The following is a 72089-nucleotide window of genomic DNA, read 5'->3' as shown; positions in this document are numbered from 1 at the left end:
CAGGCACTGGTGGGGTCCAGAAAGTGAGGTGAGATGGGTGTTATAGGTACATAGGAACAGAGAAATATAAGAACAGAAGTAGACCATTCAGTCTCTTGAGTGTGTTCTATCATTCAGTGATGTATTTGCTGACCTGGGACCTAACTCAATATACCTACCTTTGGTCCATTCCATTAGTATCTTAGCTTAACAAAAAAAGTCTATCTCAGATTTAAAATTAACAACTGATTTCACACCAACTGCTTTTCACCAACACTCGTGTGGAACCTGAAGCTATGGTTCATGTGATGTGGCTGAGGGACACACTCGAAATGAGAAGTAGAAGAGTGTGAATATAGTGACAATGATTCATAGTCCTAGATCATCAAGAGACCTATTGAATTTTAATCTCCATATCTGTTTTTGAAAAGAGAACTGGTACAAGAGAGAGCCTGGAATGTCACACATGAGGAGGTGTCAAGGAAACTTCAAAGAACTGGACTTAGAAGTGGTGAAATATATTACAAACTGAACTGTAATCCCATGGGAGTTATTTCAGACTTCAAAATAATGGGAGAAAAGATAGCAGTCTAGAAAGGAGACACATGTTGAGTGCTCACTCTCAAGAATTCACAAGAACAGGAATTAAAAGCCAGTTCAACACTGGTCTATATGTGTTAGTGGAAAAAAATGAACTCGTGAGTTGAGATGCTTGTGAGTGCCATTGAGTTGAGGTATTTGTATGTACTAGCCTGAGTTTGAGCACTAATGTGTTATGAAAGTCATATTTAAGGAACCACCCATTGGTTATCCCAGCATTGCAGAAAAAAGCACTCTCTTACTCTTAAGTACTACAAACCAGTTATATAGAAACAAGATAAAAGTATTTCAACTAACCTCAAAGCCAAGAATCTAAAAATTGACTGTTCCACATTAAACATTCCTGATCAACTATCGATTCTTCATGAATGGCCCATGGAGACTAATATGTATATCTTTTAACTCTCGTTTTATTTGGACTCATTTCTCATTCCTAATCTTTGCATATGGGTTTCATTATTATTCCTACTCATGTTTATTAACTAATAAACTCACTCTTTTATGAACTCAAGAAAGCCTGGGTTTAAAATGTAAATCCATTTGGTCTGGAAGCAATTTCTCCACAAGGGAGGGGATCATTTTTAAATTAACCATGTTGTGACTAATTGAAGGTCAAATAAAGTCAGTGAGCCAGATCATTCCTCCTCACCCAGTTTGGCCATTTGAATGATCCATTTGGAACTGTAATAGCTTGGGGAACCTAGTTGTAATAGTGTGTGCTATTAATGTCAGCCTTGAAAATTCAAAATCAGCATGCATGGCCTATTTTAGAAGGGAGTTCTAGATTTTTGCCTCCATTTTAGAAATTGTTTCCTGAGTCATTCTCTTGTTCTGAGTTTCCTGACCAGAGGCAATAGTTCCTCTGGACCTCATGTTTTGACTCTCCTTACCATTTTAGATGAACCCTTAGTCTTCTAAACTCAAATGAATGCAACATTGTATATTAACCCTTTGAGATCTGTTATCATTCTGGCCAATCTGTGTTGCACTTATCCAAAGTGTATTACAGCAGTGATTGCACTTGCAAAATAGTTACCTTGTGACATTGCTGAGGTTATAAAGGGTGCTACACTTTTGAAAAATGAGTTAATGCAGAATTACAAAAAGGAAACAATTTTATGCTTCGTTGGGGAAACATCTTTAAGGCATAGCCTTTCCCCTTTTTGCAGTCCAAGTTCATTATCCCACAGAAGCCTTTTATCTTTTTAAAATTTATAGTTATTATGCAATGTTAAAATTATAGCATGTTACACTATTCAGTACAATGTGACTGTGCAGAATAGGAAATTGCATGCAACTTGGCTGACCTTTAAGCTGTGAAGGTACACGTGATACTTTTATATGCATTGAAAGAGAGCTTCGACAGCAGGAAAAGATCAATTATGAGTTTTCTTTTAAGTATATTGCTTTGAATAGTTTAAACTCTGCATGCTCCTGCCATTTTGTATATTCTAGTTTATTTTCAGCAACCTAACTGATCCCAGATGCTATGCTAAATTAATTCAAGGCAGGACTGTTGGGATTTCATCTGACCGTTTTACTCCAGCCATGGCTGGAACTTTTGCCTGCTTGGGATTGATGAGGAAAGCTTCCTGGACTGCCCCGAATACACTTAGCCTGGATGCAGTGAAAATCCTCAGGAGAATTCAGGCTAGCTTAAAGCTATAACAGCTTGAAGCCTTTGAAAATTCCCCATGAAATTTCTACCTTGATCTGTTAAAAGCTCTGACTAAAGTTAACAGACAATTCCGTGGGTTAGGTCCTATCCTCACCTGATGACTAGAGATGTGCATTTTCCAGCAGTGCTCACAGGATACAGTGAGAACTGGGGACATCAGAACATGACTACTCAACCCTTGAGCCCATTTCATCATTCTTGTTTGACTACTCTATCTGTCATATTCATGACTCATTTTGTGTGTGTTAAGGCCAGTAAACCCCGCCTTCTGTCATTGTCATTCTTGAGTTCAGCCAGTAAGACAGACCTGGGATAAACCTGGAACCATCAGTTTCAGCTATTGTCATGCATTTATCAATTAAGCCACTAGAGTAGTGATATTGACGCTACTTTAATTCACATTTTGCTTTATTGCCTGTTTATTACACAGCATCAACAGCAGGGTGATAGGGTAGAATACTGCTGTGGAACTTTACAGTCCCAAAATGTTGTTTTATTGTGTGATTTATTATTTAATCGTGTTGAACAATATTCTTGTATCTTTGATTTTGCAGAACAATGCTGCTGAACCCATTCCCAAATTTCAGGTATTTTCCTAGTACCATATTCAAAACATCATTCACTTGAAGAGACTTGGCAGTTTAAAGATATACTTGCCAAAAGTTTTTTGTTTATCATGTTATAACCACAGTCATATGGCTTAAAGATGTAAATATTCCCCATAATGTGTACTTTTCCAATGACCTTGCAAATAAAAAGAGATTTGTAAGGAAAGCAGACAAGATATTTCAGTCAGTGTTGTACTTAATGGAATTATGTGATACAGTGGGAAGTGATGGATTTTTTTCATTTGTTCCCAGTTTTATACACTCTTTCAAGAAAGACCTGCCTGAGTAACTCATTCAGTTCTGGTCTAGAATCTGTCTAGGTTATTGAAGGCAAACAATTAAAGCAACACTGACTACAGATGACTATTGAAGCATCTGTATTTCCAGATATTAGAAAAGAATTAGCTTTATTGCCACATGCACTTAAATCAGTACAGTGAAAAGTTTACAAGTTGTCACCTATGGCATCATCTATTTACAAAGATATAGAGTCATAGCAATATACAGCATGGGAACAGACCCTTCAGTCCAACACATCCATGCCGACCAGATTCCCAACCCAATCTAGTCCCACTTGCCAGCACCTGGCCCATATCCCTCCAAACCCTTCCTATTCATATACCCATCCAAACGCCTTTTAAATGCTGCAATTGTACCAGCCTCCACCACTTCCTCTGGCAGCTCATTCCATACACGGTGTAGGTACAAATTTTTAAGTACAAATTCTTAGGGGAAAAAAATTAGCAAACTAAGGATATAAAAAGTCCAGCATGATAAACTGCATTTGTAACAGCGTCTCAGTCTGGTTTGGTAGTCTCTTAGAAATTTCAGAATAACAGTCCTTCCAAGTCCATGCTGACGCCTAGCCTCCAGACTGCACTGGGCGTCACCTCAAGGTTGGGAGACCATTTTTGAATCATCTAAAGATTGGAAATCCACACTGAGCCACTGAGAGACCGCCCCTCCATGCTGACAGATCATCACAATTGCAGGTTACCATTTTCCTCTACCCCATGCAGATTAGATGTTCAGATAAATCATACAGGAAAAGCAACAATTGCAACTTATAGAGACATATGAATAGATAGAGCATATGAAGAAAGCTGTTCTGAAATGTTTGTGATATCGGTCACCAATGAGTTTGGTGGTGGTAAATTGCAATTGGCTCCCACTCCCACTCATAGAAAGTACAAGTCTGTATTTCCTATAAATCTGTATTGTGAAAGAACACCATATTGTAACTGGAATGGTTAAATGGGAAAAGAAAAAGAAAGAAAAAGTCATGCAAAATTGAAGCCAAAATTTGATAAAGATATTGTACTTTTGCCAACCACATTTACCTATTGCAGCATTGCTTTTCTGTGATGTGGCATGAGTATGCATGGGGTTGTGTTTGAAAGCCTGGGATATGGGTTCTCCACAACCACCTGATGAAGGAGCAGCACTCCAAAAGCTAGTGCTTCCAAATAAACCTGTTGGACTAGAACCTGGTACTGTGTGATTTTTAACGTTGTACACCCCAGTCCAACACTGGCATCTCCAAATCATTGGATATACCGCAATTAATCAGAAGTGTGAAACTGGTAGTGTCAAACTTCTACAGCATGGAAGGAGCCACTGAAGAGAGTAACTGGAAAACTAGGCAGGAATTCAAGTTCTTGTTCCTATGAACCCAGTGAGACTGAGCAATTTGACATCAAGTGCTGGAGAGTGAGCTGACCATCTATATTGATTGTAAGGATTTCAAATAGGAAATCAAGAGACCTTGATATTTGCCTTCATTGACTAATGTAAGGGACAAAGCAAAATCAAAATTTTCTGCCAAATGTGGATACAAACATGTGGAATGAACAATTAAGACATTAAAATTATCCTGGCAGATAATATTGTGCAAATGTTTACTGTTAAAATGTTTGCAGAGTCACTATAGCGTTGAAGCAGCTTATTCAGTTCATTGAGTCCACATTGACCCTCTGAAGAACATTCCACCCAGACACAACCCCCACTGTCCTGTCCCTGCATTTCCCATGGTTAGCCCACCGAGCCTCCACATCCCTGGATGCTATGGGCAATTTAGTACAGCCAATCCACCTATCCACTTTTTCCTGTTCCTGTGTGGGTTTCCTCCCACAGTCCAAAGATGTGCAGTTAGGTGGATTGGCCATGCTAACTTGTCCATGGTGTCCAGGGATGTGCAGGCAGGGTGGATTAGCCATGGAACCCCACAGGTTCACAACTCTCTGTGAGAAGTAGTTTATCCTCATCTCAGTTTTGAATCGACTTCCTCTCACTCTTTTTGCGAGACTGTTACCCAAGTAGGAATCTCTGTGCAATGTCTGCTTTTTCAAAACCCTTTAGCATTTTTTTCTATCTCAATCAGATTCCCCTTCATTCTCCTGAACTCCAGCGAGTACAAGCCCAAGCTATTCAACCTCTCCTCATGCACACTACTTACCTGGCACACAACTCAGCTCATACCCTACTTACCTGGCACGTTACTCAGCTGATACCCTACTTACCTGGCACACTGCTCAGCTCATACCCTACTTACCTGGCACGTTACTCAACTGATACCCTACTTACCTGGCACACTGCACAGCTGATACCCTACTTACCTGGCACATTACTCAGCTCATATCCTACTTACCTGGCACACTACTCAGCTGATGCCCTACTTACCTGGCACACAACTCAGCTCATACCCTACTTATCTGGCACACTACTCAGCTCATACCCTACTTACCTGGCACACAACTCAGCTCATACCCTACTTACCTGGCACGTTACTCAACTGATACCCTACTTACCTGGCACACTGCACAGCTGATACCCTACTTACCTGGCACATTACTCAGCTCATATCCTACTTACTTGGCACATTACTCAGCTGATACCCTACCTACCTGGCACACTACTCAGCTGATACCCTACTTACCTGGCACACTACACAGCTGATGCCCTACTTACCTGGCACATTACTCAGCTGATACCCTACTTACCTGGCACATTACTCAGCTGATACCCTACCTACCTGGCACACTACACAGCTGATGCCCTACTTACCTGGCACATTACTCAGCTCATACCCTACTTACCTGGCACATTACTCAGCTGATACCCTACTTACCTGGCACACTACTCAGCTCATACCCTGCTTACTTAGCACTCTGCTCCATACCCATTTGGCATCCTACTCCCCATTCTATCCTAACATCACATTTTCCTATGTGCTCAAAGCTGTAAAAAGGACTGGCAGGACCTTCAGCAGGACCTTCTCTGTGAGTCTCCTCTCAAAGATGTGAAGCTCAGTTATTTCATTAAAAAGGAAGCAACAGACTGTGATCTTCGCTAGATTGGCACTCTTTGGAAAATCCATCCCATTATTCTAAAGGCCCTACTGTTAATAGTGAAATTTTATCTCAGTATGCAAGTTTCAGAAAGTAGGTTTCTCTTTTTGTTTGAAAGGACATTAAAAAATAATATTCTAATTAGAAGCTAAGATGAAGAACTTGAGATCTCTTTGTGATAGTGTAATTTCAAGGGCTTAATTCTTTATTTCACCTGTCTGGATCCATATTTCGTAGAGAAAATTTTGATTTTGCTGTGCTCCCTATATTAATTAGTAGTGATAAGGATCATTTTGACTGTAACAGGAAGGCAGATTAACATCATAATGATAATAGATTAAGACAGATGAGTGTCCTTGTGCACCAGTCATTGCAAGTAAACATGTGGTGCAGAATGTGGTGGGGAAGATATGTTGAATGTTGGCCTTCATAGTGAGAGGATTTGAGTACAGAAACAGGGATGTGTTGCTGCAATTTTGTAGTGGCGTCTCAAGGCCATTCCTGGAGTACTGTGTGGAATATTTTGATCTCCTTACCTGATGTTCTTGCTATGGTGTGAGTGTAATAAAGGTTTACCAGGCTGATACCTGGAATGGCAAGACTTAAACATGATGAGAGACTGGATCAGTTAGGATCATATTCCCTGGAGTTTGGAAAAATGAAAGCAGAGTCTCATAAGAACCTATAAAATTATAACAGGACCTAGACAGGGTAAAAGCTGGAATAAGGATACAGGGTAGACCATTTATGGCTGAGATGAGGAGAAATTTACCCAGGGTGCGGTGACATTGTGGAATTCTCTGTTGCAGAAAGGGACTGAAGCCAAATCATTGAAGGTTTTCAAGAAGGAGTTGAACATAACTCTTACGTCTAAGGGGATTAAAGGCTAGAGGGCAGAAACAAGAACAGGGACTGAGTTGGATAATCTTCCATGATCATACTGAATGATAGAACAGGCTTGAAGGGCCAAATGGCCTATTCCCATTACTGTTTTCCATGTTTCTAATAATTTAGTCTAACATCCACTTACAAGTGTTAATGGGGTTTCCTCTGATCTTGCTGAATACTGCAGCACTCTGTCAGTAGCACTACTGAGAAAATCATAGCATGCATACTGCTGAGCTCATTAGAGTTAAGAAGATGAACTATAGGAATATCAGACATTATTTATTAAGTATGCAGTTACAGACAAGTGTTTTAGATAGGGTTTTATACAACTACACTTTGAAATGAAGAGACATTGACAGTGAATCTAATAGCCAGATGAAAAGTGACAAAGTACCAGGTTAGTAGTGTCCCATCTAAGTAGGTAGGTATTATGGGAGAGGTAGGTTGTCAGGTGGTTCAGAAACTAAATGGGAAGGGAAGGAGGTATCATGCACGAGAATCGAAGGTGGCATGGCAAGTGTTTCGGGATTTGATGGGATGGTTGGGCCCAGCGGGGAGTGCTGGTGTCAGTTCTTGGGTGTTGGACCAGTTCCGGTGGGGTGAAGGGGTGTGTCATATCTGGTTCATTCAGTGTTGGGCGGTGTGTTCGGAACAGTCCGCTCCTCCCCTCCCCCTGTTAAATGCAGCCTATAAACTGTAATCTCCTAGGTGAATAAGTAAAGAGGAATCATTGAAGATTGGACAAGGTCTGGGAAGTTGTAATGCAAGACAGTTGAGGTGGGATGTCCTGACTCAGATAGTGAAGATATTCAAAAAGGTGGATTCTGGGGTGAAGCATTAATGGTCAGTAAGGAAGTGCCAAGTTGGGGACTGTGGAAATTGGAAGTAGTGCTGCTGTTGTCAGAACAGATTTCAGACCCAGCTGCTGTATGAGAAAAGGAACTCCACCTTGGAAACACAGAGGGCTGTGGGACTCAGTAGCTAACTTTAATAATGTGTATGCTGAGAGAGCATGTCATTTTATATGTTGTATCCAAATTAAAATGAACTTTAATTTTCTGTTTGAAATATCATTGGCCTGTTCATTAATATTTGAATTACATTAGTTTTCATATGCTTGTTGACATAAAAATTTCTAAAAGTGAAATCTTGTTCATTGCTTTCTCTCTGTTGGTGTCATTGGCAATTTATTTCTTTTGAGAAGTTATTGGTCTTTTAAGAGATTATGACAACATTTGTAGAAAAATATTTATGATGGTAATACTCAGGGTCTGGCTCTATAGACTGAATAGACTGGTATTCTTTTCTTTCAGAAAGAGAAGATTGAAAGGTAACCCGATTGAGCCCTTTAACATTATGAAGGTGTCCACTTAGACAGTCAGAGAGAAAATGTGTTGGGAATTAGTGTCCCTGTTTAAAGCTGAATTCTTACAGTATTTCTGATGTAGCTTGAACCTCATATAATGGCTGCCACAGCAGCTTTGTCCCTTATCTAAACAACAATCACCTTTTCAACAATAACAGAAGGCAAGTTTGGCGGGGTGGTTACAAAGGTATGTATGTGGACAAAATATGGAGGATTTAGTTACTCTGAAGTTGTGAATAGTTGTCCTGTGCTAATTGGCTAAAAAGCATTTGGACAAGTGCTTGACATAGTGTAGATTATCTACCCTAAAAAGAGGGTATATCAACAAGACTCTCAGAGTAAGAGAACAGTCCCTGTCAGCGAGCTGTCTTCTTTAGGTGAAGAACCAAAATGACTATGGATGCTGTAAATCAGAAACAAAAGCAGAAATTGCTGGAAAAGCTCTGCACCTCTGCACCTCTGCAGCATCTGTGGAGAGAAATCAGAGTTAATGGTTCTGAGTCTCATGTCCCTTCCTCAGAACTGGTCCGTCTTCTTCAGGGCTGTCTTCTTCAGACGGACCACAAGAAATTGAGGGACAATCCAGGGAAGACTTTCCCATCACTTTGGCTAGAGATCACAGTGCTGCCTTTATAGCTTTAATAAGATTGAAACACTCCGTGCCAACTATATACTCGATCTCTGGAATCAGTAAACGGTCCTCAATTGTTACAGTTTATATACTTAATTTGTTTAATTACCTAACATATCATATCTAAACTGCTACTTCTTAAAAAAACTTAATAAACTGAAAATCCTTATGAATGGTTGACTGATTATGTTAGGTACCTGTAGTCACCAAACCCCAAAATCTGACAAGTGTTTGTGTGTCTGTGAAAATCCAAAACCAGTGGATGCTAAATAGTAACTAATGAATTCGATAGGGAGCTTTGATTTTAAGAAACTCGTTTGCTCAAGGATTGGTGAGGATGTGAACTTGCTTCAACATTGAAGATGCATTTTTGGGAAACTAGATGATTTTCTGAGAGAGAAAGAGATCAAAGGATCTGTTGATGGGAAAAACGATGTAAATAGAGCAGGAGGAAACACGTGAATCATAAACCACTGGTTGAGCTGAATGAACTGTTGTTGCATGGTAAATTCTATGTAGTTATTTGCCAGACTCACAATTACCTAGATTCAAGCTTTGATTTGAGAATAATATCTTAACTGTAAAAAGAAAATGCCAGAGAAACAGAAAGCAATAAATTATAGAAAATAAATATCTAATTGTTTAGGTCCTGTTCTCTTAATCACTAGTTTACCTGTCAGATGTTTCATTCTCACTTTCATCTTGGAGAACTAACCTGAAACTTCAAACTGCTGCCAATAATCCTATGGTTACTAGCAGTGATTAAGATTATTGATGAATTATTATTGATGGATTCAGCTAAAGGTCAGCTGCATAATACTTCTTTCCATTGATTGACAAATTAACCCCAGTGAGGAGACAGAGGGTAAAAGGACACATGATTAAGATGGAAGCAGTATCAACTGGCATCTTTTTATCTATGAAAAAAATACGATCGATTGGTGTGGGATGGAATGCTTTCAATACAATGTAGAACTGCTATTCCTGCAGTTAACAAAGAAAAGGGCAGAATGATTTCTTTTTAATTAAATTATGGTACTCAACAGGTTCAGAGCAACTATGTTGAGTTAGATGTTTGCACTTTTGATCTGCAGCTTTACAGAATAGAACTAGAATTTGGAAGTGGGCCATTGAGATTTGCATGGCTGATTTCCTGCAGTTAATTAAGTTCCATTAAGGTTAATTCAACAAACCACGTTCTATGACTAGTATGGCCGTAGATCTATGCTGAGTCTTACAATATTTCAGGGTGTGTCAGAGATAGGTGCCACAACACCATAGCTGTGCCATACCAATATACGTAATGAGGTTCAGTGCCAGGCATTCACGATTGCTGAGGTACGCTTTTGCCACTCAAAGCATTACACATGAGCATAACCTCATGAAGTACCCAATACTGCTCAAGCTGCTTTATTCAGTTTGACTGGAGGAGTCAGTGTTGGACTGAGGTGGACAAAGTTAAAAATCACACGACACCAGGTTTTGGTCCAACAGGTTTATTTGGAAGCACTAGCCTTTGGAACGCTGCTCCTTCATCAGGTGACACAATCACCTGATGAAGGAGCAGTGCTCCAAAAGCTAGTGCTTCCAAATAAACCTGTTGGAGTATAACCTGGTGTTGTGTGATTTTTAATTTTGTACACTCCAGTCCAACACCAGCACCTCCAAATCATGCATACAAACTGATCTTGATTTACACAAACCTACGTGTGCACATGCAAACTCATATCAATGAGCATTCAATAAGATCCAAAAGTTTTTATTTAATTTTTGACTCAGAAGTTAACTTTAAGGTCCATGGTGGCTCAGAGAGTTCACCTAATGGAGTTTTAAACTACCAGTGGTGTTTAGCTTCTTAATATATTAATCATTAAAAGTATTTCACAAAATGAACTCAATTTTTTAAAGTGTGATGACTATTAGATTTGCAACGTGATATCCAGTCTGCAGCATTAATTTGCTATAATAAAATGGAAAAATCACTGGCATGTTAATGGCTCTATTATCTTTAATGCTGCTGAGGTAAGCCTATCCAGTCAAAATTATTGTCATTCTAAAACCTTTGCTAAGAGAATTTTCAGATCATTAAAGGAACTTAGTCAAGTTTACTAGCTATAGACAGGATCTTGCAATGAAATATACTTCCAATTCCCAAGAGTTTTCAAACAGCAAAATTAACTCCAAGTATAATTCCAAATATATTATTTCAGAAATATGTTCTTTTTTATATTTACTAATATCAGCAACCAAAATTAAGAATTCTAAGTTGTTGTTATCTTGATGTGGACTCGAGAAATTAATTGTGAGAATACAAAAATTTTTATAATTGCTTACGCATATTTATTGTAAGAATCAATTCTAACTTACATTATAGGAATTTATACTACATCATAGAATATCAAAAATAGTTATAACATGACTTTTCAGCTTTACTTTTACACAAAATATTCCACCTTACAAAACAATTGTATATTTTATCAGAAAGGATGTAAATGAAACTATAGACAATCCAGTATACTTTCTTCAGAGTATCTTTATCTCAAAGAGAGCTAATGATAAACCTGACTGTTTTTGTTCCTAAAATAGCTGATCTATGTCTCTCTGCGTGAATGTGTATTTTCTTTTAAGATTTATACTTTGTTTATGTGGGAGAAAGAGAGAGGCTTCCCTTGTTCATCGTATGTCCACAAAAACAGTCTTAACAATATGAGTACACTATTTCTTTTATAAGTTTTTACGGTTCACTGTTCAATTGCCTTTCTGGTGTTTGGCAGTTTTCCAATGGTAATATCTCTTAGGTCCTTTGCATTTCTGTATAGCATTTTCTTTCAGCTTCTTAGCACTTATTCAGATCCTGCACGTAGCACACTTTATTGCTATTAACTCCTATTAACTTTTTTTTCATTAATCAGTCACTTGTTTTATATTGTTTGAGGCAGGAACGTTGCCTGGACGATAAGGAAAAAACTCTGATCTCCTTCAAGTAGTGGCATGGCATCTTCGATCTTCACTGTAAACACAACATAAGAACAAAACCCACAAAATTTCCAACTGCTCTATAACATATTCAGCATTATAGCATGAAATTTACTTGAAGAAAAGGCATTGGTGGGAGGGTCATGCCTGATATTTGGGCGAAGGTGGGATCCTCATGTCACCTCCTTTGGAGAAGGCCTACCAATTTAAATGCCAAGCAAGGTCAGAAAAGGGCAGGACTGGGTATCCAGGATACAATATGTTCAGGAAAAATAGGAAGAAAGGGACGGAGGAAGGGTGACAGTCCTGATTAAGAAGAAGTTTGCAGTATGGAAGAGACTTTCCCAGAGGATTCAAGGCCAGAGCTAAGAGAAAAGAAAACTCACAATTATGTTATTCAGTGTGAACTATAGGTCACCAACTATTGGAAAAAACACAGGGGAACAAATTTGTATGAAAATTACAGAGAAGTGCAAAAGTTAGAGAGTAGTTATAATAGAAAATTTTAATTACCCAAATATAGACTGTAGTGTAAACGGAAGAGACTGGCAAACATTCCTAGAATGTGTTCAGGAGAATATTCACTATCAACATGTTTCAACACCAACAAGAAGACAGGGATAACTTGACTTGGCTTTTGGGAATGAGATAGGCCAAGTGGATCCAGTTTCAATTGGACAACATTTAAGGTTTAGTGATCATCATATCATATGACTTAGGTTGGCTGTGGAAAATGACAAGAAACAATCCAGAATGAAGATAATTTATTGAAGGACAGCCAACTTCAATGCGGTAAAAATGGATCTGCTGAAGATAAAACTGTAACTGTAGCTGTTTTTAAAGATGAGTCAGTTCATGCAGAGTCAAGGTATATTGTCATAAAGAGAAATCTAGGGTAGACAATCCAGAACTCCCTGGATGGTGAAAGAAATAGGAAGTGATTCATTTTGGGAGAAAGACGACAGAGATACAACATGAAATACAGGGCAAAACTCTAAAGGGTGCAGGATCAAGGGGTCATAGATGTATATTACATAAATCATTAAAAGTGACAAGACAGGTAATGGACCAGTCAACAAATCATTGTATTTTATGACTATGGACAGAGCATAGAAGTCATGTTAAAGCAGTAGACAACACTGGTGCACATCAATTGGAGTATTTGGTCCAGTAGGTTTATTACATATTACTCGAGCTCAACTGTACATTTGATAATACTCAGGTATCCAATCAGGAACATTAGTTTGTAAAGAAGGAGGAATAATGAGTCTGTCATCAAAAACCAGTTGGTAATCAACAATACTAAAATGATATCTGTACATGGAAAGGATTTTCATAATTAAGCCACCAGATTTCTCTCCTGGCCAACATTCTATTCAGATTGACATATGGCAAGATTTGTGAAATTCTTTTTCTATTCCTTTCTGATGAGGTTAAGGCTAGTATAAATTGCTGGTGTTTGGCTTGAATTGAATTTGCTAGCAAAGTCCCTTTTTGCAATACAGTCTCTGCAGGGAGGCATGGTGGCTCATTGGTTAGCTGCTTCACAGCATCAGGGACCTGGGTTCAGTGCCAGCCTAAGGTGAATGTCTGTGTGGCATTTGCATGTTTCCCAGTGTCTGTGTGGGTTTACTCCAGTTACTCTGGTTTCTGTCCAAAGATGTGCAGGTTAGGTCGATTGGCTGTGCTATGAATTACCCTGTAGTTTGCAGGTTAGGTTGATTGGCTGTGCTGTGATTACCCCATAGTGTGCAGGATAGGTAGGCTAACCATGTCTAAAAAAAACGCACATGGGGGAATGCTCTTTGGAGGCTCATTCAAACTTGATAGGCTGCATGGCCTCTTATTGCACTTTAGGATTCCAGGATGTGTTTGACTGATCCAGCTGCCTCACTCAGTGCTCTTCTTTACCACTGCCACCTGATGCTGGAGATCGAGCACAACAGTTCCAGCTGCCCTGCTTGATGTCCTTCGTCACCAACACTGCCTCTTGCTGAAAACGTTGATACATGTGTTTACACTTCAGCATGGACATGATGGAGGATATATTATCATTTTTAATATTAAAGACAAAGCAGCACTGTTATGTAGCATGAGCATACCTACTTTATTTTTTATGAGTTTAGAAACAAATGGGAATTAACCATAGCAAACTGACACTCTCCTCTCTGATATGAGTGCTGAAAGAGACCAAGTTTAGCCTGGAGGAATTTTAGGATTCGCCAATGAATACATCTTTGAGTTGACCCAGGTACAGAAATTACTAAATAGATGTCCACTCCTGATCAGAAATATGACTTGAAGACTGATGAAGGACCTGAGATGATTGTAGCTGTCCCAATGCCTGCCTTCCAGATGTTAGAGACACCAAGACAAGATGTTTAACTGGGCCATCTCTACACTGGGCAGCGTTGATGTGCCACAAGCCATAGCTATATAGCTATAGCATACTGCTACAAAATATGAAAAATTTGAAAACATTTGTGCAAACCAATGGGAGTCTTACCATGTTTGCAAGGGAATAAAAAAGAAGCTTAAACTTGGAATTCAAGAATCAAGAGTCAAGACTAGCTTTATTTGTCATTTCTACCATATACAACTGATACAGTAAAAACAAGACAGCGTTCCTCCAGGACCAAGGTGCTACATGGACAGCACAAATTACACAATCATACAGGGGGCAGCATAAAGTGCATAAGAAGTGCAAAATACACAAGACAGCACAGTAATTCCTGACATGACAAGACAATAGGCACAGTGGTGTACAAACTACCACATAATAAAAGAATGATAATTAATGAACATTGGTCTATCATCAATTCAAAGTACAGAGTTTTAGATGGAATAGAGTCTGAGCATAAAGTGTTAAGGAGCCTGATGGCTTGGGGGATGAAACTGTTGCCGTGAGAGACTGAATGCTCTGGTATTTTCTGCCAGATGGCAGGAGGGAGAAGAGTTTGAGTGAGGGATGTGATAGATTTCAAAACACTCAAAGTAAATTCGGTGCTTTACAGGGCATATGACGATTCTGACAATTGAGTAACACACATTGTAAGTTGAGAAGTTAGCAGATGTTGCTACATTGAGCAAACAGGAGGTTGGAAGAGCACATTTGGAGGCTGGAGAAGCTGCCTGGTTCGCTGTGTTCTTCCAGCCTCCTGCTTGTCTTCCTTGGATTCCAATATCTGCAGTTTTTTGTCTCTATGTTAATTAAACAGGCATCGTTAAAATAATTGAAAATGATGTAGAAAATTCATTGCAAAAAAAAAATTTGTTGAGAAGGTTAGAGTCATAGAGTCTACACAGCACAGAAAAGAGGCTGTTTGACTCATTGTGTCTATGTTGGATACAATTAACGATTCAATTATTCAATTAAATTAATTAAAATGAGAAACAAAAAGCAGAAAAAGTTGACTAAAACTAGTGTTTTGAGGAGTAAACATTTTTATGTTCGGTTGAAGATGTGAAACCAAACTTGTTTTCAAAGTGGAAATGGTGTAGAAAGCTTGGAGTTGGAACTCAAGGGGCATGTAGTATGATAGATTCTGGATTAGTGGTGCTGGAAGAGCACAGCAGTTCAGGCAGCATCCAAGGAGCTTCGAAATCGACGTTTCGGGCAAAAGCCCTTCATCAGGAATAAAGCTTTATTCCTGATGAAGGGCTTTTGCCCGATACCTCGATTTCGAAGCTCCTTGGATGCTGCCTGAACTGCTGTGCTCTTCCAGCACCACTAATCCAGAATCTGGTTTCCAGCATCTGCAGTCATTGTTTTTACCATGTAGTATCATAGAGTCTTGCAGCATGGAAACAGACACTTCGGTCAATACCAACCAAGTTTCCCAAGCTAAACTAGTTCTATTTACCTGTGTTTGCCCCATATCCCTCAAAACCTTTCCTATTCATGTACCTTTCCAAATCTCTTTTAAACATTGTAACTGTACCTGCACCTATAACTTCCTCTGGCAGTTAATTCAATACATGAAACACCCTCTTGTACGAAGTGCACAATATTCCAGAAGAGGCCTCACTAGTGTCTTATACAACCTCAACATGTCATCCTAACTCCCTCAATGGTTTGAGCAAGGAAAGCAAGTGTACTAAAAACCACGTACATGTGATTAAAATTTCAAAGAACTATGTTCCTGAACCACTGGGTCTCTCTGTTCAAATTCAAAACCCAGGGCCCGACCATTAACTATATCAGTCCTGTCTTTGTTCGGTGAACCAAAATGAAATACCTAACATTTATCCAAATTAAACTCGATCTGCCCACACATCAGCCCTTTAGCCCAACTGATCAAGAAACCTTTGTAACCTGAGATAACCTTCTTCACAGTCCACTATACCTCCAGTTTATTCATTTGTTTTTGTCTGGACCTCTACTGTAATCCTGAATTTATAATCACAAGAATTGTCTTCATGACAAGATTCAATCTAATTCTCTGCCTGTAATATTTGAGACTTTAAATCTGCTTGGACACGTAGAACATAGAATGTTACAGCACAGTACAGGCCCTTCAGCCCTCGATGTTGCACTGACCTGTGAAATTAATCTGATACCGATCTAACCTGCACTGTTCCATTATTATTCATATGTATGTCCAATGCCCATTTACATACTCTTAAAGTTAGTGAGTCTACTATTGTTGCAGGCTGACCGTTCCATGCTTCTACTATTCTCTGAGTGAAGAAACTACCCCTAATTTCTGTCCTAAATCTATCACCCTTCAATTTAAAGCTATGTCCTCTCCTGTTAGCTTTTACCATCCAAGGAAAAAGGCTCTCACTGAACACTCTGTCTAACCCTCTGATTACCTTATATGTTTCAAATAAGTCCCCTCTCAACCTTCTTCTCTCCAATGAAAACAGCCTCAGTTTCCTCAGCCTTTCCTCGTAAGACCTTTCTTCCATACCAAGCAACATCCTAGTAAATCTCCTCTGAACCCTTTCCAAAGCTTCCACGTCCTGCGGTGACCAGAACTGTACGCAATACTCCATGTGCGGCCTTACCAGTGTCTTGTACAGCTGAAGCCTGACCTCATGGCTCTGAAACTCAATCTCACTATCAATAAATGCAAACACACCATATGCCTTCTTCACAACCTTATCAACCTGGGTGGCAACTTTCAAGGATTTGTGCATCGGGATACCGAGCACTCTCTGTTCATCTACACTGCCAAAAGTTTTACCATTAGCCCAGCACTCTGCATTCCTGTTTTTTCTTCCAAAGTGAACTACCTCACACTTTTCCACATTAAACTCCATTTGACACTTCTCAGCCCAGCTCTGCTTTTTAACTATGTCTCTCTGTAACCCACAACATCCTTCGGTACTATCCACAACTCTGCCTACCTTAGTGTCATCCGCAAATTTACTAACCAATCCTTCTATGCCCACATCCAGATCATTTATAAAAACGACAAACAGAAGTGGCCCCAAAGCAGATCCTTGTGGCACACCACTGATTACTGAGCTCCAGGATGAACATTTCCCATCAACCACCTTTCAATTAGCCAATTAGTCTTCTTTCAATTAGCCAATTTCTGATCCAAACTACTAAATCACCTTCAATCCTGAAACTCTGAATTTTGTGCAATAGCCTCCCATATGGAACCTTATCAAATGCCTTACTGAAATCCATATACACCACATTGACTGCTTTTCCTTCATCCACTTGTTTTGTCACCTTCTCGAAGAACTCAAGGTGAGTGAGATATAAACTACTTTTCACAAAACCATGTTGATTATCCCTAGTCAAATTATTCCTTTCCAGATGATTATAATCATATCTGTTATAACCTTTTCCAACACCTTACCCGCAACTGAAGTATAGGCTCACTGGCCTATAATTACCTTCTTAAACAAGGGAAGAACATTTGCTATCCTCCAGTCCTCTGGCATTACTCCAGTTGACAATGATGACATAAACATCGAATCCAAAGGCTTTGCAATCTCCTCCCTGGCTTCCCAGAGAATCCGAGAATAAATCCCATCTGGCCCAGGGGCCTTATTTATTTTCAGATCTTCCAAAATTGCTAAAGCCTACTCTCTGTCAACCTCAATCGCATCTAATCTAGTAGCCTGTATCTCTGTGTTCACACTAAGATTGCTCTTTTCCAATGTGATATCCTTTTCCATTGTTATTCTATTTAACTGCAATGTCTCCAATTTAAATGATTTCCTTGAAAGATGTTGTAAGAATTGTTGAATATTTTGGAAGTGTAGATAATGTGGCTGTTTGGTGCTTCAAATTGTAAAATCAGTTCAATCATATTAATGTTGAATTTTCTTTGTCAATGGTCTTTGCATACCATCAGAATTTCTGATAATGGTGATTAAAACAAGATCTATCATCAGAATTTATTATACATCTCTTTCAGCTACGTTGCAAGTAAAAGTGGATTCCACAATGAAGTTAACTTTCCTGATGGTTGTAGTACCTGAAATCAGAAAACAGCACATCATAATTATGGAAATAGACAGTCAACCTAGCTCAAGAAATTAATCAGACTCCTCAACCGTCTAAAGATCCAAAAATCACAAGATAGGTCGAAAGTAAAATACCTTGAAATTCTTTGATTCGAGGAGGTACTGTTCCAGATGTGGAGATAAAGAAACATACGCACCTAGCAATGCCTGGTCATATCATTCCATTGCAAAATATTGTTAAGAAATTGAGACATTTCCAGATGATGTGCGAAAGTCAAAAAGAATGGTTGAACCACAAAATAAATAATGATTACTTGCCCAAAGTGGTTAATATCAACGAGGTAAAAACAATGACTGCAGATGCTGGAAACCAGATTCTGGATTAGTGGTGCTGGAAGAGCACAGCAGTTCAGGCAGCATCCAAGTAGCTTCGAAATCGACGTTTCGGGCAAAAGCCCTTCATCAGGAATGTTCTTCCCTTGTTTAAGTGTACATCAAAACCTCTTATTTATGAACAGAAACATATGTTCTGCTCTCAAAACTTCACAGTATGTTGAAAAACATCAATCAGCTCAGAAACCATAGATCGGTGATCAATGTAATATTACTCAAAAAAAGGTCTTCACAGATCTCAGAGAACTGTCCATGAAACCTAACTGCCAAATACACCATTTCACACTAATTGCATCAGTGTGCAACAACTTTCCCTTACTGAAAGATCAAGAGAGACTACTGATTTTATAGGGTTTGGGGGAATTATACAATTGCCTTCCAGCTGCAGAAGAATCTTCAAAATCTTGTTCATCTGGTATATTACAACCACTAGGAGTCAGTGGCAGACTCTTGTTACAGTCAATATAATAGTTTCAAAGAAGCTGTCCCTAAACAGTTCAGTCAGCTTTACTGTCTATGATTGAAGCCTATAGAATGTTGTTAAGCAAAATGAATGTGAAAAAAAATCAAAAGATTACAATGTTACAGTGTCAAGAGGTGAGGTGTACTTCAATCAGGAACATAACTATCTTCTGTGACATGAGTTGAGGAAACTAAAGATACACCAAGGGAAAAAATGTTCAACAGTGACACTGATGCCAGAAGATGCCCTCAGTAAAGAGTATCCAAGAAATTGAAGATCCACTAAGATTCCAGGAATATTAAGAGGTGTATATCAATGCATATCAGTAAGCAGAAGGCTTTCAACATAACCAAGTTTTTATAGTCATTTATAAAATCAGATACTTGTGGGGAGATGGGCAATGAGATGTCTACTTTAATGATTTGAAAGAATTGTATGAGAATTCAAATACAAGAGAAAGGCTTGTGGGGAGATGTCATAAAAGATTGAGTATTTGGAATGGTTAACTGACATCACAAGATAAGTTCCACCAATCAGAAAATGAGGGTCTGTTGATGGTTCTGTCTGTGTCTTATGAATTCTGTCTATGTTTAGGAAATGATGTACCATGGTTCGGTGATTGTCCTTTATATGAAAAGCCTATAGTAATGTGTACTTAAAATTGAGCTTGATAAAAGACAATCACATGTCGCAAATATACTTAAAGTAGCTACTAAGTAATATAAAATTAATCTATTTATAGTCATGGAGGTCTAGACATTTGGCCAATTGGGTCTGTGCTGGTCAAAATCAACTATACCAACTATTTCAATCTTATTTTTCAGCAATTGCTCCATTGCCTTACATGCCTTGGCATTGAAAGTTTATTGTTCATCAATATTGAATCTATCTTCTGCCAAGTACATCATGTGGACCTTCCATCCCATGCCATGTTTTAATAGCTTGGACTAACACCTTGGAGGGACTACCCAAGATAGAAACCATCATAGCAAGAGTTCATAAATGAATATTTCCACATTTTAATTGAACCTGACACGTGAGTAGTGATTAGAACATCAAAAATGGAAAAGCTAGATGCAGAAGTAGGCCATCTGGCCTTTCGAGCCTTCCCTGCCATTCTCTCAGACCATAGTTGATCTTTTTATGGCCTCAGCTCCATTTACCCACCCTTTCACCTAACCCTTAATTCTTTTACTGTCCAAAAAATCATGTATCTTAGCTTGAAAAACATTTACTGAGGAAGCCTCAGCTATAGCACTCGGCAGGGGAATTGCATAGATTCATAACCCTCTGGGTGAAGAAGTCCCTTCTGATTTAGTCCTAAATCTATTCCCGCTAGCTTTGAGGCTATTCCCTCTTGTCCTCGTTTCATCTGCGAGTGGAAAACATCCTCTCTACTTCAATCTTATCTATTTCCTTCATAATTTTATAATTTTTTTATAAGACCCCCCTTCATTCTTCTAAATTCCAATGAATATAATCCCAATCTACTTAATCTCTCCTCATAAGCCAACTCCCTCAACTCCAGAATCAACCTAGTGAACCTCCTCTACACCCCCTCCACTCCCAGTACATCCTTTCTCAAGTAAAGTGATTAAAACTGCACACAATACTCTAGGTGTGGCCTCAGCAGAACCCTATACAGCGTCAACATAATCTCTCTGCTTTTAAATTCAATTCCTTTAGCAATGAAGGACAAAATTTCTTTTGTTTTCTGAATTACCTATAGCACTTGCAGACCAACTTTCTGTGAATCATGCGCAAGGACAGCAAGGTCCTTCTGCACAGCAGCATTCTGCAATTTCTTACCAGTCAAATAAGAATCCTTTTTATGTTTACTCCTACTGAAATGGATGACTTCACATTTATTAACATTTTACTCCATCTGCCAGACCTTTGCCCACTCACTTAAAATATGTCCCTTTGCAAAGTTTCACAATCCTCTGCACACTTTGCTCTACCACTAATCTCAGAGTCATCTGCAAACTTTGAGACACTACACATGGTCCCCACTTGCAAATCATCTATGTAAATTGTGAATAATTGCAATCACAACACTGATCCCTGAGGTACACCACTAGTCACTGATTGCCAGTCAGAATAGCACTCATTTATTCTCACTCTTTGCTTCCTGTTGGTCAACTAATCCTCTCTCCATTCTGATACAATGCCCATTACATCATGCATCCTTATCTTATGCAGCAGCATCTTCTGTAGCACCTTGTCAAATGCCTTTTAGAAATCTAGGTACATCACATCCATTGGGTCCCCATTGTCCACCATGTTTGTAATGTCTTCATAGAATTCCAAAAGATTTGTTAAACATGACCTGCCCTTCATGAACCCATGCTACGTCTGCTCAATGGGACAGTTTCTATTTAACTGCCTTGCTATTTCTTCCTTGATAATAGGATTTTCCCCACTGCAGAAGTTAAGCTAACTGGTCTATAAATCCCCGTATTTTGTCTACCTCTCTCTATAAACAGTGGTGTCGTATATGCTGTTTTCCAATCTCCTGGAACTGCCTCAGAGTCCAGTGAATTTTGGAAAACTATCACAAGTGTATTTGCTATTTCTCTCACCCTAGGCTGCATTCCATCAGGGCCAGGAGATTTGTCCACCCTTAGCTCCATTATCTTGCCAACACTATCTCTTTCTTGATAATTATTTATTCCAGGTCCTCATCTACCTTTGTCTCTTTGTCAATTACTGGCACGTTATAAGTGTCCTCCAATGTGAAGACTGATACAAAATACCTATTCAATGCCTTGGGCATTTCCTCATATCCCATTACTAAATCCCCTTTCTTATCCTCGAAAGGACCAGTGTTCACTTTGGCTGCTCGTTTTGTTTTATATATTTATATAAACTTTTTCTATCTGTCTTTATATTCTGAGATAGTTTTTTTTCTCTCTCATAATCTATCTTACTTTTCTTTATAGCACTTTTTGTGGCTTTCTGTTGACATTTAAAGCTTTTCCAGTCTTCTAGTTTCCCACTGATCTTGGCCACTTTTATGCCTTCTCGTTCAGTTTGATAGCCTCCCTTATTTCCTTAGATACCTTTGGCAGATTAACCCTTTTCCTACAGTCCTTCCTTTTCACTGGTATATACTTTTGCTGAGCACTTTGAAAAATTGCTTTGAAAATCCTCAACTGTCCCACCAATCTTTGCTTCCAGTCTACTTTAGCTAACTCCTCCCTCATCCTATTGTAGTCTCCCTTGTTTAAGCATAGGATCCTGGTATTGGATTTTATCTTTGCACTTTCTATCTGTATTCTAAATTCAACCATAACATGATCACTCCTTTCAAGATGATCCCTAACTACAACATTGTTCCTGCCTCATTACACAGGACCAGATCTACGATAGCTTGGCTCCAGCAGGCCTTCTTTGAGATAAAATCTCTCAGTTAAGATTTATTTCAAATGAAGCCATTTTTATACAGCTAAAATATTAACAAAGATTTGTTTCACCCTGAAGCCTAGGAAACTCTTGGTTAAATCAATGGATGAAAGGTTAATATGTTAACATACAGTTCTATTGCTTGCTATTTCTTTTAATTGGTTATTCCCACCATTAAAATAACAGTGAGAGAAATGTCTTATGTAAGCATGAAACATTCCCCTGCTGATCTTGCCAAATATAATTCATAGGTTTACATGCTTTAAGAAGATATTATAGCATTCAAAATTGTTTTGTAGAAAACAGAAGTGGACATAACAGTTAACTAGGTAATAAGTTCAGGGTAAAGGGGAAATTTTTCTAATTAAGATGGCAAATGTTTCAGTACGTGAGTGGTTTTCTGTTGCAAATCGTTTTTTTTCCTTTTATCTCAGTCTATTAACCTGAAGACAGCATTATCATGAAACCAAGTCTGCTGATTTCACATAGTTTTAACCAAATCATCAACTAGTTCAAGCAGAGCCACATTGACACACACTAAACTCTTGGCATGTGTTTGTCAGTGTCAGAGGCTGTTTATTTAACCAGGAGGTTCTGATTAAGTAAATTCAAGAAAATGGGAAATTTACTTGAAAATAAATGAGATGTTATTCTGTGTCTCTTTTTGTCTTTGTATGTGTGCGCAGAAGCAACATTTACCATGCCAGATTTACCTGATTTGAGTACTAAAGAACAGGTGAAACAAGAGTCAAAAGTGTAGCCTTATTAATCACCCTGTTTAAATTGTTATTCTAGCGTTGTCTTTAAGTGGACAGCTTCCTGAGATGCACATTGATGGAGTCAGGATGTCCATGCAGTTCTGCCAATCTGTTTATAATGCAGTTTATCTGTAGCACATGTTTACTCTCCATTACTTCCTAGTGCAAAGAAAAACAAAATTGGCTCTAAAACAATACAGTCGACATAGCACAGGGGACTTACTTAATCGATCACGTCATTCATTTATCAGCTTGAGGCATGCTTTAAGATAACACTTTGGCTGGGCTGAGATGTGGACTGAGAAGCAATATTTTAAAATGCAAATGAAAAGCAGTTCTCTTGACAGGTCTATAAAAATGTTTTCTCCTGTAGAAGTCATCACTGATAAGCTGCTGTGACAATGTCAGTGTCAGGTGACAGATGCAAAGGCTGAATGCTGCATCACCCTCCAAGTGGCTTAGCCCTGTAGCTCTCATGGGGTTGGAACTAACTAGCTGAAACTTATTGTGGATTGGACCTGGGACTGCAATAGTATAAACATTCACAGACCAACATTTTAATGGACCGCAATCAATAATGGGTCCCAACAGGCCTACAGCAAGCTGACCAAATCACAAGAATCTACATGAACATCCAAATATCGTACAAAGGCATCAAAATGAACTGGTTTCTCACAGTGATACAATGAAATTCCAATTACTTTTTGAGTGGCGATATATTTCACAAACACTTCTCAGTTTGGCCACATTGTACCTTGGAATTCTTGTTGATATAACCACTTGAGCCTATGGGAATTGTGCAAAAACAAAATTACAAGCCTTTAGACTTGTAGGCTGTCTGCCTACTGAATGCTGCATTTGAGATCAGGCTAATGATTCCTTACCAACAGTGGACTAGATCACACAGAAGCCTTCAGACTCTGCAAAAGCGCTGAAAAATAGTGGCTAAAAGTGAAACCTGTAAATTATCCCATTTCCATGCACTATATTAACAATGCACTCACCTGTAATTCCATGTAAAAGACAAACCACATTCTTGCATGTTATAAGTAACTTTCTTCTGCTAAATGTGCTGTAAATCTGAAATCAATTCTGAAAAATGCTGGAATTATTCAACAGGTCAGTCAGCATCTCTGGTGAGAAAGTGAGAATTAGTCTTTCATCTCAATGATAGCCCTCCATTGATAGAGGATGTTTACCTTTACTATCATTTTTGTCATATATGTCTGAGCTATGGATTTCACGCTCATTGTTTCCTGCCCACTAGATGAAAAGGAACAGAAAAAAGCGAGCAAGGATGCCAGATAGTAACAGAGATAGATTGGCTGTAACTAGAAAATGCCATTAACAATATCAAATTTCAGCCATAGCAATTTCACATGGGGGAATATGTTTCCGCAAATTCAGCTCACACTCAGCAGACAGTAATTAAGGGGCTACATTATCTGCATTATGGAGATTCACAGATAAGGTCTACCTCAGGAATGATGCCTCCCGAGCACTCAACATGACCACAACTTCCATCCGTTTTACATCCTCAATTACAGTAAGGAATTATTATGACCAGTCTACTATTCACAGAAATATTGAGTAGATGAGCCATCAACTGTCCTATTGAACAGCAATGTGGTAGACTAGTTTCCAAGTTAGGTTACTAGTATGTGTTCCTAGGTACACAAACTATATGCACTCATACTGTTGGTATTCATCACTATGTACATAGTAAGTGGCCAACACTTCAATCACAAAAGACTGTTCATCAGTTACTAGACTTGAAACATTAACCCTGCTTTCTTTCTACAGATAATGCCAGACCTGTTGAGTTTTTCCAGTAATTTCTGCCTTAGTTTCAGATTTCCAAACTCCACAGTTGTTTATTTTATTTTGGCTAACAATTCAATGCTTTCTTCCTGACCAACAGTCAGAGTACTTTTATTTTAATGCATTTCTTTGTGTCAGACATATTATGATGATGGCAGGCTAGAAAGCTGGCTTGTCAGAGACCACTTGTACTCTTTTCAGCTGCAGCTGAGTGTTCTGCCTTGGAATAGAAATGATCGGAATTAATGTGGAAATGCAATGAGTTCCATGCAACTAAAGGGATTGAAATGATACATACTATTGCCATCTTGAAACAGCAATTGTGGTTTTCAGTAGCTGCAGCTAGATGCATGTCCTATACATGTGGTCACCAGAGACAATTCAAGCTTTTATGGTTTACCACACAGCACAGGAGGAGTATATGGGTGCAAGCTCAGCTGCTGTGATTTCTTTTAAGCACCTGAGTGACTTTCTTTTTGAAAAACTAAAATAAGTGTTATCCAATTTGATCCATTCCCATATTGTTTCTGAATTTTTGTCTTTTTCAGTTATTTTTTATCCTTTTCCCTTCTTAGAATTAGGCTAGGCTGCTTTCTAGACATCATATCATGTACAGTTTTGGTCCCTTAGTCTGAGGAAGGACATTCTTGCTGTTGAGGGAGTTCAGTGAAGGTTCACCAGACTGATTCCCAGGATGGCAGGACTGACATATGAGGAAAGATTGGATCAACTGGGCTTATACTCACTAGGATTTAGAAGAACGAGGGGAAATCACACAAATGCATATAAAATCCTGATGGGACTAAACAAGTTAGATGCGGAAAAATGTTCCTGATGTTGGGGAAGTCCAGGACTAGGGGTCACAGTCTAAGAATAAAGGGTAAGCCATTCAGAACTGGGATGAGGAAGAATTCCTTTACTCAGAGAGTTGGTAATCTGCGGAATTCTCTCCCACAGGAATCTATTGGGGCCAGTTCATTAGATATATTCAAGAGGGAACTGGAGGTGGCCCTTGCGGCTTAAAGGGTAAGGGTTATGGAGAGAAAGTGAGAATGGGAAAATAAGATTATGTGATCAGCTATGATCATATTGAATGGTGGTATAGGCCCGAAAGGCCGAATGGCCTACGCCTGCACCCTTTTCTGTGTTTCTATGTCTTAATGTACAAGATGTATGTTACCAATGGGAAATTGCTGCATTTTGCAGCAAAGCTGTTTGAATGTGTAGTTAATGTCTTCCCTATAAAGGAAAATGTTTAATGACATAGTTTCTTTCCAGTCTGCTTGTGTGATTCAGTGGTGGATATTGTTTGATGGGGATTTTCTCTTTTTGCTGGATTAGCCAGTGTAAGTTAGACTGAGCAGAGTTCTGCTCTTGCCCATTTGCCCTACCGCAGATCCTGGCACATTCCACTACCTCACAGAAAGCAACAAAGGCTTGGATTTATATAGTGCTTTTCATGACCTCAAGACATCCCAAATTTTTTACAGCCAATTAATTATTTATGAACATTCAAAATTGACAGACAGGAAAAAGCTCGCTGGCCTATCAAGCCTGCCTGCAGCTTTATGAGCCCCTGGGAGAGGCTGAAAGACTACAAGTGAAAAGTCTCAGTGTCGTTAAGGGAAAAAATACTTGAGAAGGTAATTTTCAAATCCTCTTGAGGCAATCGAACAAATTCAGAAAATTGACTTGATGACAACAATACTTCATTTCTAAACGATGCAGAGTCTGTACCAGATAACGAGTCCAACCACCTCTTGAGTTTGTGTAGGGAGTCAACACACAAGCCAGCTGTGTCTTGACCATGCTTTGCACAGGAAAGAAGAAGCTTAACATCCAGTCTAGTCATACTCACAGCTATTAAAAACTTTCACCCTAGTTCTCCCCCATTTAGTTTATTATTTGTATGCTAGCATGACTTTATATTATTTTATAAATTTCTGACAGATCAGCTTCAAGTCTACGCTGTGTTGTAAATGGTGTCGGACTTTGGCTCAATCTACCAACTTACTTTCTTCTATGTGTGAGCCCAGTCCTGCGTGTTCTTTAAATGAAGCAATAGGAGAAGATATTCGGTCTCACACTCTTAATTTATTTTAGGAGTAAATGGATAAAGCATACAGAGCTCTGGGTCTAGATCTTTCTGTCCCTGACAAACTATATAATGTGTCAGTTCAGAAAGTACCATGCCTTCCTGTCCCTGACCCAGTCTTTTTATATAATAAAAAACGTCATGCAATCACTGAGGTGGGATTGTCTTCTGATTGGCTGTTGATCTGACTCCATTCTCCGCCTCCTTGCGTTCCTGGATGTCCGACCCCACGTGACCCTGTTTTGCCCTCGAAACGGAGTACCACGTGACTTCCTTGCACGTGAAACAGCGCACCACGTGACCCTGTTTTGCCCTTGAAACGGAGTAGCACGTGACTTCCTCCTGCGCCGCGCATAACGGAGCATCCCCAAAGGCTTCCGAATGCCGAGTATATTTACACTCGTAGCCAGCTATATAGTTACAAGTAAGTCATATATTTACAAGTCCCCCTTTTGGTCTCATGAAAATGAGACCAACAAACCAGTCTTATACATCACATTTGCTCTCCGATGCATAGGCTTCCCTTCTTGCCAGAGCCATGGTTTCCATCTCCATCTGTGACATCTGGTAGGGCGGAGGAGTCTTCCCTGCAATTGCTGTAATAATTACCCTGTTCAACAAAGATCTAATGCAGGGGATACAACAACACCCACACAACACTAACACAATGATCATACCAACGAGGGACATAAACACAGACACAATTAATCCTTTCCATTTCCCAAACCATGAGTCGAAAATGCCTCCTAGAGGGTTGTCAATACCTGAATGTTCATGCATTTCTTCAGGCAAGATTCTTACCCCTTCCAGGACTCTGTTTACCGAGCCATCAAGTGCTGTATTGTTGGGGATGAATGTACAACATTGATCTCCAAATATAGAGCACACTCCCCCTTTTCTGCTAACAACATATCTAAGGCCATTCTATTTTGTACTGTCATCAATGAGGTCGCTGCCAATTGTTCAAAAAGTCCCGCCACCGCATCTCTAGTTCTATTGGCTAGCCTGAGTACATTGTAATGTACATAATTAATTCGGTCGACGTTTTTATTCGGCGTGACTGGGAATAGAGCACCGATAATTGGGAGATTCTCAAATCATGCTGCTATCTGGTCTGCCAATTTATATTCATAAGGTACACCACGGGGAACACTTATTGCATCTATGTAAGTGGTTGAGCCAGATGTGACATCAAACAAATCCCTGTGTGTTCGTACATGCGGATTTATTCCCTTTTGTCGTTCTCCTAAGAGGAATAAGGGTACCCCTAGCTGGACCATTGCAAAGGTTCCAGACCAATCTGGAGGTAGACTAACATGTAGTGTTCTATCTCCACAGTACCAAAAAAGATCAGCTCTGGCCCAAACCATTGTGCTTGCATTCTTCCAGCCAGTTACATTAATCGTATCCTGACACCAGTCAGCGGGGATGTCTCCCAAGATTGTGTTAGAACTCCGAGTGAAACAAGTGTAATCATTGGCCCTTGGGGTAAACACTGGAGGTAACGTGGAATTCTTTACAGGTGGGAAAATAACACTTAAGGTGGTACAATTTGGAGGGTCCGCCTGCATGGTGAGGGCCATCATGCAGTGAAATCCTGCTGGGTCTATATTAGGGAACAATGGGGCTGGGGTAGTAAATAAGGTTGGCCTAGCCGAGGAACACGTGACGCAATTACTCATATTCATTGAGGTTGCGGTAGCTGTCATCCAGTCCAGCCACGTGTTCCTATCACCATATCCGGTAGCTAGTCTAATAATGTCATCTCTCGTAATGTTATTGCAATCTATCACCACAACTCCTGAACTTTGTTCTAACTCCACGCTTGTTGTGTTTTTGGTTTTCGGCTGGTGCATAGGAGGATCCACCAAGGTTACCTTCACTAGTCCTATGGTATCCTTTCCTAATTGATCTACACCTATTACAAAGTAAAAGCTGTTATCATCGATTCCGTACTGATTCCGTACTTCTTTGGGACCAGGGCTAATGGTGAATCCTGTCAGGGTTAACAAAAGTGGATTTTTTATCTTTGAAGAATGATCGAGTTGCCCCCTAGTGAGGCTCACATGGTCTCGAGCCTTCCATCTATTATCTGAGGATGGCGACTTCTTGGGCGTCCATCTTACCCCAGTCCATGTTAGTACATGATGCCACGTCGGGCACCATCTGTAGTAATTGGTATGCACACAAAGGTATACATCAACCCTCTCCAGCTCCCTGGATTGTGGCCACAGTCAATTATTTCGCATAAGTCAAACTGGTATGTTATACCATGGCTTTTATCATGTCTGATGTGTACCTGGCTCCCCGCCTCCCTTAAACATTTGTCCACCTCTTGCCCTATTGCTCTTTTGTACCTGGGACTTTCTCCCTCGCCTGTGTGTTTGTCCCTCGTGGTTAATACCCCTATTAACAGCGGCATAACACTTATACATAAAATAATAGCAAAAACTCCCAACCTCAACAGCCCAGGGTAATGTGGGCTGCTTACAGAGATAGACATTATATCCTTTACACAATTTTCCTATATGTTTTAAACAAATTCTTCTTGTGTTCCGGTCCTGTCCTCACTTTTGTTCACCAGAAAAACCCTTCCTTAGAGATCTTGAGAACCTCTCCCCCTTTTTCCAGAACCCTCTTCCTGCAAGAGTTAAAAGTTTAAGACCCTTCTACTCTTTTTCTGTTCTTATTTGTTCTAGAGTTCTCGCTGGCGGTTCCGTGGCTGCACACTGACTCCAATGGTACCAGCTTTCTCCTTTCCCCTGTAGTCTGACTGCATGAGATGTCCTCTCCACGACCTTATAAGGTCCTGTCCACCTTGGCTCTGACCAAGTTGATGACTTTCAACAGGACCCAATCCGTGGTAGATGGCGGCTGGCTCTGTAGGTCCCCCTTTGCCGATCCAAACTGTTTGGAGAAAGCTGACACCAAAGCTGTTAGTTGGTCATAGTAAGGTTTGTACCTTAGAGAGGCTCCTCCTCCCTCTAACATCTGTATTCCAGCTCCTGGTACCGGGAACTGCTGCCCTGTTGTTAGTTCGTATGGGGTAAACCATGTGATGGAGTTTACTGAACTTCTAATGGACAGTAAAGCTAAGGGTAGGGCCTCAACCCAACTTAACTTTGTTTGGGCACACACTTTTCCTATTTTTCCTTTTATGGACTGATTCATTCTTTCCACTTTTCCCTGTGACTCAGGATGGTACACTGTTCCAAACGCATGTTTCAGTCCTAAAGCTGCTTCAACTTGTGCAGGTCTTCGTTCTTGAAATGTGCCATTATCTGACCTGACTTTCTTTGGAATCCCATGCATTGGAATGTATTGGTTTATCAAGAATTTGATCACTGTCTTTGCGTCTTCCTTTTTCGCAGGTATCGCTTCTGGCCAACCAGTGTATGCATCCACTGCTACCAAAAGGTATTGGTATCCGTTTACTCTCTCTATCATGTCAGTGAGGTCAATCACTATTTCCTGACCTGGCATTCTTGGAAGAGGGAATTTTCCCTCGTGTGGTTTCACTGTTGCTCTCACATTGTATTCTGTACCCGTTCTACATTCCCTGATATAATTTTCAATCATTGCTGGCAAGAACGGATGCCACCAATGTGTCAGATACCTCTGCATCTGTGTTTTTCCACAATGGGTCAATCCATGAGCTTCCTGGAGCATGGAAGCTATCAAACCTGGGGGTAGGACTGGTCTACCGTCCGGTGACCTCCAAATCCCTTCTGACTCTGTGGCCCCTCTCTCTCTCCATACTGTCAGTTCATGAGGAGAGGCTTTCAGCTGCTCTTTTATTAACACATTCGCATCACAGGCAGGCAGCAGGTCATACACTGTTCTCTCTGTTGCATCATTGTATACTGTGGTGTATACCCTGCTGCTTTCTTTGCTGCTGAGTCTGCTTCCTGATTGCCCTTCGCTACTACTGTATCTGCTTTATCATGTCCTCTACACTTGACCACCGCCACTTCGGCAGGTTTCATTAGGGCCTCCACCAATCTTTCCATATCTTTTTCATGTTTAATTGGGGTTTTTGCTGCTGTTAAGAATCCTGCCATGATCCATTAACTGAGTTCTACCTGTATAGCTCCGACCACATATGGAGAGTCTGTGTAGATATTTACTCTTTTTCCCTCTGACCATTCTAATGCAGATATCATTGCCTGTAATTCAGCCAACTGGGCTGATTCTTTGCCTGTCACTTTTCCTGTCAACACTTCCTCAAATCCCTCACTTGTCTGTCGCACCACTGCATAGGCTGCTTTAAGTCCTTCAATTGGATGTCTGTAACAGCAACCATCTGTGAACAACACTTCTTCTGGGTCTACTAGTGGAATTGCCTGTAAATCTGCCCTAACTTTGGTATCTCTCTTACCTTTCCTCACACATGTGTGGCTCTCCTTCTCCCAAGTTGTCAGCCAAGTTAATTCCTTCATGTGTAAAAATTATATGTGGTGCATTCAGGAATTTCGCTAACCTGGTTTGCCGCAGTGACGTCATTGTAAAGGCTGTTGAGTTCCCATAGGCCACTATACTGTGTGTCGTCAGTACCGTTAGTGAATGGCCCATGACTAATATGTGCTACCTTTTGGAGAATTTTGCTACCCCTGCCGCATGTCTTATATATGGCGGGTGTCTGTCCTCTATTGGGTCAAGGGTAACACTTACATACATCAGCACCTGCCTGCCTCCCCCTTTTTTCTGAAAAAGAACACCATTTATTGTGTGTAATTTTTCAATGGATATAGTCCTGTTTACTTCTTTGTGTAATTGAGATTCTTTAAGTAGAAATTATTCTCACACTGCTCCTCTGGACAATTTTCATGACCAGTTCATCAATTGGCCATGTAGGGGGATTAATACTGCACACAGTGGGTGGAAGCTTACTTTCTGTGACCAAATGCGAATAACGTTGAGCTTGGTGGAGAGATATTCACTACTTTAATTGCTGTTACTGTCCTATTGGTGAGTATTATTGTATTGCTGGCCCACTGGGCAACACCATCTTGAAGAGTCCACAGTGCACCTGGAGGAGATCTGGAATTTGGCATCTACTTTGTTCATGTCTAGTAACTGGAAGGAGATATCTGAAATGGGCAAGCTGACACTAACAGGGACCTGGAGGCCTTGGTTGATGGGGCATTGCAGAAGAAATCTGTCCTCTCCAGGAGAACAGACAGAAGATGCCATGCTGTAGTATGGTGTGTGCATGGTCAGAGATCACCACCCAGGTCAGTCCCCTGCCCAGGGTGTGACAGACTGATCAGTGCCAAAAAGGTCACTGACTTTTATTGTTCCACTGGAGTGAGTGCTATACTCTGCTCTCTACACCGTCACACTCATTCTATGTCTGCGACTGAACCCACCCTCCCACCAAAGCGTTCATGTCTCTGACTGCAGCAGCCCTCCACTTCAGTCCTGGCCATGATATTGATGAGAGCACTGCCTGAGATCTGCTTCCTGAAGCACAAAGGCACAGACCCGCTGTGCAGATCAACCTCGACCAGATGCCTGCCAGTGACTGATGCCTGAGACGGGTATTGGAGGCTCCCCTTCAATCATCACTCTGGACCCCGTCTGATTGCTGGCTACCCCATGAATTTGGTGTGGATAAAGACTTTTAGCCATAGCTCTCTGCTTGTTGCAGATGCACTGTGACTGGTATGAAAACGGTGTGGTACAGATGGTGGCCTGACATTGCTCATTAATGTACAAGATGTCAACTGAGATTTGCTCCACAGCACAGCTGCGCGCTTGGTAGTATGGTAGTGTACACTGTAAGGCACGGCAGGGCAGGGCAGGGAAAGGCATACATAACTGAGGGCATGCCAGTAGGTACCAGGGGAATGTGCAACTTACTGACAGCCTGATTCACACCATTGGCTGCTGGTTGCCAGTGTTCCCTGCTACACAGGTATGGGATTACAGGGCAGAATTTCAGGGCATTGTGTTAATAGCAGTGATGAAAGTCGAGTGCTAGTGTCTATCAGGAAGGTTGTGTGTGATTGATGTTCATGGGTCATGTCCTGCTCTGCAATTTGACTGTGGGCAACAAGGAGCAAGCATTGAGCTGAACCTGCCAAGTTACCCACACTGATGCCCATGCTGAGTTTTCCTAATGGCAAGCTCGTACATCCTGTTTGTGGTGAGTTTGGCCATTAACAGGTGATAAAGAGCATCAACTGAGAACTCACTGCTCTCTTGCGAGAATCTCCCCACCTTGCTTGAGTAAAGTGGGTAAGTTGCTGTGAGGTGGGTTTGATGTCACCTGAATTGCCATACATCTCGCCATAATCCCACACTGTTCAGTTGCTTATAGGTTTCTGCCCAGGATTCTCAAGAGAATGTGACCACTGATATAGAAGCAAAATTATCTCCTTTCACTATTCTATCAATACAAGTCAATGTTATGTCGACTTTATGCACAAATTTTTTGCGCTGGCTATGAGCCTTCAACAATGTGTATATAATAACAGCGAGATCTTTCATTTTCTGCTCCAATTCTTTTAGCATTGTTTCTTGAAACAATGCTGTCCTACCAACATGCGTTATGACACAGGGTAAATCCCTCTGCTAATTTTAACAGAAAAGCTCACCTCGCACCCTAATCTGTGACATTTAGAGTGGCAAAAACGATCTCAAATATCACTATTTAAAGAAAAAAATTAACAACTTTATTCTTTAAGTCCAAAAGAGAACATAAGACAACAACTATTTACAGCTACTTTCTCTTAAACCTATCTTCTACCTCCCACTCTACAATACTGGTCCGATAAATAAACCCTGATTAAGATTTACACACAAAAAAAATCAAGTTTCAAAACCAGCAAGCTGTGTTGATTTTCCTCTGTAGAATTTTCTGTAGCTTTTCTGGGTTGTCTTTCCTTCAGTCTTCTGCTGCATGAATTTCTTATGGACAGGTACCTTTCAGAGAGCTATTCTGCTAGTAGTTTTTTGGTGATCAGCTGGTCTTTGCTGTTCTCCCTCAACTGTTCAAAATATCCAATCTTATATACCCCAAAACATTAGGCCATTTCATTGGTTTGATGTCGTCAAAACATTAAAGTTCAAATTTGATTGGATTTTGGTACATTGGAGCATAATTTAAACTGATTGGCTGAATTTGAATTTGTTGTGTACCATGGCAACGCAGCTCCAGCTATTTGTTTCACAACCAAATGTTACATTTTTAAGTTGTTCAGCACACTCTATCCTTTCAGTCAGTCCTTGCCAGCTTTCACACTATCTTAAAGGTACAATACACATCTATACCTTATAACACATACATGATTTCCAGAGTAAACATCATTTGCTAATTTGCTGCCCATTCCACGCTGAAATAATTGCACAGAGGCCGGTCATCCTTTCTTTACATGGGCACAGTACATGGGCCCTGACCAGCCAGCTCAATGCCAGTCCCTGGAATGAAAAGACTCTCTGAATCTCCTGCTTATATCAGTCACTACACACTCGCACATTTACATAGTTCTGTGTTTAATTGAAACATGATTGAAGTATTCATCCTAGAACCTTACCTATTTCTCATCTACAGGTTGTCCCTTGGCTCATCATCATTATTATCAGCTACAACAACTTACATTTACATAGCACCTTTAATATCATAAAACAAATTATGATACAAAGCAACATAAGAAAATATAAGGCCAGTGACCTGAACATTTGGATGATGGGGCAGGCTTTAAGTAGTGTCATAAAGGAGGAGTGAATGTCTTGTTGAATTTGAAGATTTACGTTTTTCCAGTAAGATTTCAGTGTAAATATAACCTGATCCAGATGATGTCAAAACCTTGGACTGAGCATTCCTTATCCTTGCACTATTTGTTGTAAAACCAGATCTAAATGATCTGGTTGTTTAGATTTTCATATATGCCAAATTTAGAAATATTTTGTTCAGTAGTCCATAGTTAAGACATCACATCAGAAGATCTGATAGGAATAGGAGTATGCCATTCAGCCCCTCAAGCCTGAAACTATTCCATAGGTCACATATCCATAATTACAGAGTAAACATAAATCTATTATTTGACAACAATCATTAAGTCTGGCTCATTAGTAGTGAGCAAATCCCAGCAAAATACAAGCAAGACAGACATTTACTGAAACACAATCTTAGTTTCCAGATGCATGTTGATAATATATAGCTCAACGTTACAAGCTCTGCTCTTAACTTCCCCCACTGTGTCAAAATTAATTCAGACTGCTTGTCCAACATCCAATACCTTCTGTGCAGAAATTTCCTTCGATCAAAGATGATGTTGGTCAACACTACAAATCTCACTCCTTTGTCACTGGTTCTATTCTTCTCCCGAGCAACTGGCTGAGAATGAGCTGGACTGTCTGTAACCTTAGTGTCACATCTGATTCCAAGACAAGTTTCCAACTCCACATTGTCATCGATAAGAGTGTGTATTTCTACATCCATAATATTACCCATCTCTTTCCCTCCTCAGTTCTTCGGCTGAAACTCTCACTCATATTTTAGGCAACTCCAGAATATTCTGATACATTCCCATGTTCTACCCTTCAGAAGTCTGAGGCCATCCAAAACATTGCTGTGGGGTCTTAACTTACACCAAATGTTGAACCTTTAACATCCTTGTGCTTGCTAAGCTACATTGCCTCTTAGGTAACAATGCCTCAATTTTAAAAATCTGATCCATGTTTTCATATTTCTTCAACCACTGTCTCTCCCGCAAAACTGAGACATTTTGCACTCCTCTAATCCCCTCCTTAAATCCTGCTTCTTTCCTTTAAATCGCCTGTTGAAATTCTGTTTGACTAAACATTTGGTCATCAGTCTAAGTATCTCCCTACATGGTTCAGTGCTCATATTGTCTGGTAATGCATACCAAGAATAAACACCCAAGGAATTAGGTCAGCAGGAATGCTCACAACACACCAATGAGCCCTGTTTTGGAAGGGGATTGGGGTTTCCAACTTAAATTTCAAGTGGGAGCAAACTTTCCAACACACAGGTATTCTTCAAAGTATCAGCATAATTAATATTTTCACTTTCAGACTTGTGGTAGCTTTCTCAACAAATAATCATTCAAGTTACCAGAAAAACAAATGCAAAACAGAGGAAGCACTTTGCCTTGCTGAAATTTCTTATCTGTTACAGATTTTATGACTTTTTCCTTAAAAGTAATTTGCTTCTGGATATAAGAATTTGTTTTGCATTCTTCCTGTTTCATGGAGGTTTAATCTCATATGTTCACAATGTTCTTCCATGCTACGGTTTTCATGCTCACAGAAATGTTACACTGTTTTGTCTCCCAATGTTAAACAGAGGCGTTCCCACACAAGTAAGTCCCAGCACAGATGATGGTCTACACTACCTTCTTCTTGAGGCATGTATGGAGATGAAATGACCCACCCTGCCCACCCTCTGGATATATAAATTCCAACACACACATTGAGGCACAGGAGCAGAATAAAGATTTCCTCGTACAGCACAGTCAATTTTCAGAAGCTCTCATTTTTTGACAATAAAACCTGTGATAGTTGCACTCTACCAAACTTAGATGAGCTCTTAAAGGGAGATGTGGTGAGTAATACAACCGGAATTTCAAAGTCAGTGCTACTATTGTTTTCAAACCCCACCAGCATCTCCCACATTGTCATTCATTGTCATATCACTGAAACAAGTAACAGCTGCACTGACCAAAAATAGCCAATATATCTATTTCCCAAGGAAATCCCAGCAGCCACAACTAACCCAGAGTGAATTTCATAAATTTTCCATCTCTTCAGATGTTCTGGTCACCAATGATTGTTTGCGTGATTGCATGCCTCTTCAGAACATTAATTTCAGTGCCATAACTGAATGTGAGCAAGACTGATGAATATCCCAGTAAACTGCAACAGTAGTGAGTCAAGGTTTGCCATGTGGGACAAAGTTGGAGACACGAAGTTGAATTTTCACCACGGAGGCATTGGGATCAGGCTTTCATTTACTGATAAAGAAATGCACCTTCGGTGGGAAACTAATTAAGATTGGGATTGTCTTGTGGTGGGCCCCTTATTGACTTGGAAATGCTTTTTTTGCCCATAAGTACCAATGCAGACAGAAACAGAAATTGGTCAGAAGTGTGAAGCTGATGTAGAGTCCTCATCACTGAAATTCTTCCACAGCAGCACTCATGTTCTGTACTATTAAATTTTAAAAAAATCAATGACACTACTGGAAGAAGAATAGCAAACTTTACTAGTTTCCTAGTCAACACCTATCCTCACTAACATCACCAAAAAAGACAAATGATTTACCTATTTCTTTCCTATTGGATCTTACTGTACTGTAAATTTCCTACCTCATTTACCTATGAAACAAGAGTGATGACACTTCAAATATAATTTGCTGGAAATAAGCTATTTTGGGAAATCTGGAAGGTGTAAAAGTACTGAATGAACACAAGTTTTTACTTATTTCTCTCCCAAAGTTACTACTACAACACTAATGTCTTGAATTTATTCAGAAAACTTAAATATACTAAGGCACTTCACAAGTGATACATAGTCCATGGAGGAGATAAGAGGACAGGAAGGTAATTGATTAGATTCCATTCCATACAGTGCGGAAACAGGCCCTTCGGCCCAACCTGTCCACACCAACCTTCCGAAGAGTAACCCACCCAGACCCATTTCCCTCTGACTAATGCACCTAACACTATGAGCAATTTAGCATGGCCAATTCACCTGACTTGCACATCTTTGGACTGTGGGAGGAAACCGGAGCACCCAGAGGAAACACAAGCAAACAATGTGCAAACTCCACACAGACCATTGCCCGAGGCTAGAATCGAACCTGGGTCCCTGGTGCTATGAGGCTGCAGTGCTAACCATTGAGCCCCCATGCCACCTCAATAAAGTGCTCCTTATTGAAAGAGAATGTGATGGAGTGATTTAGGGGAGAAATTCCAGAATGTAGGAATTAGGCAGCTGAAGGCATAGCCACAGTGGCAAAGTCATACAGTACGGAAACAGACTCTTCAGTTCAACCAGTCCATGCCGAACATAATCCCAAACTAAACAAGTCCCACCTGCCTGCTCCTAGGCCTTATCCCTCCAAACCTTTCCTATTCAAGTCCTATTCCAAATGTTTTTTAAATGTACCCAAATTCATCACTTCCTCAGGGAGTTCATTCCACATGCGATCGACCCTCTGCACAAAACAAATTGCCCCCATGTCTTTTTTGAATCTCTCTTCTCTTACCTTAAAAATGTGCCCCCTTGACTTGAAATTCCCTCATCCTCGGGAAAAGATAACTATCAATAACTCTATCTATACCCCTCATTATTTTATAAACTTCTATAAGGTCGCCTCTCAGCTGCCTATGCTGAATATCAGGGAGGTTCTTGGTGCCTGCTTTGGAAGTGTGCAGGCATCTGGAGAGATACAGGATCGGAGAGTATAGATATTGAAGATTACATTATTAACTCAATCAGGAAGTCAACAAAACCAGTGGTAGCAGCAATTAAGTTGGCTATGATGGCCAGCAGCTGCCTTTAGGTAGGTCTGTCAGAAGTAGGGACGCTAATGGTGATTGGGAGAGTCTAGGCTAGCAGCAGACTTCAGTTATTTTGCGAGCCGGGGGACACTCCTTCTGATGCATAGTATCATAAATTTCCAATGATTAGGGCCTTCATGCAGCATCCTACCTCTTTCAAAAGCTCGAACCCTGGAAACAGGGAGGAGAAATCCGAGGCTGAGTCACTAATGTTGCTGTTATGTGTCTCTTGGAATCCATAAGAGTGGGGGACTGACTGAAACCTGACTTCAACTTGTAATGGAATGGGGATGTCTAAAAGGAACAGATAAAAAGAGACAAGTGTATGGAAAGGAATTAAACATTTTAATGGTCTTATTTAGTTTTGTTTTTGTTTTGAGGGTCCTTCTCAGTTGCCAATGATGCCAGCTAATTAAGGAAAAAGATGGGTTTTCTTCACAAAATTATATGTGAAACAAAGTTAAATCTGATAGATTTTTCTCAAATTTTTCCAGTTTCAAATTGTTCAGGTTAGCATGACAAAACCCCTCTCTACTGTTAACTAAATTAACAAACTAAGTAATTTTCATACATAATTTCATGAAACTTTAATTCAGAATGAAGCTACTGTCAAATCCATGCTTGCAGATTATTAAGACCCCTGGATGTATTGAGAAAATGGCAGGACATGTAACTGTAGATGTCGATATGACATGGTGTACCAGGCCATCTAATACTCAATTTTCACAATTCTATGTGGAAAAAAATAAATCCAGTTCGAATCTGTGGATTTGATGATACCGTGGGGTGGCACGATGGCTCAGTGGTTAGCACTATTGCCTCATAGCACTAGGGACCCAAGTTCGATTCCAGCCTCGGGCGACTGTCTGTATGGAGTTTGCACATTCTCCCTGTGTCTGTGTGGGTTTCTTCCGGGTGCTCCGGTTTCCTCCCACAGTCCAAAGATATACAGGTCAGGTGAACTGGCCATGTTAAATTGCCCATAGTGTTAGATGCATTAGTCAGAGGGAAATGGGTCTGGGTGGGTCACTCTTCAGAGGGTCAGTGTGGACTTGTTGGGCTGAAGGGCCTGTTTCCACGCTGTGGGGAATCTAATCTAATCAAAAATCTTGGGAATGGATGAAAACTTGACCAACATCCTTCCAATGGAAGAACTGGTGCACTCACTAGCCTGGTTGAGTATTCTGTTTTGTTAATGCTATTCTGTCTTGTTCAAGTTGCTGTTGCTGACCTAAATTCAGAAACATAACACAAAAGTGGCAGATAACACCAAACTGGGAAGAATCAATGAAATTAGCTCAAAAATGACAGAACGAACGAGTCAAAATATGTAATTGGGCAAAGGAAAGGCAGATATCTGTTACTGGGAAAATATTAGTCTAAGCCAAAGGCTATAATAGCAGAGCATTTAGAAATACATAACATAATTGAGTAGAGTTAGCATGGCCTTATGAAGGGAAAATCATGCCTAACAAATTTATTAGTATTCTTTGAGGAGGTGATGGAGTCATAGAGTTACCCTTCCTATTCATATAAGCAGGATAGACAAAAAGGAACAAGTAGATGTAATATATTTAGATTTTCAAAAAGCATTCGATAAGGTAATGCACATAAGATTATGAACAAGATAAGAACATATGGTGTTGAGGATAGTAGATTAGCACAGATAGAAGATTGCCCAACTAATGACAGATAAAGAGTTGGAATAAGATGAAAGGACATTTCCAGAATGGCAACCCATGTACAGGGGGTCAGTGCCATAGAGGTTAGTGCTGAGGCCGCTGGAGTGGCACGGTGGCTCAGTGGTTAGCACTGCTGCCTCACAGCACCAGGGTTCCAGGTTCGATTCTAGCCTCGGCTGACTATCTGTGTGGAGTTTGCACAATCTCCCCGGGTCTGCGTGGGTTTCCTCCAGGTGCTCCGGTTTCCTCCCACAGTCCAAAGATGTACGGGGTCAGGTGAATTGGCCATGCTAAATTGTCCGTAGTGTTAGGTGCATTCGTGGGAGGAAAATGGGTCTGGGTGGGTTACTCTGAGGGTCGGTGTGGACTTGTTGAGCCGAAGGGCCTGTTTCCACACTGTAGGGAATCTAATCTAATGAATTCACGATATATATTAATGACTTGGATAAAGAAGTGAAATTGCTATGGCTATATTTGTGGATGATACAAAAAAAAATGGGTAGGATGAGGTTGTTGAGGATGAAACAAAAAGGGTAGTTGCAGAAGTTTTTTTTATTCCTATTCTGGGAAAGCCTGTGAGTAGAGAACATAATCTCAGAATAAGAAGTTGTATATTTGAGACAAAGATGAAAAGGAACTTCTTCCCTCAGATGGTAGTGTATCTGTGGAATTATTTACTATCGAGGCTGGGTTGTGAAGTATGTTTAATGCTGAGAGGTAGATTTTCAATCAGTAAGGGAACCAAGAATAATGGAGAAAAGATTGGAAGTGAAGTTGATGATTTTCAGATCAGCCACGATCTCATTAAATGGAAGAGCACTCTCAATGGGCTGAATAGTCTATTTCTGCCTTTCTGCTCCTAGGTCTTATGGACTTAGATATAATTAATGTGGAGAAATGTTAAATCCTATCTAGGGAAATAGATGATACAGGCCTCAGACCATACCCTGGTTAATTTTCTACCCAAGACAGTTTGGTAGGAAGTGTCAGCTAACTGATCAAGTACTTACCTGGCCCAAGGTAAGAGTATGATTCATTCATACTTGAGCACCAAACCACAGTAGAGACATAAAAGACAAAAAACTATAAATCTGAAATAAAATCAGAAGTACTGGAAATATGCAGCAGATCAGATAGAATGAAAGATATATTGGACATTGAGGTAGTGCAACAATAATTGATTGGAATTGTGGCATGGTTTAAATAACGTGGGAGGGGGGGGTATTCTCCTGGAGCTAGTTGTTGAATTAAATGACCCTTTCAAACAATCAAGGGATTAAAGAGGGAAGATATAAGGGGAAAAAATCATTAATTCATGGGATATCTGCATCATTAGCTAGGGCAGCATTTATTGCCAACCGTTAACTGATTTGGAGAAGGTGGTGAACTGTCTTCTTGAACCACTGCAGTCCATGAGGTGCAAGGCCACCCATGGTATTGTTATGAGGGGAGTTCCAAGATTTTGAGTCAACGTGAAGGACACAGTTCCACGTCAGCATGGTAAATGACTTGGAAGACAACTTGCAAGTTGTGGTGTTCCCATGCAGTAGCTGTCCTAGTCCTTCCAGATGGCCAAGGTCAAGGGTTTAGAAGGTGCTGTCACAGGAATCTTATTCTGTCACTGCAGTGTTTGTTGGAGATGGCAGACACTGTTCCACAACTGTGTGGTGTTAAAGGAAATGATGTTGAGGTTTGTGGAGGTGGTGCCAGTCAAGCAGAATGCTTGTCCAGGAAATTCTTGAGGTGTTGTTGGATTTGCATTCATCCAGACAAATGGGCAATATTCCATCATGTTACTTTGAGGATGGTGCACAGAGGATTCCAGAGGTGAGTTATTCATTGCAGAATTCAAGCCTTAAGCCTGCACTTGTAGCCACAGTATATGCACGACTGCTCCACTTCTTCTCTGGTCAATGATAAACCCCAGGATGTTGATAGTGCTTCTATCTAGACTCCAGAATAGTAAGGCAGAATCCTAAAATTGGAATCAAGGCATTTAGGAATGAAATTGGGAAGCGCATCTTCAAACAAAGAATAGTGGAACTTTGGAACTTGCAAAAGACTTGATTAACTTAAGTTAATTGAATTTTTCAAGATTAAATTTGGTAAGCTTTTTGTTTGGAGAAGGTATCAAGGAATGTGTCGGAAATTGTGGTGAATGTTGGATCAACAATGGTCTACTTAAATGATGGTGGAGGCCTGTGAAGCTGTGTGCCCAATACCTGTCCCTATATTTCAATTTCCAGTCCATTGTCAGTTCTGAATTAAGACAGAAGACTGGAGCAGGTCACCAGTCTTCAAAGGTAATGTGCAACACTCTGCTGCTTATTCTGAATGGTTGTACAATTTGCAATGATCTGAACATTTAAACATTCTGTACTGATCTGAATGATGATGTATTCTTTGGCAGTTGGTATATTAGTATACACCAGGGGCGGCACGGTGGCACAGTGGTTAGCACTGCTGCCTCACAGCGCCAGAGACCTGGGTTCAATTCCTGCCTCATGCGACTGACTGTGTGGAGTTGGCACATTCTCCCCGTGTCTGCGTGGGTTTCCTCCGGGTGCTCCGGTTTCCTCCCACAGTCCAAAGATGTGCAGGTCAGGTGAATTGGCCATGCTAAATTGCCCGTAGTGTTAGGTAAGGGGTAGATGTAGGGGTATGGGTGGGTTGCGCTTCCGCGGGGTGGTGTGGACTTGTTGGGCCGAAGGGCCTGTTTCCACACTGTAAGTAACCTAATCTATTGTAGGCTTATTGCTTCATAGAAGGAAGCTATTTGGCCCATTACATCCATACTGGATAACAAAGACCTGATGACAGTATTCCCATTTTCTAGTTTTTGGCCCAAAGTCCTGGAGGCAATGGCAACACAAGTAAACATCTCAAATCTGTTTCAGTTATGACAGTTGCTGATTGAAATACTCTTTCAGGTATTGAGTTCCAGATTCTCCCTACCCTCTGATCAAAACTAATTCTCCTCAATCCTGCTTTTTGCTCTCTACTGCCTACCTTAAATCTATGGCGATACTCAAATTATAAATTAACCAGCTTTTCGTACAGTTCCAGAAAAATCTCTTTGCTGTTGTATTGTAAGCCTTTGCCTAGCGTCAGCATACCTTCTTAACCACTGCACTGTTACCTTCAAAGGACTATAGATATAAACTCCAAAGTTCCCCTGATCTTCTGTACTTTTCAGGGTGCTACCATCCATAATATAATCCCTTTCAGTGTTGGGCATCCCCAAGTGCATTCTCTCACATATTTCCAGTTGAATTCCATTTACCACTGCTCTGCCCAACAGACTAGCAACTTAAAGCTCATTTTCCTCATTATTCACCAACCTGCTAACTTTCATGGAATGTTCAAACTTCTTGACCATTCCCCCAATATTTTTGTCCAAATCATTAATGTACACCACAAACAGCAAGGTTCCTAGCACCAAGACCTGTAGAACCCTAGAAACAGACTTCCGGTCACAGAAATATCTCTTTACCGTCACCGTCACTCTTTACCGTTACTGTCAGAAATGTAACAGCAATAAAATACCTGCAAACTTTTTTTTAAGCCTGTGCTGCAATTGGCCCCTATGAACTGTCAAATGCTTCCTATGTATATCATCCCATATTAGTGTGAGCATCATTATGTCTGCCTTGTGCATGAGTTTTGAATTATGCTACTGAGCTACAGCTTCAACTCATACATAATGTTACCTTAGGGAAAAAAAACCCAAAATAATTAAAAGTTACTTTTTGTACAGTAACCGCCCATCAATTGACCAAGCAATAAATTGTTCTTGCTTGCAAACTGGCAAGGATAAATGTATTTGTTGGTGCTGTCATCTTAATTGGCATATATACCATCTCGATGATATTCTTGGCATCATATACAACCTGTTCATTAACAAATGTTCAGCCTTGCCTAGACTTTGAGTTTAGTGTTTTTTCAGCAGGTGCGCAGATGGTTTTCTTGGCACAGTCAGTGGAAGCCAAGACTGTGGAAACTCAGCAGTGGAAAAGAATGTCCCTTTGGTATTCTGTCACTCCTATGGAGACACTGGGAAGCTGGTATGGTGACGTGTTCTCCTGAGCAAAGCAGAAATTACTTGAAACATTGGTGACTGATACCCACAGCTGCTCCAGTGGAGTTTGAAAGGAGCTGGCATCGTTCAGGATGAAGACAGCAATTACCTTCACTGGCACTGGGACGGTGTAATTTGGTATCCAAATCCTGTTTTCAACTTGTCACACATGTCATACAGCATTTGCTTGCTGAAATCTAATTCTCCAAAAACAGTGGGGTGTCTGACCAGTCAGTAAAACGAATGCACAATCTGTAATACTAACAGGTGCATCTTTTTCATTCGACTTATAGCATACTTATACTTCACAAAGCCATCAGCCATGCTGAATGAGCTCATAGTTGACTGTCAGAGCTGACAGAAAGGTGTAGAAATTAGTGGGGAAGCAAGAAAAATAAGCACCTTGTGAAACTGTTTGGAAGCTGTGGTAAAATGTTTGAGGTTGGTACAAATAGAATGCACTGAAGCATAATCCTGCAGATTTAAAAGGCTCACTGACACAAGAATCAGCACAAATACCTCAGAATTTGTCACACAATACTCCAGACTGCAAATATGATTAGATAAAAATTCACCTTGCGCTTCACCTGGGAAACTTGCAGTTTTAAACAATAGTATAATTGTGTGATGATGATTCTGTTTTATTTAGATAATTGTATCATGCAGGAACACCACTTATAATAACACAGTAATATTATATTAGGACACAAATGCAATTAAACCCATCCCTGCTTGAGAGTAAAATTGGTTATTTAACACTGCATGTTTCATCCTGTGAATAATTTAATGCTCATTACTTAGGCAGCATCCCAAGATCATTAACTAAATTGAAACTGGATAACAGAAGTAACTAAAATATATTATTATTCCATATTTTAGGACAACTGCTGGTAGCACCCCCTTTGTTAGAGACTAGCAGGTACAAAAGTTACATTTTCTGATAAACAAATGCCACACATAGGAACATTGGGTTGAATCTTACCTATTTTTAATTTTGTGCAAATTGTGTGCAGTTTTTTTAGAGGGGTTATTGACACAAAGCCAATTGAGTTCTCTGAATCTTATGAAACTTGCCTCATTAACTATATACCCCACCCAAATTCTAACCCCATCTTACCTTGTATCATTCCTGGAATAACTCTCTACTGTTGGGATTGCCTGGAATTGACTGGCATCCCATAAACTCACATCGTCTTTAAAAGTCCATTTTGTATTGGACATGCACTGTCAGTCCAGCGTTGCCTTGCACAATTTCTGACAATTGCTCCAGATGTGGTGAACAGGAAACATTTCTACCCTACTTTGTGGGCAGAGTCCTGGAGGTCCTGCTGGATGAGATGGTGCAGAGGTAGGACATACTTTCCAGTTGAAACAGGGAATGGAGGTCACAACACCAGACCATGCCATTCTGCTCCAAGGTTGCCACTTCCAGTCTCAGTTTTCTGATGGTATGCTCAGCAATGTAGGAAGAAGTTCAATGACCTTCTCCAGTCTGCCAGCGTAAGTACCATAGTCTTGGCACTTAATCTCCAGTACCTCACACTCACTGTATGTCTACTGCTGTAACAACCGCCCACCAATGTTCATGGTTTATCATACTCACTATGGTCTGCATTATCTTCCCTTCTTCGCTGTCACACACCCAACCCTAATACCACACGTGACCTCTACTCTGTCTACTCAAACACTCAGTCAACATCCTCATCTGCACCAAGAGGAAATGCTGTGCCCTACTTTCATCTGCTGCAGTACCTCCATCCCTCTCATTACAGGAGGAAAACAGCCCACAATAAGGCAGATGAATGGTGGTTGCCTGACATTTGATTCCTCACCCATTGTGATTCTGACCATCCAAAGTGGCTGACCATATCCAAGCTCCTGGACTAATATTGGAGGCTACCCTTAATTACTGCACCTGGACTCCCCAACTATAGGCTATCCCCTTTGACTTCGAGGACTGCTCACAACAATGACAAGCTTCCTTACTTTGTGTGTGTGTACTTAATAGCAGACAAAACAGAATATGAGCCTGGGTACCTCTGGCTAAGGGGGCAAAGGGCACAAAGGCATGGCAGGGATGCTGTGTGCATCCAAGTGGGCTCAGGTTGCGTGAGCTCTATGACATGAGCAAGTGCCATTGATGCAGCCTGTCCTAGTCCATGAACTAGGGGACATGTCCCTTAACTCACAGTGACCTTGCTGTAGAAGTACAATAATGATTGCTGGTGCAGTCAAGATATAAGATGTGCCTTAGATGGTTCTTAGAGTCTGCCACATGTCGTATGTCAATGTACATGGATGTCAAGTGTATGTGGCACATGGAGCATCCCCTGAGTGTCTAACATCGAGGTAATTTGAAGTAAACAACAAACTTAGGTCATCAAATATTGGCTGGGATTTCCATGTTCGGACATCTCAACATGTAATTTGTTTGGCAAGATGGGGAGCCCAATATTAATGAGGCAGGCTTAATAAGTTGATTAGAAAGGTTTTATTCCCCCTTAGTTAGCAACTCACACTGACTAGTGAGAAACATGCTTCCTTGCTCAGCAAATGCATAGAAGACTCACCAGGATGGTCCCAAATTCAAGGTAGACCTCTTCTGATTCTGTCACATATCTCACCATAGCCCATTCACTCAGACCTCTATAAGATTCTGCCCCTTGCTTCTACCCTGCTGTTAGTGCTATGGACTGTTTATAACAATGTATATTGAGCAGATTTCACAGAACTGGAAGCCCAACATATTATGTAATCATGTCCACTGGAAGCAGCTTCCTCACGTAAACGAGGACATCAGCCATTTAAAGCCACCAGTTATGTGGACGCTGTTATGAAACAAAGCCAAGGTTTCACAGCTGGTTTCAAAAGGGCACCAGGAGATTAAAAGGGTTTATCTTGAGCTGAGTGTTATGCTGAGTATTGGTGAGTTTAATGCTAACCAGCTGCAGCTCTGTGCAAATGAACATTTGCAGCTGCAGTAGAAAGAAAGCTTTCGTGTTTGATTTTATTTGGAAGGTTCCACCAGGATCATTGGGATTATTTTTATCTACTCTTAGTGCATTTCTCTTGTAACATTTGTAACCTTGCTTTTGAAGTTCCTTCAACAGAAGTGCAGTTGATATTTTGAGGATCCGTCCTGTACTGTGGCCAACTGCTAGGAGAGCTGGTTGCACAGTGGTACACAGTTGGGAGGGAACTGCCCAACATCAGCTCTGGACCCCATGAAGTCTGAGACCATCAGGTCAAATAAGGAATCCTCCTGCTAATAAACACATACTGCATCTGCTCACTTCTACTCCACACCTCAGCCAATGAATCAGTACTCTTCCATGTTGAATATCACTTGGAGTGAAGCACTCTCAGTGACAATGGTGTAGAATATACTTTCAGTTGGGGACTTCAATAGCTGTCCTCAAGAGTGGCATGGCAGCATCCAAAAGAACTATGCTACTAGACTGGGTTTGCAGCAGGTGGTGAGGGAACCAACAAGAGGGAAAATAATTTATGGCAGTAAACCACCTCAAACAACCTTTCCTCTGAATCACATACTGATGGAAGTGGCAGGTATTCCAAGGTGCCAGTATTAGCAATCAGGCCATTCCAAAAGAGGACAGGTTATCAGTGCTTGGACTTGGCTGGAGTCAAACTTGAACAAAAGAGTTGAATTTCTGGTAAGATGGACATTCCAGGTTGAGCTAGCAAGGTCCTCTATGAGTGGACAGTGCCAGAACATAGCACAGTCTCACCAGCTGGCAAATGGAGAACTATGGAATGGTGTATGAAGAAGAACTGCAGCTAATGCTACATTACAGTGTCGTCAATATACAGGAATTCTCTAGCGATCCCTGAGTGAGTCTTTGCAGCACCCGTTGGATGGTAGACACAACACTGCACAAAATAACAAGCATGCCCAGTAATTGTCCTCTGATTGGAAAACAGTTAGTATCAATCTAGACCAATTTGTTTTTGTCCCTTGCTGTTATTGACATTCGACCACAGAGTCACGCACCATCTAGTACCCGGGCAAATGTTGAGAATATGCCTTCCCAACAGCGGCAGATGAGCTCAAAGCAGCCCTGGGACTTGAACCTGTGGCCATCTGTTCAGGAGTCAGACGCTTTCTAGCAAGTGCCAGTAGGCTGTCCCGCATCTCATTTATTCAAATCACAAAATGTTGCCATCTGCCTCTTTTTTGGTATATTAGGAATTTACAGAAGGTATGTTAACTCTCACACTGCCTTCACTTGGATTTCCACATTGCAGATTTTGGATCTGGCATTTGGCTTACTCTGCAATTGTTATTTCATCTTAAGTCACGAGTGTTACACAAATTATACATGAAAGTGGAAAAATATATGAAGAACATCTTGAATATTAATAAAATAATTACCAGCTGTAAACGAGCTTCTGTGAATTAATCATTTTATTAAAGTGCCACTGGAATTGTCTACATGAAAATGCTATTTGGTCAGATATATTCAGTTTGATTTTTAAACAATACCCGCTGATTTCCCCTTCAATTCTCTGATGACAGGTATGACTCCAACCAGTGAGAGTTTCCTTCCAATCCCCATTGACTTCAGTTTTGCTTGGGGCCTTTGATACCACGTTCAGTCAAATGTGGTCTTGATGTCAAGGGCAGTCACCCTCACCTTCCCTCTCGAATTCAGCTCTTTTGTACAAGTTTGGCTCAAGGCTGTATAAGGTTAGGAGCTGAGTGTCCCTTGTGGAACCTAAATTATCATCAGTAAATAGGTCATTCCTTTGCTTGATGGCACGAAGGATGACACTGTTTATCATCTTGCCGATGGCCGAGAGTAATGTGATAATGTGATAATTGGATTTATCTTGCCTTTCGTAGACAGGACATATCTGACCAGTTTATGCATATTTGAGTAAATGCCAGCTTTATAGCTCATCAATTCCTGTTCAGGTGCAGATTTAATCTTTTAGATTAGATTACTTACAGTGTGGAAACAGGCCCTTTGGCCCAACAAGTCCACACCAACCTGCCAAAGCGCAACCCACCCAGACCCATTTCCTTACATTTACCCCTTCACCTAACACTACGGGCAATTTAGCATGGGCTAACCTGCACATTTTTGGGAGGAAACCGGAGCACCCGGATGAAACCCATGCAGACATGGGGAGAATGTGCAAACTCCACACAGAGAGTCACCTGAGGCGGGAAATGAACCCGGGTCTCTGACGCTGTGAGGCAGCAGTGCTAACCACTGTGCCACCGTGCCGCCCATCATTGGGAAGTAACTGTACAGCTTTCAGCAGGATCTACATGCATAATGCACATTGGGGGAGATTGTCAATTGATGCATGGATATGCTAATTCACTGTTTTGTATGAGCTGCTATTCATGACTGCTACCATCCTCTTTAAGAGTAGGAGGCGCAATGGCCAAATTAGTCAAGTGTGAAAGGGAGAAGCTATTTCCTGGTCTAACTAGAAGAGTCTCTTGATCACAAAATCATAGAATTGTAGAATCCCTCCAGTGTGGAAACAGGCCCTTCAGCCCAACAACTCCACACCAACCCTCCGAAGAGTATCCCACCCAGACCCAATCCCCTACCCTATTACTCTACATTTCCCCTAATGCATCTAGCCTGCATATCCCTGAATACTATGGGGCAATTTAGCATGGCCAATTCAGCTAATCTGCACATCTTTGGACTGTGGGAGGAAACTGCAGCACCTGTAGGAAACCTACAGACATGAGGAGAATGTGCAAACTCCACACGGGCAGTTGCCCGAGACTGGAATCAAACCCGTGGGCGGCACGGTGGCACAGTGGCACAGTGGTTAGCACTGCTGCCTCACAGCGCCAGAGATCCGGGTTCAATTCCCGCCTCCCGTGTCTGCGTGGGTTTCCTCCGGGTGCTCCGGTTTCCTCCCACAGTCCAAAGATGTGCAGGTCAGGTGAATTGGCCACGCTAAATTGCCCGTAGTGTTAGGTAAGGGGTAAAGGTAGGGGTATGGGTGGGTTGCGCTTCGGCGGGGCGGTGTGGACTTGTTGGGCCGAAGGGCCTGTTTCCACACTGTAAGTAATCTAAAAAAAACCCAGGTGCCTGGCACTGTGAGGCAGCAGTGCTAACCACCGAGCCACTGTGGCACTCATATTAATAATGTTTGACCTATTTCATGCCAGTGATCAGTTACAGATACAGGCCACACTGATATGATGGACAATGTTATAGAGATTTTGAAGAGGACCAGACATTAGCTCTCACTCCTTTTGAATCCAATGCTGTTCTGCTCACCAGTTCACCTGACATTTTCACAGTGGTTCATTACAGTGATTGCACAGGAGGTGTGACACAGCATGTCCAAACAATCTCATTAAAATAACTACAACACAGACTGTGGCTGGAGTGGGCAGATGGGGTGTGTCTGCCATTGGAGGAATGACAGGCTGTAATTAGCCGAAATGAGACCCAAGCTTCCATAAGGTTTGGAGAATCATTTCTTTTTCTCTAGACTTATCAAGTGTGCTATTACAGGCATTTGACTTGGGAAACTGGCACCTCTGGCCTCCCTTTCACAACCGGAAACTCTTGGGAATTGTAGTTGCATTTCCCCCGTATTTTTGATTCATCACCTTATCCCCTGGTATTTTCCTGCCTATTGTGGGAGCTTTAATGTAGAAGAGAATGTTGTCGACCAATAATGAAAGGAAATCAACCAAGAATGTTAAATTTGCTTCTCTCTCCATTTTTGATGCTTGACCTACTGAGGATTTCTGAGCATTCTCTGCTTTGATTTGCGATTACCAACATCTGGATTGCCTCCGCACATGGAAGCCACCGTGGCTGCTTCCAACCATTTCCCAAATAAGGCTGATTTGTCTGCAGCCAGAGCTCCCACACTCAGGTAAGGAAGATCCTATTTAGATTAGATTAGATTACTTACAGTGTGGAAACAGGCCCTTTGGCCCATCAAGCCCACACCGACCCGCCGAAGCACAACACACCCAGACCCATTCCCCTACACCTAACACTACAGGCAATTTAACATGGCCAATTCACCTAACCTGCACATTTTTGGACTGTGGGAGGAAACCCATGCAGACACGGGGAGAATGTGCAAACTCCACACAGTCAGTTGCCTGAGGCGGGAATTGAACCCGGGTCTCTGCTAACCACTGTGCCACCCATCCTGTTCTCATGGGCACTTTCTGCTGAAGTGGGCAGGACAAACTGAAAATTTTACTGACGAAACTGCAGGTCTGTATCTCTTGCTCTGTTTCAATCCTAGATCATCTTCCTCCTCAGTGCCTCAGTGCCAGCCGATCTGACTCATTATTGCTTCCGCCTGCTTGTCCCAGGGTTGGTGCTCATGCAGATAAGGTGACATGAGAAAGCTGATGGTACATTTGCAGAAATCCCAGTAGGTTGGCAGGAGTCCTGTGGGAAGGGATCACAATTATGATAATGGTAAATGACCTGAGCAGAAGGAAAATCCAGCCACTACAGTGACAGGCTACTGAACTGTGACAGGCAGCACAGCCAAGTTCAATGCTATTCTCTCTTTACATTTTCTCAACTCTCCAACAAGACACACTACGCAAGATCAAGTTGGTTTCCCCTAATCCAGGACTGCTGATCCCAACTGTAAAACTGTTGCAGATAGACCAGCTCAACTCACCTGGGAAACAAATTATGAATTTCAGAAACGAAAACCGAAATTGCTGGAAAAGCTCAGCAGTTCTGGCGGCATCTGTGGACAGAAATCAGAGTTAACATTTCGGGTCAGTGACCTTTCTTTGGATGGAGCTGTTGAAGTCCACACTGGCCCATGACTGTCTGAACTGAACCATCAGGACACCTTCACAATTATTTATACTTATACAATAGGCACATTGTCTAGTTCTGAAACGTACCTTGTGTTATTAACAAATTATAAGAGGCAATCTGATGCATGTATCTCTAGCCTTTTTGACCAAACAGCAGTAACCTTATCCCTTCATGTGCAGTGGGGTCAGCTACATTCATTGTATGAAATCCATGTCAGTGGAGCTAATCCCTCAACTATCTTGGATGTAATCATTCGAGTAAGCTATTTAACACAAGGGTTGTGGCCACTTTCATAAAAGGTAAACTGGACAGCTAAGCCCAGAAATGAGTGTCGATAATATTAACAGGAAACAATTGTCTATTTCCTACCTTTAATCAATAACACATCTGAAATAAAGAGATTGTACTCTGCTGTAATTTGTGAAGAGAAGAACTGTGTAAGTTTTGCTCCCAAAGGTGGTACATTCTGTTGGCAGAAATCTGTTGACAGTTAAGTCGTTTTATAGATGCCAATGATTTCCTGGTGATTGCCAACTATGCACAAAGCATGGGATCTTCACTGGCATGACAGTGTTGATCTCTCCAGGCTTAAGTCAGTTTCTTGTGTTGTCACTTGGCTTCTGTAGGTTTTGAGATACTCTATGGCAGCAGGCAAAGATCAGGTCTCAAGTTTATTATTGCAGTGCCTGTCCTGCCATTTTTCCAAACAGCACCTACCATACACACAACCAGCCAACCCACATGGACAAGACTGCAACGGCATCCCCCACCCCACTAACCCTACCCTGCCATCCCCTGCAAGCCCTAGAAGTACACAACCCTGTATAAGTTAGCACAATTCACCATTAGAAACAATCCTCCTGTTAGGACTATTCCAGAATGAAGATGACAGTCAATGAACAGCCAGCTCAGTGTTAAATTGTATTTCCCGAATTAACTATGGTGTAACATTGTAGGCTGTAATGCCTTGTTACTGATCTAGGAAGAATTAAACAGGTGTTAATGAAATAGCATAACTGGAATGGTGCAGCTCAATATCTCTTGCTAAAGCAATTAATGGCAAGATCTTTTCCCCCAGACATTTAGAGGAATGAGCATTCTCAGGCAGCTCACTCCTTGCATTTTAACAGCTAATCTACAGAGTACAGGGAAAAAAGTCATCTTTCAAAATGAGTGTTTCCCACTTATGCAGGGCAGGCATCAATCACTGGGGAGAGATCATTAGCAGCATTTCCTCACCAATGTGTGATGTCATGCTGCCCAGTTTAGCCAGTTATGTGATGTCTAATTGTGTGGCTTTAAAAATTTACCAGAACTGCCATTAATGATAACTGGGGTTCAGCACTATAAATGCTAAATAAATGCTACTCTCGAGCATGGCCTATGAATACTTCTCAAGTGCTTTATAGCACTCTTCATTTCCAGTCAGAAATGTCTTTGTCCCTCCCCCACTCTACATTGCAACTGAACATTCCAACCTTTTTCCATAGATTCATTTGACTTTAAAAAAAAGAAAAATAGAACTGTCATGTTCTTGTTTTGCCTTTTTCAGTTGACTATGGACAGCAGTAAAAACATGTCACAAACATAAATTACTGGAGAAACTCAGCAGCTCTGGCAGCATCTGTAGAGAGGAAACAGCTAACATTTTGAGTCCAGTGATCCTTCTTCACAGGACTGATAAATTAGCTTGCATTCATTTTAATGCAAGAGGCCTAACAGGTCTAAGGCAGATGAAGCTAGGACATGGTTGGGAACATTACAGAGAGATGGCTCAGGAATGGTCAGGACTGGCAGCTTAATGTTTCAGGGTATAGATGCCATAGAAAGGAAAGAAAGGGAAGCAAAAAAGGAAGGGGAGTGGCATTTTTGAATAGGGATGATAGTCCTTTGGGAGGATAGTCCTTGGAATATGTCCAGGGAAGTTGTTTGGGTGGAATTGAGAAATAAGGAAGGGATGATTACCTTATTGGGATTGCATTATAGACCCCCAGTAGTCAGAAGGAAATTGGAAAACAAATTAGTAAGGAGATCTCAGTTAACTGTACGATTGCGTGATAGAGTCAAAAACTGTGGTGCTGGAAATGCACAGCATGTCAGGCAGCATCTGAGGAGCAGGAGAGTTGACATTTTGGGCATAAGCCCTTCATCAGGACTTTTCAACTCTGACTCTCCAGCATCTGCAGTCCTCACTTTCTCCTGTGTGTGGGAGTGTCAGCCATACTAGCTGTGTGTCATAAAAGTGTGGCTCCTGTGCCACTAAACTGCCAATGAGAGGCAATGCCTGAATGCCAATGCTTGTCCAGGTGCCCAGTGAACTTTTAAAGATGGCGCTGGCACTAGGGATGCCAATTGTCCAGCAATTGAGAGTTGTTCTGGGAGCAATGCATGATAAATGGGATAGAATTAGACATGAGAGCCATGTAGGGACAGGTAGGTGGTGAACAAGGGAAATTTTATAAGATAAAGAGAGAAGTCTCACTTGGTCTTGCAATGAGGAGACCTCAAAAAAACTTGATGCAACTTGCCCTTGGGCAAGCAAATATAAGATTCAACACAATGTTCTGCGTCTGAAATGAATCTTTGTCAGAACTGTCTGGCTGACTGACTCGATTCCTAACATTTATCCTCAAAGTCTGCGACCTGTGTACTTACCCATATCTCCCATCAAGTTCTGCACTCACTGGCCAACATTGCTAAATGAGCATTTTCTCAAATTTAAAATATTCTTTTTTTTTTCAAATCACTACATTGTCTCATCCATCCCTACCTTTTAATCTCTTCAGCTGTGTAAGACTCATAGGTCTCTGCCTTCTTCCAATTGTGGTGGGTACACATCTTGGATCTAATCACTGGTGGGTCTGTTTACAGCCTCTGTGACCCCAAGCTCTGGAAATCCCCTTCTATCTCCATAACATTCTTTAACTTGCTCCACAAATTTGACAAAGCTTAAGATTGCCTCTGTTACTATTTCCTTAAGCATTTTGTTTGATGTGCTCCTCTAAAGTCACTTGAGATGTTTTTATTTTGTTAAGAGTGATAAATAAATGCAAATTGATGCCTTCTTTCCATATAGGATCAGCTATTAGTCATTTGGTCCCTTCCACAATGCAGCATAAGCTGTTGCGAACTGAAATCATTTGGTCTATTGTTTAGAACTCTGACAGTTAAATTTTGGACTCTGGCATTTAGTAACATTCTCTGCTTCCATAAAGTTGAAGGCTTTATGTGGGACACCACTTGTTCATGCATTTGCTGTCTTGTAGTTTTGAATGATACTGAGTCAATACAGGATCTGTTATGATGCAAAGCAAGTCATAATATGAACGGATGAGCACCTGGCAGAAGCGAAGCATCAATTGACAAGCCCTGGCCACTGTAGCTAATTACGGCATGACTCTCCTGCAGAAATGAGAATAAAGTGAGAGGATGGTGCAAGTAAATTTTATGTGGTCACCCTCAGTATACCTTTGAACACTCAATTTGGGCAATTTTAGGTACCTGAGTGAATTATGTTTGCACTGATGAAATCTCTGTTATTCAAATTCAAATCTCCAATGTTCGAATTCACATAATTACACCACATCCCGGAAGATCGAGAAAGATGATCTACTTTAATACTAAAAAAAAATGAATGATGACTAGCAGTTGTCAATGGACAATCAATTAGCTTAGTAGCACTGAGTTGCAAAGGTTCTTGGTGCTTGGTAATCAATAATTAATTGATCAACTCCTGTTAAATGCTGTGTCACCGAAGCAATAAGAAGAGGTGAACCAAAATCCATAGTCCATCCACCATACCTCAAAATAACATCAGTAGAAATGTAGTAGAGAGGCTACACACTAGGTGGTAGCCTGGCATATTTAAGTCTGGGCTGTCTCGGGAGTCTCTCGGGGATTTCTTTAGGGAGGGAGACTTTGTCAACCTTAAACAATACCAGAATGGAATATAACCAGGATGGGGATTCACAGACTAGAGGTCCTTGACCCGTCTATGTGCTGGAATGCTATTAGTTAATGAGACAAGGCTTTATTTCTAATCTGAATCTTAAACTGTCAGGTTCAAAGATTTTAATTTTAGTCCACTTCTGGTGTCCAACTGAGAAATGCAAGAATCTTTTGTAGGTGGGGGTCAGGGACAGGCTTGACACCATGGAGAGTTAAAATCTTCCATGGTTACATCTTCTTTGAAGAATCAAGTGACTGAGAAGTACCCCAAATGACCTACTGCTGCACAAACATTGGTGAGGTCAGTGCCAGAAGTCATGGGCAAATGTATCCAGTCATTCACACTCAGTTGTTGAAACTGCAGATTTCTGTCCCTATGACATTCAGATTAGACAAGCACAACTGGAGGTAGATCAGATTAAAATTCAATGCAATGTGCTACACTGACATAATCAATGACAATTCCAAAGTGAATGTATCAGATCCCGTGCAAGAAACATTCCCCTATGATACCGTCTTTAGTGAATCAAGCACCTCTACTTTCATATTGACAACAATACTATAGCATTGGAGCAATATAAAAATAGGAATACTATAAATAATGTGCAATTTGATTCAATTCCAAACTATGCATTAGGTACAATGTATGCAAAAAATTGTTGTCATTCAATACGGTGAACCGAGTACACATTTCAATTTGAGGTTGCTAAATTAAATTTTGTTCAGCTCATTATAATGGTTACATAAAGATAGACCAGGTCAGTAAGTACAGTATTAACAGTAGGCAGATTAAAGTCGAAGAGTGGGGTGCTGGAAAAGCACAGCCAGTCAGGTAGAATCCAAGGAACAGGAGAATCAATGTTTCGGGCATAAGTCCTTCATCAGCAAAGATCAGAGTCAACGACTCCAATCTCCAGCATCTGCAGTCCTCACTTTCTCCTAGTAGGCAGATTAACAAACAGTTGCAGTGGTAGTTACAAGATTAGCAATGCTTTAAACGTTTTATGCTCCTCAGAATCAGGACTCACTAGAACTCAATTCTGCTGTGGCTAAACCACTGTGCTACAATTTCTCAGGTGCTGTAATGTTTCATAGCATGAATTCTCTTCACAAAAGTAAAATTTTTGGAGTTCCAAATTGCCCAGTGAATATTGCTTCATGTCAGTTGTTGGTGCAGATCTGTCTCCCTGTGGAGACCAGGATCCCATTGGAAACAGAGGTAAAAACAATGACTGCAGATGCTGGAAAGCAAATACTGGATTAGTGGTGCTGGAAGAGCACAGCAGTTCAGGCAGCATCCAACGAGCAGTGAAATCAAATTGTTTCCCATTGGAAAAAATTCAGTGAGCCTGACCTGTGATGATCCAGCAGGCAAGTCCTCATCAAGATGTACAAAGTTAAAAATCACACAATACCAGGTTTTACTTTGTACACCCCAGTCCAACACGGGCACCTCCAACTCATCAAGATATGAAGACTCAAAGTCTGCAAGTCACCAATCTGACTCAATCCCCACCAGATTGTAAAATCCAATCTTATTTTCCTATTGAATTGCTTCACAAGTGGTGAAATTCATTATTGCACACTCTTTAGTCATTTTAAGATTACTACACTGTGTTTTCAACATCCTAATCCCTGAATTTATATCACAGTTACAAGCTTTAAATTTTATTTAAGCATCCAATGTCTTACATAATTTATTTGCTCTATGACGTAGGATGTCAAATTATTGGATTTTGGGTGTTATGTACCAGTATAGCATGAACTTTCAGTGAATACTTTCAAAACTCTAAACCAAGCAGATAAAACAGAAGAATGCAGCAAATCCTTTCAGCAAAAGAATGCAGCAAATATGATCTTTTCAGAAATTTACCTGTACCTCTACCAATGTGCTCTACTGCATCTGTTGCACCCGATGTGGTCTCCTCTACATCGGGGAGACAGAACGTCCTCTTGCAGATCGTTTCAGAGAACATCTCTGGGACACTGCACCCACCAACCAAACCGCCCCATAGCTGACCACTTCAACTCCTCCTCTGACTCCATCAAGGACATGCAGATCCTGGGCCTCCTGCACCATCAAACCGTTACTACCTGAGGCCTGGAGGAAGTACGCCTCATATTCCACCTTGGGACCCTGCAACCACACGGGATAAATGTGGATTCCAACAACTTCCTCATTTCCTCTCCTCCCACATTATCCCAGTTCCAAACCTCCAACTTGGCACCACCCTCCGGACCTGTTCATCACTCCCCCCCTCTGACCTATCACCTTCTCCCTTACCTTCATCCACCTATCACTTTCTTGGCTACCTTCCCACCAATCCCACATTCCCCTTCCATTTATTTCTCAGCTCTAGCCCACAAGCTTCATTCCTGATGAAGGGCTTATGCCCGAAATGTCGATCCTCCTGCTCCTCAGATGCTGCCTGACCTGCTGTGCTTTCCCAGCACCACACTCTCAACTTTGATCTTCAGCATCTGCAGTCCTCACTTCCTCCATAGTGGGCTTCAAACCCATGTACCCAGAGCCTCTGCCTGAGATTCTGGATTACTAGCCTTGTAAGTTCCCATTTAGTCATCGCCTCCCACTGAAATAATGATATATCTTTCCATTTTTATAATCACCCTGGTCAGAGACGTTAGTACACATTCTGGAGCAGCAGGGACTTGATCCCTTGTCTCCTGGCTCCTGACACAACCACTCAACCACACGGCCACCTTAACATAACTAGATGCTGTAATAGCATATTACTTTCATCTATCCCTAAGTGAATGAGGTAGGTGGGTGAGAGGTGCATTAGTTTCAGGGTTAACTGTGTAAGAATAAATTACATGTTTTGTTTTAAAACTCACAACAGCCAGTTGTTGAAGTTATTTAACTGGGATCGCAGCACTGAAGGTAAGAATACACATCCTTTACTTACAAGCATACTGATCTTGGGTTGTAAATGGGAACATGTGTATTCCATCTGTGACACTGGATTTAAGTCAAGTTTTTTGAAAGCCAGCTTTCTAGTTTGGCATGGACCACAAAGATCATGGTTAATGTTAATTAGGTTCCTAGCTCTCACCAGGAACACAATAGACAGCACGCTTGCCAATGACAGGAAAGAAGTGATGAAAGACTTTGTTTCCTGTGTGCCTGTCAATGAGTTCCAACAAATGAGTTTGGGAAGAGAGGTGTCAGCAAATTGTTATGACATTGCTAAGTCTCAGATGTGCGGCTAACTCCTGCATACTTTTGGTTTCAGTGCACAGAACAGATAGCATTCCAAGTGACCACAATGATATCTCATTATCGGCAAGTTTGTTTTCTTTCTGCAGATGATCTAAACCTGAGAAACCCCTTACGCAACAATTCCTACCACATCCACCTTTACTGCTCAATGACAGAAAATTATCATGTGTTATATAAGGGTTGTTTTTTTCACTATTGCATCTCTTCAATCACGGCAGGAGTTCAAAGCCCAAATACAAAAGCTCTTCAACCTCTCAAACCTGAAAATTTCTTAGAATGGGGAAGCAAGATATTTGCTGCAGACTATTGTAAATGTATAATGCAAATTCAATGTTGTCTTTTCTCCAGGACTGAGAATCTTGATGTCCGTGGAACATTGTTATTTAATGCTTCTCAGTGAAGGCTATGTTTACACTGACTTCTGGTTTTGGAAATTCAAGCAATTGAATGTTTGAGATGTCAAGACTTGATGAGATTTTGGGTGGAGTTCAAGCCCACCCTTGGGAGTGAGTTAAGGGACAATGTGGGGAGTGACAGGGAGGGAGGGAGGGACAAGGCTGTTGCATCACAGTGAAGGTGAAGGTATGGAAATTCCCGATATCTTCAACTGAGTCTGGCATCGGGAAGATCAAGGACAACCCACCTTAACCCCAGTCAATTGAGACACTTAAATGGCCAATTCATGGTCACTCAAGGGCCACATCCTGCCACCTCCAGTAGGATACCAGTGGGAGAAAGGGGGTCCACATGCTATGTGTGAGGCACCCAGGGAAAATCCGGCCTCATTATTTGGATCCCTTTGACCCACAGATGACCCTGATAGTTAGTAAATCCCCCATCTTTCCCTCAATAATGACCTATCTCATCTCACTTGCCTGATTACCTCTACTGAGCTGTGCAAACTTATTTCATTACAGGGCCTCCTCCACCTTCATTCCAAAGACTGCCAAACTGACATTAGTCATTGCTTACAATAGGACCTCTTGGACTGAAGAGCTATTAGCCCTCTCATAGGGCAACAGGTCTTGTAGACAAGACCTCAGCCCTTAAAGAGATATCAGGCAGTTATTTGCCTGATAGCCATGCAAATGCATTGGGGCTTCCAAAAATGCGTGTGGTTGGGCTACCCCTGATTTTCTTGGCAGGTGAATACAGCCTGTCTACATGACAGATCATGTCAGTGATATTTCATGAAGGAAGCCATATCATTTGTGCTTACTAAATAATCAATGCACAGCAGACCATTGCATGCATAGATTGGAACATAACTCTTATGAGTTTGGGGTTTCAATTTAATTAAATCTATTAACCAGTTGAAATGCAATATTAATTAAGCTGCAAATAATTACTTACTTACTAACTGAATCATCTTGATTGAGATTAGAACAGTGGCTTCACTATTGGACAAATATCTGTATGCTTTAAATTGTCTCAAAACAAAGCAGTTAACATTTGCAATACTATGGTAAGACATTGGAGGCAGGTTTATATGGGTTTCTTCTGCCACCTGTTTGTGAGAGAGCTTCCCAGAAAATGTACTTGAAAATAATTCAATTGCACAGCAAATCAGCTTCCAATGCATTACAATCTCTTCTTTCTCCAATTTATGACAAACACTAATTGCACAATTAGTGTAATTGGCATTATCCCAGCCTCATATGTCACTTACATTGGCAGAGGTGCACACTATCAATTTGACAAAAGGCAATAATCTGAGATGAACTACTGTGGATAGTATGACTAGTCTTAGTCAGGATAATCCAGAATAAGGCACAATTGGTACAGTTCGAAAGAATTAAGAAAAAAATTTATGGAGTCATACAGTATTGAAACAATCCCTTCAGCCCATACATCCATTCTGAACAGGTTTCCTAAATTACTTGCATTTTTTTATATTGTATTTCACAATCTTAATATTTCACAAAGCTCTCAGCAGCAAATTAATTATTTTTGATGTGTACTCAGTGTTGGAATGTAGAAAAATCTGCGGCCAATTTGTGCATAGCAAGCCCATGCAAACAGTCATGTGATAATGACTAGATAATCTATTTCAGTGATAGTTGTTGAGCAATATTAAGTGGGAGGAGGCTTAAGTGAGCATATTCGCCAGTGTTATGGTGTCCTTGGCTTTTCTTTTTCAGAGAGGTTGTAAAAGACCCTAACTCTGAAAAGTCTAAGTTGAAGGGTTTTAGGGCCAATTTGAGTATAACTAACAGATACTGCCTCAGGCAAAAGGCTTTCAAGTATTTAGAAAAAAACAACTTGTGCAATGAAAGGGGAGTGGCAAGTTCTCCCAGCTCGGCCTTTCTCTGATTTGATTTGGGTTTTTTGGGCAATCTGGCTATTGGCTGAAAGCAGTCAGGAAGTTGTGAAGCTGCTGGACCCAAAGAAACAGGTCCATGCTGGTCTTCTCACTCTCTCTGACTTCTCCCCTGTAAGACTCAGTGTTTGATTTTACCTTTTGGGCCAAGGGTATTTTATGGGGATTGTTGCAACTATTGGGAATGGCATCATTAAGTTGGGATATTCTGTTGGATTTTCGGACAGGTAAGCTAGTCAGTATTCTGTTCTCTTTTGTTTGTGTTTCATTTGGTAATCTTGTAAATAAATTCTGTTTTGTTCAAAACTAAGTAGTTTGATCAGCTGCATCATGCCTGGAATATCCTCATTACACCTGCTTAAAACAACGAGCAAAGTTAGGGTCTGGGCTAATTTCTTGAAATGTTTTGAGGGGGTCTGGCCTAGTCCATAACTTCAGTAGGGCTGAATGGCCTGCTTCTGTCCTGTATCTCCTATGAAAACATGTATGTAGTTCTATTCAGCACAAAAATTGATAATTTGGCCTTAACCATTCTGGTTCTTTATCAAAGCTATCCATTAATCTAATTCCTTTTACCAACGCTCTTTAATTTGTCTTGTTTAAATACTTGTCCAATTCATTTTTAAAATTTGCTATTGAATCTGATTTTATAACTATTTCAACATGTTCCAGATCATGGCAACACATTGCAAAAAATATTTCTCTTTTTCTCCCCATTTCTTTTTGCCAATTCTCTTCATTCTGTGTCCTTCTAACCTTCCTGCCACAGGGAAATTGTTTCAGCTTATTTTTTTTCCATCAAAAGCCCCCATCCTTATAAACATGTTCTGATTCAATTATCAAGCAAAGTGGTCTCAATATAATAAAGCACATTCTTAATTATGCAAATTGCAGCAAAGAGATGGCACAAACTCCTGACATTAGTGTGGGCTCTGTCTGCAGGGAGAAAACATGCTTATGTTACGGGAAGCTGAAGATGTTGGGGGATTGAAAACATGTTTCGGTTGGGGCTGAAATTTGCTCATGGCATTTGTTGCTCATTAGACTAAATTGGACAGAAAAGAGGACACAGCTCACTGCAAAGAATTTCCTGCATTTTTTTCTCTCAAGAAAAGCTTTAATGTGTTTTTACTTGTGCTGTTCCTGAAGTCTGTTGTTCAGCGATTTGCCACAGCATGGGGTGATTGATCTGCCACATTTTTTCAGCCGTCTTCCTGCCGTTTTCATCATGCTAATTACAATGATTTATTCAGTGGGCGTGATTAGTAAATTTACTGGCCACAGGATTGTAATTTCATACGTGTGAAACACTCCTCAACAGTCTGCAGACACACTGAAGGATTTACTACGGATTGGGTGCCTGTAGCCAAACAGAATTTAACACAGGTATTACAATTAGTGAAAAGAAAAATCTTAAGACTCGCTGTGGGCAATAGTGCAAAGTAGACAAAGAAAATCAAAAATTGGGACAGGTGATTAATGGGTGGCTGAAGCAATATTGACTATTCTGTGCTCTTGTCAAAGTAATTTTTATCTCCAGCGAGGTTCACTATGGTTAATCCTATAAAATGGTGTGCAGCGCTTCCATTGTTAAAAGATATGGGCCCTGAAATTCAGAAATGAAGGTAGACATTGCGAGGGATAGATTGGAATTGATTGGAATTTTTACTGATCTCTCTTTTTTTAAACCAACCTGTTCAGAGATGTTATTACACACCTTTGGAGCAGATGTGATTCAGAGATGCCGGTGCTGGACTGGGGTGGACCAAGTTAAAGATCACACAACGCCAGGTTATAGTCCAACAGGTTTACTTGGAAGCACATGAGCAGATGAGACTTGAACGTGGGCCTCCTGGTTCAAGGATAGGGACACTACCATGGCACCACAAGAAGGCCCTGGAGTTGCATGTTACAACCAGGCAGAAAACCCAATACAGTTGACTGTATGGAAATTTCTGAGGAAATTGAAATTTCATTCTGGTAATTATCAACGGCTAGAGCCCTCTGCAAAATTTTCCACCTCAGAGTTAGAGTTGGAGATTTTGAGAGATCTGACTCAGTTAAGTTTCATAGTTATCCGAGAAAAGTTAGTTGATTAAAATCTGGTCTAACTCCTGGTTAACTATTAAACTGAACCCAGCCTCACCACTGACTAAAGTCCCAATTTAATACACGCCGTGACGTCGAACAATTCTTCTGTTGCCTCCGCCTTCAAGCTTATTTTCACAATCAGGATTCCTGCCCACCTTCCGAGGACCCCTTCGCTCACCTCCAACACACTGCATCCACCTGGACACCCCGTGCTGGCCTATTACCTGCCCTCGACCTCTTCATTTCCATCTGCCACCGGGACATTAACCGCCTCAACCTGTCTACCCCCCTCCCCCACACCAACCTCTCACCCTCAGAATGCGCAGCCCTCCAATCCCTCTGCTCCAATCCCAACCTCACCATCAAGCCAGCGGATAAAGGGGGCGCAGTGGTAGTCTGGCGCACTGACCTCTACACCGCTGAAGCCAAATGCCAACTCGAGGACACCTCTTACTGCCCACTCGACCATGACCCCATCCCCCATCATCAAACCATCATCTCCCAGACCATACAGAACCTCATCACCTCAGGAGATCTCCCACCCACAGCTTCCAACCTCATAGTCCGGGAACCCCGCACTGCCCGGTTCTACCTCCTTCCCAAGATCCACAAACCTGACCACCCTGGCCGACCCATTGTCTCAGCATGCTCCTGCCCCACTGAACACATCTCTACCTACCTCGACACTGTCCTACTCCCCTAGTCCAGGAACCCCCCACATACGTTCGAGACACACCCACGCCCTCCACCTCCTCCAAGACCTCCATCCGCCATGACCAGGGCCTCCAAGCCCTCCGTTTCTTCCTCTCCAGATGTCCCCAACAGTACCCTTCCACCGACACTCTCATTCGTTTGGCCACACTGGGTCTCACCCTGAACAATTTCTCCTTCGAATCTTCCCACTTCCTCCAGACCAAAGGGGTAGCCATGGGCACACGTATGGGCCCCAGCTATGCCTGTCTCTTTGTTGGCTACGTAGAACAGTAGATCTTCCATAATTACACTGGCACCACTCACCACCTCTTCCTCCGCTACATTAATGGCTGCATTGGCGCCACCTCGTGCTCCCGCGAGGAGGTTGAGCAATTCATTAACTTCACCTACACATTCCACCCTGACCTTAAATTTACCTGGACCATCTCTGACACCTCCCTCCCCTCCTGGACCTCTCCATCTCTATTAATGACAACTGACTTGACACTGACATTTTTTACAAACCCGACTCCCACAGCTACCTGGATTACACCTCTTCCCACCCTACCTCTTGCAAAAATGCCATCTCGTATTCCCAATTCCTCCGCCTCTGCCGTATCTGCTCCCAGGAGGACCAGTTCCACCAGAGAACACACCAGATGGCCTCCTTCTTTAGAGACCGCAATTTTCCTTCCCACGTGGTTAAAGATGCCCTCCAATGCATCTCGTCCACATCCTGCACCTCCGCCCTCAGACCCCACCCCTCCAACTGTAACAAGGACAGAACGCCACTGGTGCTCACCTTCCACCCTACCAACCTTCGCATAAACCAAATCATCCGCCGACATTTCCGCCACCTCCAAAGAGATCCCATCACCAGGGATATATTTCCCTCCCCACCCCTTTCGACCTTCCACAAAGACCGTTCCCTCTGTGACTACCTGGTCAGGTCCACGCTCCCATACAATCCACCCTCCCATCCTGGCACCTTCCCCTGCCACCGCAGGAACTGTAAAACCTGCGCCCACACCTCCTCCCTCACCTCTATCCAAGGCCCTAAAGGAGCCTTCTGCATCCAAAGTTTTACCTGCACATCCATTAATATCATTTATTGTATCCGTTGCTTCCAATGCGGTCTCCTCTACATTGGGGAGACTGGGTGCCTCCTAGCAGAGCGCTTTAGGGAACATCTCTGGGACACCCGCACCAATCAACCACACCGCCCCGTGGCCCAACATTTCAACTCCCCCTCCCCATCTGCCGAGGACATGGAGGTCCTGGGACTCCTTCACCACCGCTCCCTCACCACCAGACGCCAGGAGGAAGAACGCCTCATCTTCCACCTCAGAACACTTCAACTCCAGGGCACCAATGTGGACTTCAACAGTTTCCTCATTTCCCCTTCCCCCACCTCACCCTAGTTCTAAACTTCCAGCTCAGCACCGTCCCCATGACTTGTCCGGACTTGTCCTACCTGCCTATCTCCTTTTCCACCTATCCACTCCACCCTATCCTCCCTGACCTATCACCTTCATCCCCTCCCCCACACACCTATTGTACTCTATGCTACTCTCTCCCCACCCCCACCCTCCTCTAGCTTATCTCTCCACGCTTCAGGCTCTCTGCCTTTATTCCTGATGAAGGGCTTTTGCCCAAAACGTCAATTTCGCTGCTCGTTGGATGCTGCCTGAACTGCTGTGCTCTTCCAGCACCACTAATCCAGAATCTGGTTTCCAGCATCTGCAGTAATTGTTTTTACCTACACCAATAGCCTCAACCCCCAACATCGCTACAGACCTGACGGATCCTACTCCCTGCCCCATATCCTAACCTGACCTTGCTGGACCTGACACAGCCTCCTCCTCAACCTGACCCTCCGTCCCAATGCTGAGACCACCCCTGATTCACCTCCTGACTGCTCAAAGCCGATCCACCATACACCATACACAGGATGTACCATATATTTGGAAAGTCAAGGACTGATTCAGGATAGTCAACATGGCTTTGTGTGTGGGAAATCATATCTCAGAAACTTGATTGAGTTTTTTGATGAAGTAACAAAGAAAATTGATGAGGGCAGAGCAGTAGATGTGATCTATATGGACTTCAGTAAGGCGTTCGACAAGGTTACCCATGGGATTAGCAAGGTTAGATCTCATGGAATACAGGGAGAACTAGCCATTTGGATACAGAACTGGCTCAAAGGTAGAAGACAGAGGATGGTGGTGGAGGGTTGCTTTTCAGACTGGAGGCCTGTGACCAGTGGAGTGCCACAAGGATCGGTGCTGGGCCCTCTACTTTTTGTCATTTACATAAATGATTTGGATGCGAGCATAAGAGGTATAGTTAGTAAGTTTGTAGATGACACCAAAATTGGAGGTGTAGTGGACAGCGAAGAGGGTTACCTCAGATTACAACAGGTTTTGGACCAGATGGGCCAATAGGCTGAGAAGTGGCAGATGGAATTTAATTCAGATAAATGCGAGGTGCTGCATTTTGGGAAAGCAAATCTTAGCAGGACTTATACACTTAATGGCAAGATCCTAGGGAGTGTTGCTGAACAAAGGGACCTTGGAGTGCAGGTTCATTGCTCCTTGAAAGTGAAGTCACAGGTAGATAAGATAATGAAGAAGGCGTTTGGTATGCTTTCCTTTATTGGTCAGAGTGTTGAGTACAGGAGTTGGGAGGTCATGTTGTGGCTGTACAGGACATTGGTTAGGCCACTGTTGGAATATTGCGTGCAATTCTGATCTCCTTCCTATTGGAAAGATGCTGTGAAACTTGAAAGTTTTCAGAAGAGATTTACAAGGATGTTGCCAATTTTGGAGGATCTGAGCTACAGGGAGAGGCTGAACAGGCTGGGGCTGTTTTCCCTGGAGTGTCGGAGGCTGAGGGGTGACCTTATAGAGGTTTACAAAATTATGAAGGGCATGGATAGGATAAAGGGCAAAGTCTTTTCCTTGGGGTCGGGGAGTCCAGAACTAGAGGGCATAGGTTTAGGGTGAGGGGGAAAGATATAAAAGAAACCTAATGGACAACATTTTCATGCAGAGTGTGGTACTTGAATGGAATGAGCTGCCAGAGGTGGTGGTGGAGGCTGGTACAATTGCAACATTTAAAAGGCATTTGGATGGGTATATGAATAGGAAGGGCTTGAAGGGGTATGGGCCGGGTGCTGGCAGGTGGGACTAGGTTGCGTTGGGATATCTGGTCAGCATGGATGGGTTGGACCGAAGGATCTGTTTCCATGCTGTACATCTCTATGACTCTAAGGCACAATTCAGGAGCATGATAGCATACTGTTCACTTTCCTGAAGGAGTGCAGCTCCAGCAACACTCAAGAAGCTTGACACCATCTGGGAAAATGTAGCCCACTTGATTGGCACCTCATCCACTACCAACAGACAGCAAAGCAGCAATGTGTACCATCCACAAAATGGACTGCAGTAACTCATCAAGGCTCCTGAGATAGTACCTTCCAAACTTGTGACCTCTGTCACCTAGAAGGAAGAGGGCAGCAGATGCATGATATCTACAAAATTTGTCCCAAGTGCAGGCTTCCTCCATGCCACACACCATCTGAACTTGCACTACGTAACCATTCTTTCATTACCACTGGAGAAAAACTTTGAGAATCCCTACCTAACATGACTGTGGACACATCTACATAGATTGCAACAGTTCAAGAAAGCAGCTCATTACCACCTTCTCAAGAGTCCAGCCTGCGATGTCCATATCCTGTGAATGAATGAAACAGAATACCAACTCATTCTGTAGTTAACTGCATTGTTTCCTAGATTAGAGTCCACTGTTTCAAAAGAGGAGATCCCTGTCCAGGAAATTTGGGTGTGGAACTGATGTAAAAGTAAATGTGCAATTTTTCCTTGTCTGATCAGGAACAGGGTTCCAATCCTTATTAACCCAAATTAGGGCCATTGTGACTTAATAATCTGAATTGAAGCAGAAAAATGCATTATGGCTTGTGATCCTGAGGCTAAGTTTTTCAGTACACCACAGTTATATATTATATTAAACTGTTGCCATAGACAACAGTAATTTGTAATCACAAGACAGTACATCTACCATGTTTGCACTAAACACAAAATAATGTGAACAAAAGTCAAAATTTTTATAGGGACATTCAAAGATATTTGAGATTTAAGCCATCCCTGGTATGTTTTGCTTGAGATTGGCTGTGCACTGAGTTAACTAAGGTCAGCAAGGGCAGCCTGTAAGGATGTGATAACTTACTTCGATGTTCCTTGGCAATGGGAGAGAAAAATCAGTAATCTTTCTCCTGACTATTATCACTCATTTAAGTGTATATATGAATAACCTAAGCGGACTCAGTTAGATTATGATGCCTTGCATGGGTGACTAGCCTGTTGTCATTTATTAACTAGAATTATGCATGAGGATTGACAAACTACATGAGACACTGAAGAATAACAGGTAGCTGTGTACCCCAGAATGACTCAGTGAGAACAAATTTCCATTCCTTGGCACTGCCAGAGATGTACCTTTATGGAATAGTTTCAAATTTTGTGACTAAAGACTCGCCAGAGTATTATCCAGCTTGGAGCAAACAATGAAGCCAGGCATGGGAGTAAACAAATGAACTGTATTTCAAGCATTCAAACACAATCTTCAAACCTGTGGTCAGAAATACCCCACACTCTACTATTACGATGAAGCTGGGAGATCAGGTCTGACAGTATCTGCAGGGAGAGAAACAGTTAATGTTTTGAGTCGGGTATGACTCTTCCAGTCTTTAGCCAATTTGATTCACTCCACATAATATCAAGAAACCACTGAGGGCTCTGAAAATTACAAAGGCTCTGGGCCCTGGCAACATTCCAGCATAGTAATGAAGACTTATCTGTCAGAACATGTCATACCCTAGCTCAGCTGTTCTAAAACAGCTATAACACTGATATCTACCTACTAATGTGAACATTATGTATGTCCTATACACAAAAGGTAGGACACAAAAATCTAATCATCAGCTTGGCAGTCTACTCTTGATCATCAGTAAATTGATAGAAGGTGGCATCAACAGAGCTATCAAGCTGTACCTGCTCAGTAATATCCTGCTCACTGCCACCAGTTTGGGTTCCACCAGAGCCACTCAGCTCCTCAATACAGTCTTGGCTCAAAGATGGAACAAAAAAGAGCTGAACTCCAGATGTTAGTTGTAAGTGACTGCCCTTGACATCAAAGCCACATTTGACCTAGTGTGACATCAAGGAATCTTAGCAAACCAAGAATTAATGGGCATCAGGGAAGCAAAAAAACACTCTCTGCTGGTTGGAGTCATAACTGGCACATGAGAAGATGTTTGTTGTTGTTGAAGTCGATCATAATAGCCCTAGAACCTTAGTGCAGGAGTTCCTTGATGTAGTGTCCCAGCCCTAACCATCTTCATCTGCTTCATCAATAACCTTCTTCCCATTATAAGGTCAGAAGTGTGGATAAGTTGTTGATAATTGCACAGATCTGGAGGTGCTGTTGCTGGACTGAGTGGACAAAGTCAGAAGTCACATAACACCAGGTTCTAGTCCAACAGATTTATTTGAAATTGCAAGTTTTCAGAGCGCTACTGTTTCGTCAGGCGAAGTGAAGATTCACGACCACTTTTTCTCAGGCAACTAGGTGTGGGCAATAAATCCTGGACCAGTCAGTGAAGTTCACATCATGTGAATGAATTTTTAAAAAAGATTCTTTGATAGAGCAGCATGAAGAAAATTGGATTTGTAACGGCAGGACTGGAAGACCATCTCCTTGACTTCTGTTGCACCCTCAAAAAGCAATGCCTGATGATAAAACAACTTAAGATATCTAACATTTACCACTGCCAAGGATATAAAACATTAATTAAACAACCATGGACTTATGGTTAAAACATAACACCTCAAGGACTCTAAACACTATGAAGTGCATATTTTAAATCTTCCATTATGCACTACAGTCTATCACCTTTATACAAAATTTATACTTGTGTTTGTATATGTTTGATCAGCATTATTTTTATTTTCGATTAGAGTGGTGCTGGAAAAGCACAGCAGGTCAGGCAGCATCCAAGGAGCAGGAAAATCGAAGTTTTGGCCAAAAGCCCATTCCTGATGAAGGGTTTTTGCCCGAAACATCGATTTTCCTGCTCCTCAGATGCTGCCTGTCTTGCTGTGCTTTTCCAGCACCACTCTAATCTAAACTCTGGTTTTCAGCATCTGCAGTCCTCACTTCTGCCTTGCATTTTATTTTCTCAGGGTTAGTAAGTAATAAAATTCCTCTTTCTTTCACATGATTGGCTACTTAATTTTGAGCTAATGGGCTAAGTTTTAATTGAAGTGTGATATAATTGCAAATTAAAAGCAGCAAAATGGTTGCTATGACAAACCAGGTGGATTATAAAGCGGTGAGTCAATTGATCCCTCATCACAGTGATGAGCAAGCAGTCTGAAATTTGAATGCTTATTTCAACTCTGCTGGGAGCTTTGCTCACATCCATGTGCATGTCTAACCAAACGTTAATTTTATTTGAGAAGTGGTAACATGAAGTAAAAACAGACAATACTAAAAATGAAATTGTTTGGAGAGAGAAACAGAGTTCATGATGGAATCTTCAGTGAAGGGAAAACCATTTTGTTAAGTAGGGTGGTGGGATCCCAGTACCCTGTCACCTTCCTGTCTACAAGGTCCAAACTCAGCTTTCCTGTCCCACTGCCTAATGAAGTCTTTAGGTGGTTAATTAATAATACTTTAATGACCAATTAAGGGTACAGTCCTGCCTGGGCTGCAATTATTTCAGCTCCAAGTGAGACAAATAAGAGGTGGCTCCAAGGACTTGATTTCAGAGAAAAGCCCATCAGTGCCCTCCAAACTGCCTGGTTGGAGGAAGATGGGGATGGGTCATCTTCTGAACAATCAGTTTGGATGTTCCATCATTTTTTTTGAGCAATTAAACAAGATAATCATAGAGTGATAGAGTCATAGAGATGTACAGCACGGAAACAGACCCTTCAGTCCAACATATCAATGCCGACCAGATATCCCATCCCAGTTTAGTCCCACCTGCCAACACCAAGCACATATGCCTCCAAACCCTTCCTATTCATATACCCATCCAAATGCCTTTTAAATGTTGCAATTGTACCAGCCTCCACCACTTCCTCTGGCAGCTCATTCCATACACATACACCACCCTCTGCGTGAAAAAGTTGCCCCTTCGGTCTCTTTTATATCTTTCTCCTCTCACCCTAA

The sequence above is a fragment of the Chiloscyllium punctatum genome, chromosome 3, assembly GCF_047496795.1.
Source record: "Chiloscyllium punctatum isolate Juve2018m chromosome 3, sChiPun1.3, whole genome shotgun sequence".
Classification (NCBI taxonomy): Eukaryota; Metazoa; Chordata; class Chondrichthyes; order Orectolobiformes; family Hemiscylliidae; genus Chiloscyllium; species Chiloscyllium punctatum.
The sequence above is the reverse complement of the archived record's forward strand: the minus strand, read 5'-3'. Positions refer to the sequence as shown.